The sequence below is a fragment of the Sturnus vulgaris genome, chromosome 4, assembly GCF_052056855.1.
Source record: "Sturnus vulgaris isolate bStuVul1 chromosome 4, bStuVul1.hap1, whole genome shotgun sequence".
NCBI lineage: Eukaryota > Metazoa > Chordata > Aves > Passeriformes > Sturnidae > Sturnus > Sturnus vulgaris.
In genome coordinates this window covers 23817253-23889341 of record NC_142246.1, presented here as the reverse complement: position 1 = coordinate 23889341, position 72089 = coordinate 23817253, and the positions used below count along the sequence as shown (strand labels likewise).

At 37.7% G+C, this 72089-nt stretch overlaps 1 protein-coding gene across 1 annotated transcript; it reads right to left on the bottom strand.

Annotated features, from left to right (window-relative positions):
* Window positions 1-31693: 31693 nt before the first annotated feature.
* GRXCR1 (glutaredoxin and cysteine rich domain containing 1) lies at window positions 31694-71046 on the bottom strand. Its single transcript, XM_088164439.1, has 4 exons — window positions 70197-71046; window positions 41470-41709; window positions 34052-34117; window positions 31694-31989 (listed from the first exon to the last, which is right to left on the bottom strand). Exons 1-4 carry the CDS (start codon window positions 70641-70643, stop codon window positions 31810-31812), a joined length of 933 nt encoding a protein of 310 aa, XP_088020565.1. The 5' UTR covers window positions 70644-71046; the 3' UTR covers window positions 31694-31809.
* Window positions 71047-72089: the final 1043 nt, after the last annotated feature.

The window sequence follows — 72089 nt, the reverse complement described above, 5'->3', positions numbered from 1 at the left end:
AAAAAAGGCAAAAAAGAGTAGTTTTAAAGTATTTTAGAGCCTATAATTTAAAGTGGTTTGTTTGGAACAAAGTTGAGATAGGTAAGGTAGCTGCAAATTTCCCAAGAACTGTGTGAAGCAAGAGAGCCCCAAGAAATCTGGAGCTCAGTTCCCTTAATCTACTAACACAACAGGTACTCGAACAAAATCCTGCAGGGACATTATTCCCTGTAATTCTCCAACAGTATGTAAACTTATGATATGCAAGGACCAAACAGGTGTTAATTTATTCCAATTACCCTCCAGCTTTTTCTTCAGTATGTCACAAACTCCATTAAAACATAACAGGTTGTATTTAGCAAGTGCACTGTTTACACTAAAAGGTACATAATTCTAAGGCAGGGGAGCTGAAACTTGCTGTGTACTTTAATTAGTTGTCTCTCCTGTCCAAAGATGCTTTTGGCTCTGCATCCACATGTGCACAAAACTTCAGGAATTGCATAGAGCTGTTTTAAGTATTATCTGCTTACTCTTCAGAATTTTAAGAAAAGTCAGGCTAGAAAAACATAAAAATATCATTGTTTCAGAAAGAAAAGACAAGAATGGAGAGGTGCCATAGCTGGAAAAAAAAAAAAAAAAGCTAAAAAAAAAACCTAAGAAAACCAAACCAAAACAAAAACAAACAAAAAAACCCAAAGCATTAAAACAGCAAAAACACAATTAAAATAAAATTAAAACTATCTCTTAAAGAAAAATATTATAGCAACTCACTCTTCATAGATTTATATATTTGTTATAAACAAGTGTAAGGGTATTTCCCAGACCCAGAACTAATATCACAACTTTTACTTGCTCCATTGTTGCCTTATATTTCATGGAGAAATACTGGATACATATGACTTAGAGTTTTTGCTGCTTCTATATTTTCTAGGATGGAACCACAACCAAGGCTCACTATGCACTTTACAGAAAAAATATGAGTGGTAAGGTTCTCAAATCCTTAATCCAAAAACTTCTACTTGTCTATCTTTCAAACTGAAGAAGGGATCTAGTCTTTATTCAATGGGTAAAATAGCTGCATAAACTAGAATTATGTATATATGTATATACAAAATGTAAAAATATAAAATCTCCATACACACATTTTTCTCTATGTATAACAACAAAAACTTATGTTTGGTCATAACTATTGAGACGACTGTCAAAACAATATCTTAGACATAAAATATTACCTGCTTTCCTTGACCTTCACAGTTTAGATTGCTGGACACTTCTTTCCACAGACTGAGTTTGCAGACTGTGGACTTTCTTCACAATCAAGGAACCAAAGTTGGCAGAATCTGCAAAATTCAGAATTATCTGTTTATCTTATATCTTACCTAACCGTAAAGCAAAACAAAATGGAAAGAACATCTTCAGAAAGACACACAGACACCTTACAACCCCCACACCTAGACTGCTCTGAAAACAAGGACAACAAAAAAGAGCAGAAGACTTGGACACCAGGGCCACCATAACAGCTCTGTTGGCTAAGGGAAATAACACATGAAGCTAGCAATTCCAAAAAGGTGAAGGAAAGATGGATATATCCTAACTTAACTATCTGAAACTGTCAGGCAAATTAAAAACATTTTGAACTCCAGATAAGAAGCTGGCCAGAAAACTGTCAAGTCCCTATTGAGAGAGGAAGAGGGAAAAGACATGTAAACAAAGAGCAGCATTGAATAATGGAAGAGAAAGTATAAGTCCCTTCCTTAACGTGTTCTATCAGAAAAATAAAGAGAGAATTATTTTCAAGACCTAACTCCATGCTCAAATGGAGGAGATACACCAGCAGGATCTGGGGAAAAATTGATCTGCAGACAATCCTCTGGATTTGAAATAAGAGATTTCAGCAAGTCCTGCACCGTGTTGGCAGTACTGAATAACATGTACTACAGCTTTTGTAGGACCAGCTGCATTCATTTGTGTCTAAAAGTGGCAATTTTTGTAGCAGTTATTAATTTTTGCCCTTAATAAAAACTAGAGTCTTTCCAGAGAGGCAGTAACTCTGTGTGCTAGAAATCACAGGGCTGGCATCCAGGATGTTGTTAGGGACATTCTGAAAGCTTTTTCCTATTTTGAAACACATTACTTTGTCCTTATTGGATGTAGAATCATTGCTGGCAGAAATAGGTTCCAGGGGAAGATGAGGTGAATTCTTGATGATGACTCTATGTTAATCAGATCCCTTTTTTTTTTTCTTATCTGAAGCACTCAAAAAAGAGGAAGAATCCAGAATCATAAAATCTGGCTGCTACCCTGAAAGCATCTATTTCAGGTGTTCCCCCCACAAGTTTATTGAGGACAGATATGCTGATACGGTATCAGGATCTGAGTCATAGGAAATGTCCCATCTGCAATACAAGACTTCAGAAAAATTATCTTCGCAGTCCATTTCAAGTAAAAAAATGTATCTGCACATATTCTGGAGCATTTCTTTGGTCACTAATGGTACTTACAATTGTGAAGGAAAAAGCTTTTTCTCCACTAATTCTTCTTTGCTGCTGGAAGTGTCACTATGCTTCTGATGTTTCACATCTGCAGTGCTTTGAGGTTTCCCTTCAAAGTTTTCATACAGTCAATTAGGGAAGATGGGAACTTGTGCCACTGCAAATCTTCTGATTCACTTCACTGAGATACGAAAAGAGCTGAAATGGCTTGTGCATCCCAGCCTTGCAGACATTGTTGTCCTTACTTCTCTTTTGCAAGAATCTTTGTCCTCCAACAAAACAAAACCACACAAATGTGCTGAATGTCTGTGAATACACATCATCTCCAGATTCAGCCCCGTGGGCTTCCACAGAGAACTAGATTTTGGTTTTGGAGACTTTCATGCATTCAACATCAATGTGTATGACATGCTCTATTTTAAGGAGGTTTGCGATAAGAGTTTGCTAATGAATAAAACAGTGTCTTCATCTCCATACTCTACAACAGTTTTTGTTCTTAAGTGCTGCAACACCCTTATATCTCACCATCATAAAGGAGGTACCATCTGTTATGACACCAGTGAGAGAGGAACTTTCCATGTGTTGTTTGCATCCATAGTGTGGCACTCAGAATAGCTATTTTTTGAATCAATGTGATCTTTGAGGCTCTAAAGAGCAGCAAAGCCCTCTGAGACTTTTTTCTGTCACTCCACAGATGAAAACAGCATTCCTGTTATGGTACTCTCTCTTCTGTGCTACACCAAGTTTAACATGCTTTCTTTCCTCCTGCTGAACATTATTTTTTCGACATTATTTCTGATGCCTTCTAACCAGCATATTTTTGTAAGGTTGACTGCCCAAAATGTAAGGCAGCAAGGATGGACTTAAATTTCTACATAAAAGCATTTTATTTTCTACTTATGCAGTCTCATACATCTTCATTCCTGTCCTGTAAAACTGCCCAGAGGAGAAAGGATGTTGAGTTTCTGTATGTTATGTAGGCCTTTACAGCTAAAGAGGCATTTTCCCACTATGAGTCTGAAGGAATGTGCAATAGCCCTAAAGCAGAGCAGGAAGGATATCTGAGGGTACAGAGCCTTCTGACACAGACCTGGGGGACTACAGAGAGGGAAGGGAGACAAACCTGGTGTAGTCCCATCTATCCTGCTTTGTGGGAACTGTCCTTGATACTAGGTGTCTGAAACCTTGCTCAGACACTGTCTAGACAATCTAGTAAGCCATAAGAAAATCATGAACCATGTTAACACCTAAACAGTGTGTATGGTTATAAGGTAATAGTCAAAACCATTTTCTCAGCTTTGGCTTATTTAATGTCATGCATGTTGCCTTACTTTCAAACATAAACCAAAAGAATTGACTCTACAGCTTAGCAGAGAGAAGGTGGAAGAGTGATCTTACCAATGTAAATAAATAACTCAAGGGAAGGTGCAAAGTAGCACATTCAAATGCAGCCAACATCCTTTCAGCAGTGCCCAGTTACAGAACACAAGGCAAGGGGCACAAATCAAAATACAAGAGGTTGCCTCTGAACACTGGGAAATATTTTTTCACTGTGCGGGGGTAACTGAGCACTGGCAGAGGTTGCCCAGGGTGGTTGCAGGGTTTCCATTCTTTGAGATATTAAAAAATCATCCAGATTTTTGTTCCAGGCAGCCTTGCTTGAGCAAGGAGGTTGGATAAGATGGCATCCAGATATTCCCCAGGCTTCAACCCCAAGCTTTCTGTGATTCCATGTCTGTTCTGTTGAGGGTGGACAAAAGGACATAGGTAATTTGTGAACTACAAACAAGGGCTTAATGGGTCATAAATGTCTTGTTAGCTGCATTTTGGTGAACCTTGATCTAAGAAAAAAATGTGTCTGTGCATGTGTGTTAATCTCCAGAGAAAATCATATGTAACTGAATATTAATTTAAAAAAAAAGTTCTAAGCAAAATACACACGCCATGAATAGTCATTCAGATTAAATATACTGCAAAGGACACCTTCCATCTGCTCCACGTGTAGTTGCTGAGTTATGTACAAAACTAAAAAGTTGAAAAGCATTTCTCTTGCCTGTTTTCACATCAGTGAAAATAAATGGAAAGTGGTAAGTGAAATCACGTATGTAAAGGGATAAAAAAGAGAAAAATATCCATGTTGGTGGAGAAAATGTTTAAAAATTAGTGCAGGATAATTTTCAGCTTACTTCATAAGAAACAATCTATAAAATCAGAGTACATTCAGATGAGGGGATTTATTAGTTCCATTATTAATAATCGTTTATATTAACAAAGCTAATAACACCAAATCCTACTATGCCAGCATTGGAGTCTGAAATGTTATGGTCTATGGCTTAAATGTTTTTATGAAGGATTTTTGCCCCGTACAGCAAAACTGTGTAATGAACCTGCACCACCAAAGCTCACCCTGAGTGGCCCTTCTGGCTGAAACCCTGAACTGTGAGTTAAACCACCTAAGGGATAGAGGTTAGAGAAAGTCACACTATTGTTTTAAGCGTCTTAGGTCTGGGAAGTAATGGATAAACATTCAAAGGAGAGCCAAACCTAGCAGCTTTGGAGTGGAGGCCATAAGCCCAGACTTAGCTGTCAGGCTTGCACAGAGCCCCCACCAAAGGGAGGGGTAGGGGGTTGGGTCTATGGCAAAAAAGCCTCTGGTGGGAGAGGGAACACTGTCCTCTGCTGTGCAGACTGGCCCAGCTGCAGGGCCCCCAGCACAGGAGACCCAAACCTACGGGACAGGCAGTGAGGGACAGCTGAGGGGGTGCCATGGTCCATCAAAGGCTCCCCAAATTGTCCCCCAGGTCCTGCACCTGAGCACTGCACGTGGTGCAAAATGTGATGCACAAATCTGCAGTCTTGCAAGGGATGGTGTCAAACTGCCCCCTGCAGGGGAGGTACCTGGGCGTTCCCACCTGGCCCAAAAGTGTATTATCCATGGGAATCTATACTTTTCAGCAGGAAACCCTCATTACCAAGAAGACTAGATGGAGAGAAGCAACAAGACATCATTTGGACCCATGGAGTGGTGATACGTTTCTACTTAATCTGTCTCTGACACACTCCCTTCCCCCCACACACACCTCTTTTTCTATTTTTTTCCCCTTTCTCTTTCTTTCTTTTTGTCTCTTTTACTGTTAAATAAAATTTATCAAATATTTGATACTTACATTTAATCTCATTAGGTTTTAATCATGTTTTGGGAGAATATTTTGAACCTCAGGATTTTTAATCCACTGAGAGCTCACTTTGCTCCTCTGGGATTAGAGTGGGTTGTAACAGCTAAATCCTAGAATACACTGGATGAAGAAACATTTACATTGTAACAATCAATTTCTTTAATTTACAACTATTGGAGCATTACATTATTAGAACACCTAAATAAGAGTAGATTACTCATTAAAGAAGAACATAAACTATTTCAGCAGCTAAATTTCTTGTTTCCTCTATCCTGTCCCACACCTCCAACATACAGCTTTTAGAAAGACTTCTCCAGTTACTGTGAATCTTTTCCTTGTATTTTACAGAATTATTTAAGATCTCATTCATCACTGTGATTGTTCACGAACTTGTATGCAGGAATAATTCAAAGGTATGATGTTCTGTTTTGTTCAATAATCAATTGATGTAGTTTAGCCATAGCCAATGCAGTGTAGAAGCTCTTTCATTTCATGTACCCACTTCAGCCTCCAATCCTTGATGAGTGCTTTACCAATACTGTCAAGTAGATAAAATCTCCTTGCCAGTGCAGAATTCAGCTCTCCTCTCTAGGTAGTCAGACTTTATCAGTTGTTCCAAAAAACATTTCTACTTCATTTTGCAGTAGATTTACAGCTTTTTTTTATCTGATTGCTGCCAAGATCCTGACAGAAATCATTTATTAGCAAATTCTGCAATTCCTACGCTAGTCCTTGCACAGCTCTGCCTCCCAAGTGCTGTTGTTAGCCAAATATATGACCCTTTTTCTTTTAAAGTTGTTTTTCTGCATATAATGATTTTGGTGGGTCACATGGGTTTAAAGCTGTGGCATCAGTAAGAAAATGATATTTCATTGCAATAGTCTTACCAGTACTTAGTTTCACTGTAGTAAAGAAGCAAAAGTACTTTTAGTTTCATTAAGCATTACCACTGGGAAAATAATACTGTAGGATGCTTATTTAAGTGTTTCACTGGTAATACCTGGGATACTGGCTACTCCCAAGAGTAAATGTGGAGTTTTTGTCCCAGGACCCTGATTCACTTTCTGGGAGTTTCTATAAAGACAACGTTTTTGTTATTAAGTTGTATATCACTTTGTCTTAATAACACAGAACTGTTGGTGAGTGCTGTGAATTAGACAGAGTTTCTTCAATCCACCTCCTTATCTGCTTATCACAAAAGTTAACTTTATGCTCAGAAGGACAGTAGGAAAGAGAGAAGCAGAGACATCTCTGTTGTACCTATGGCAGTCTCCTACTTTTTCACTCTGCTAAATAAATTTACCTTTTCATCCTGTAAGTTGTAGAGGGAGTCTGGGCCCCATGTGTATTTCCCTAGAACATGTACAATAAATTCCAAAATAAATTATGGAAGAATTTGTCTCACAGATAATGATAAGAGTCAGAGCAGGTGAGAGGGAAAAGTATCACATCGCTTGAAGTGTAAGCTGATCTCCCCAGATTCTGTAGTTAGGAGGGGAGAGAGAAGCTCCTGTACAGTGGAGGTCACAACATGTCTAACTCAGATGCTCTGAGACTCCCTATTCAGGAGTTTCTCCATCGGCAGTGCAGAAGCCTGGGAACAGCTGTAGCTGGGTGAGATGGATAGTTATAGTGAGAATGTCCTCACCTGGCGCCAGTGCAGAGTAAATCACATGCTGTAAATTCAGTCCCTAGTTTATTGTGAACCAGCTTTTCAGAGGACAAGTCATCCATGGTCAAAAAGGAAACTGTGCACATGTTCTTTTGTAGACAATGCCACAGTGTTAAATCAAAGTTTTATGCTACACTTTTCATCCACTGATTTCAAGGAATTCACAAAAACAGATGAACACAAGTACTGTTTTAGAAACCAAGACAACAAGTGATATAAACACTAGTCATTCAGAAATTCTGTTGGAGACCTGGTACAATCCTCAAATCTCTGGGTTTCCAGCCAAGATTTATTGTCATTATTCAGCTGACTTATTGTAACTAGGAAAACTAAGCAACACTTTACAGTGTTGACTCCTTTACAGGAAATTACATTACATATATAATTAGGGATGGATGTATGCTCTATGTAACTACTGCTGGCCACATGAAAACCCAGAGGAGATTCTGATATATGATTAATTTCTTTGCCTACATTTTTATACTGCACTCCTGGTGTCTGAGAGCAGTAATCACCAGTAAAGTTTCAGGACTGGCCAATATATGGAAAAAAGTTTCAAAATACTAAAAAATTATTCAAATTTGCACAGGGCAATCTCTTAAAGATAATTAAATTCCAATTCTATTTTCAGAATCTAGCCAATGTGAATTCAAAACCCAAACAAAAAATTTATACAGGTGTATGCAAAAACCATGGCTCATTTGGTTGCTGCAGTAGGTAATTTACAGTAAAAGAAAAGTGTCCTTCTGGTATCAGACATGCATATAACAAAAGAATGCCTTACTTTATATCCACTGAAACCTTGCTCAAGAATTCAGTAGGGTATGGAGTCACTAAAGTGATGAAGCTGAAGACCTAAATAGGTAAGAAGGAGAGAACAGTGCAGCAATAAAACCTTTCTTTCCATCAGTTGCTTGTCAGTGTTATGCTGCTGTAACAATGACCAATGATGGCTTTGAAACTTTCACACATTGCTCTTATAATGTGCTACCCTAAATCACAATGCAGGAACTGAAGAACTGCAGAGCAGGTACAACGTGACACCACATATTAACTTCTGAAATAGCATATAACTCTCCTCTTATCAGGATGCTACCAGCATTTGCATATTCTCCTGTTGGAAAGCTAATGTCACAAATTGAAAAGCCTGGAAACTTTCCTGAACTGTTTTGCATTCTTGCCTTCCTTCCCTTTCCCAGACTGGATGTGTAGAAATGCATACTGAATCTCAAGTCTCTCAGGTGCTCTTCTCATGGCAAGGCCACTCCAAAAATTGGCTAAGAACGCCGAGCATTTTCTTTTCCCTGCTGTTAGTCTCTAGCACTGCATTGAAGAAGGGCATGTGAGAAGCTCCCACCCTCTGTGCTTGCTAGTACATCAAATAAAAACCACTGACCTTGAGCACTGAACGCAGCAGAACTGTCACAGTACAGATAGTTCTGCTGATCTCTTTGTGCCCCTCACATGCACCCCTCAGTGCAGGTTATGGCTTTTTGCATGTGCCACATACACACTACACGGACTACAGGCACTACACACCTGCACATTATATCCAAGAACCTGTCCTTTCCTTCCTTGTGACCTTTGGCTACGAGCCAAAGGTCACAAGGAAGGAAAGGACAGGTTCTTGGAGAACTCTGCAGGAGAGGACCTGTTAAATAAGCTGGGAGGTAAAAAGGAGAAAACCTTGGTCTGAATGAGAATTGTTAATGAGGTCCCACTGTAATTAGTACCCTGACTGCTGGGAAGGTTGGGAGTACCTCTGGAGCCAAGAAGAATAGGCGGGAAATTAATGGTTTAAAAAATGAAGAACAATAGGCTTAATTTTTACTGATGGTCAGGCATCTTATGAACACTCCCCTGGGAAGAGGGATGTTTCCAGCATCTCCCTACTTTAAAATCTCAGTAAATGTCAGTGACTGCACAAGGCTCTTGTCAGAGAAAACAACTGAAGTGCATTCTACAGGTCAGTACAAGCCTGAATTAAGGGATTGCTGCTCCACAGACACATCTTCTTTCTTACTGTGGTTCAATATGACCAACATGTCCCATAGGACCTAAACAATTTGCCACAGGTTTTCTGAATACTTTATTTTATGGCACTTTCTGAGCACAGTCTATTACTCTGTGAGAGTGACAGTAAAAATAACAAGACATCATAAAAGAATTTGGAGAAAAATGCAATAATTATTATTCTTCTCAAGTTATTTTCCATATTATGGCACATAACTGATTTCTGAATCACTAAGCTGCCCTCCTCTTATCTACCAGCACTTGATAAATGATAGGTAATTCCCTCTTATGCTTGCTACTTTTCCACTAAGCCAAAAGAAAGTCTTCACCCCTGACCCTGACACATCCCCAGCCACAGTTCTGTAAATGATTCTGCTCATGTTTTTCCATGTTGAGCACAGGTGTCAAAGATTGGAAGCACACTAGCTCCATCTGCTGAAACTCCTTCTGCAGAGCTTTACACAGATAGCCAGGTTAAATAAGAGATTTATTCTCATCATACAGCTAGATCATCATCATCATCATCTAGAGAGATGAGTACTGAAAGGAGAGATTACAATGAAAGTTCCTTTGTCAAGGTTGACACAATAAAAACATAATATATTAATTGTCTCAAAATCTGCTTTGTAGAAATGCAGTCTTTCACAGTAAGAATAAACAGCTTCATTATAAAAATGAATCACTAGTTTTCAATTTCGTGATTTTGCTCTCCTCCATTTATATCAACACTCCTATAATTACTATGCAATTTTAAACGAGATTTAAAAGATTTTAATCACAAAATTAACCTTTATATTGTGATCATGTATGGGCAGGCTGAATTAAATTTTGAATCAGAAGATTGTGTTTTTTTGCTGTAATATAGATTTCATGTCAAAATGAATACTTTCCTTGTTATTCATGAAAAATTTGTAAATCGACTGTAAAGGAAAAGTAAGTGCTAATATTTCAACTCCTACCCCCAGCAGAGAAAATGATCTGAAGTACTGTTAGAGTGGGAATTCTGCAGAGAAATCACTGAAACCTCTATATTTGCAGCTAAAATCAAGAAAGACTGGGGGGAACGACAAAAAAATTAAGAAAAATATAAAATGTAAACACAACCAAAAAAAAAAAAATTCCTTCTTCAGAGACCTCAGGTTGGTATGTAGCCACCAATTCATGTGACACTGAAACCAGTTCAAGAGCTAGAGCACCAGAGACGAAGCAAGTATTTTTCTCACTGGTAAGTCTTTACAATTTGCAGAAATGCTAAACAATAATTATTCCCCACTTTAAAGTAAAGTTTAAAAGACTAGACAAAAACCTAAGATAGTTTAAATCCTAAAGAAAGGCTTCCAAGTTCTCTAAATCACAACATGAATCAACTGGAAGATACCTCAGTCAGGTAAAAAACCCTACTGATATTTATTTTCACATGCAATTGTTAATGAAACAAGCTCTGTGATAGTCTTTCTGTGAAGAAGGCCCCAAGATCAAGTGTGGAAAAACTTTAACGTTGTCAAGACCAGATTACTGGACAGTGCAAATCAATCCTGTGATGTGAGTGTTCTGTTCCCAAGTCCTGGCTGGCTTCTGCCCACAAGGGCAGCAAGAAGGATGAAAAAGGACTATAGAGCTACAGTGGGAGAAAAAAGTGACAACCACAAAGGCAAAGGAAATAGCACCTACACAAAAACTGAATAGCAAAGTTTAGTATTACTTCTGAGCAACACACCCTTAACCACAGACTCTTTTGATGCAGATTTCCAAAGCTGTAGCCTTGCTGAGGTACATGAAGGGCTTTGTTCTGGCATCATTTCACCAGTGTATCGATGGACTCACAGAGGTTATTAATATTAAACACACTCCACACATAGGATTGGCTTATTAGCTCCTGCTGTACTTACTCAGTCCTCTAATTATCAAGATCTGTGCTTAGTGTCTTTTCTGTTAGCTGGGAGGGTTGTGTCCCACAAGAGGTGATGAAAAATTTCTTCCTGTGCTTGATCTTCTCAAGCAAGTTTTAAGTAGCTGTTTGCAACTTCGGGGTTTTTAAAGTATGTTCTAGTGAAGTGTTTGCTATTCTGTGAAGAAAAGTCCAGAAGAAACTTTTTACAGATATTGACTTTACTTCCTCTGGGACTACATGCATACTTGTCACACCCCAGCTGCTAATCTGGTGGAAAATCTAGGGCATTCAGTTACGGACTTACTTACTTACTTAGCATATTTTACTTGGCCATTGTGCTAATTCTAATACCAAGCAAGCTGCATCTAGGGTGGTGGTGAAACTTCTCAGTAACCTCTGGGTGTTTCCTTTCATGAATAGCTCCTATTTAAGATAGAACAAGATTCCACACAGTGGGAGAGAGCCACTCTTGAACACCCAATACGGGTCCCTTAAGCTGCAGTGGAGGAAAAGGGACATAAAACAAAAGGAAACTAAAAATACTATTAACCAGACATGAAAAAAACCCCCACAGTAAGTGCTTTAAATATTCCTTCTAGACCTTTCTAATGTTCACATGTGGCATCCAAATTATCTCCCATCTTCCATGATTTCAAAGGTGACAACAGTCTCACATCATTACCAAAGGGACTGATTTCACCCAGAAATGGGTTCTGAGCTGTAAAGTGTCCCAGATGTGCAATGTAATTGCCATATTCCAGAGCCTGCAGAGGTTACATCCATCCCACACAGCAGCAGGACAGCAAGCTGAGGCTGAGAAAGCAGTTTTGCTCCTTTGTCACTTATGGGAAGACACACATGGGTTTAGCAGCTCTCAGCAGCACAGCCCTTTTTATGGGGGAACAGCCTTTCTTCATCAGGTCCTGAATAGATACCTAATGAGTTAAATCAGCATTTAGGCTTGGCAGCACCTTAGCAGGGAAATAAGTGGTTGAAGTAAAAGAGAAAATTAAAAAAAAAAAAAGAGAGAGAGAAAGGGAAAGGAGAGAAGTTAGAGTATTATGTAGGCTCTGTTAAGAGGAATGATTTATTTTGTTTCTGCCTCTGCTTGTTTTTGACAGTGTTCAAGCTATATGTAGGTTACCAGGATATAACGGGTTTGTTTGGTCTGCTTATTTAAGTAGAACAAGCTTTTTGTCAGATAAAAATAAACCTATGCAAGCACTGTGGTCTAGTTGTTCATTTTGCATTTTACCTTGAGCATTCTTTTATATTCCTCTATTGTGCACATTTATGTCCTAGGCCTTACCAGGCATTTGTGTAGCCTTTATGTATTTGAAGTTTTCTGTATTATTGGTAGATTTTCTTCAGTAATATTTAAAGGCATAGCTTTTTAGGGAAGGGCAAGCAAGCTCTAGCCAGTCTCCCTCTGCCCCCCCAACTCCATTAAAATCACGACTAATACATAAAAATAAGAATTCTGCTGGAAATAATAATCATGACCCTTTCCTAGATTATTGTTTCAATAAACCACATTAAAATGGGTCTGTTTTAAGACTTTTATTTTCAAACTGGAGGAAAATCGTATTTAGAAGACCACTTGGATCAACACTGAAGTGGGAAATCAGAATCTGGCAAGTGCATGTAGAAGAGGTAAAAAGCCATGGAATCAATAAAGCTTATGAGCAATCAATTTGCTGTGAATTAATAATCAGAGCTAAAGATCTTGATGAAAAAAGAAAAATTCATATCTATATTAAGGAGAACTAAGTTTTCTAAAAAGGATTTTTAAATAATGATAAGGAAAAAAAACCTAGAACCTTAAGAAAAAGACAGCATAGCTACCCAGGACATGGAAGTGCAAATGCATGTGCAAGTAATATGTTGGTGTAATTTCTTTAATGTTTCTATTTTTTCTTGTGGTAGTATTTTCTGCTTCTACTTGAAGCATTATAGAATGCTTTTTTCCATTAAGAACCAAAATATTTAACTATAATAAGTAGATAAGTAAAACCATGGCAAAAAAAACCCCAAAATCTCAATAGCTTAGCAGGGTGAGTGAACTAAATTAGTATTTTAGTAAACATGAAAATAAGCATCTGAGCAAGGTTTTAGTATTATAAACCAAGAGCAGGCTTCAAAGGAATCAAGGACCTGGTACATCATACCCCTAATAAAAAAGCCACTCCACATAAGCACTCGTGATGCAGCACTAAAAAGAGCTGGCAGTCACTTGATACTTAAATTAGCAATAGGTGTATGAGAGATGAATTTATTTTTAGCTATGCCAAGACTGACATTAATATTACGAAACTGTGTATAGTTTAAATGTCTGCATAGTAAAAGGGTAGCTGGGAAATCTCTGGATGAAAGAAACATAAATGATTTAGAGGCTGAAGAAATTGCCTTGCAGTGAGAGTTTGAGAGCCCAATCTGTTCAGCCTAAGAAGAGGGGCTTGAGAAGTGGCTTGATTACATCTTGCACGTGCCTTCACAGTAATAAATTATGTATTAAGAAGATACTTAATATGGTAGGGTCATAATAAGAACATATGGACAGAAAGCAATGCCAGACACTTCTGGCATGATACTTTTCCAGCAATGAAGATGATTAATCATTATAGGGAATCTTAAGGGAAATGGCGAATTTTTAATTGTTTCATGTCTTTGTATGAAGATTAAATGTCTCTCCTGGAGATATAAATTTGTTAAATGCAACCTGTTTGGTGTCAAGTAGGTGAAGGAAAATTATTCAAGATTCTGTAATATCTATAAATCCTGGAGATCTACAGACTATAGGACAAGACCTGTGCAATGTCTCTAAGGCACAGAGTTCTTTCTGTACTGCAAACGTAACTTTTCTATCCTGAAACAATTAACCTACATGGAAGGATGTATTTGGCTCTACTCATCCTTCTTTGAGGAAGTCCGAGAACACTCAGTGATGATAACAGTTCACACGTAGCACCAGTGAAACATTTTGTGTAAGCGTGAAGCCCCCTTCTCATTTGTGATTCTCTAACTCTCCCTGTTTAGCATAACAGGAGAAGTTTTGTAAGTTATTATATCACAAACTTTCAGTTTGAAGTTTTAGAAAGCCTTGAACCTCAACAGATGGAGATAGATCATAAAAAATTGAACATCTTTGTAGCTAGTTACATGAATTTTCTGGAGAGTTAGGAACTCTCCCTTATAACCGTCATTATTACATGTGCATTTTTTGTGTGTATGTTCTTCTTTTGCTTCACAGTGGACTCCTGCTCTAGGATTCTTACAGAGACCAAGAACTGTTCTTCCTCAAGACCTCTGGAATGTGAAGATGAGTTAGCACTATTCATTTGCGTTCATTTGTCTGGAGTGGCAGTAGATAGTCTTGACTGATTTTTTATGATCAATCTTTATATATGTTTTTAATCAGTCTTTAAATGTTGATCTTCACATCTTGTTACCATGGAATAAGGGTAATAAAATTAATTTCCTACATGTATTCCGTGTTAATGGACAACATTCTCTAAAACGCTCCAGTAAGTTTCACGACAAGTATCTTCACAGCATCTTTGGCAATGCACAAGATTACACAAACAAGAAATGGTGGTTGAACTCAATATAAGATAACTGATACCAATAAAGTCAACTTCCTTCAGCAGCACTAGTAAAGTTCAAGTATATGGCTTGAAAAATGGAAGGAGAAAACTAGAAGACTGTTTCTCTGACAATAAGAGGAAGAATATAAACCTTCTACTGTCACATTTGTTCTTTAATTGATGCAGTGTTCAACCCATTTCTATCCATGTGAAATAGGTAGAATATCCAGACCACTTGTAAAGGGCAGAGCACCTCTGGTGTCTTCCTTGAACTCTGTGAAGAATTAAAAAATGTTCTATATGTGGATTGGACTGCGGTATTTTTGTTTGAGATAAGGGGAACAGGAGAGTCCAGGGAACAAAAGTAAATGGACTCATCTGGATGAGAGGATTAAGGCCCTGAAAATAGTGGTCATAAAGCTGCACAGCTAAAGAAAAAGTATTTTGGAAATGGCTTGGAGAAAGGGAGATTGAGTCAGGTGTAAAGCTATCTGCTTCCCAGAAAAAGGGACAAAAAATCCTGAGTGTGTAATTTTGAAAGGAAAACATTAGAGTACTCTGGAGATATGAGACATTGTGAATATACAGAACAGTCTCTTTTTAAAGGTTTGCTAGTATGAAGTGCTGGTGCTATGGCTCAGTTAACTGAAAAAGATGACTTTTTATTATTCCTTGCATGCATAAAACAAGAAAGTAGCTGCTGGGGGAAAACCAGTGCATTCTTAGTTCTGCCTGCTGCAAGCAAAGCTTCATTGGCTAATTGGGCTTCCGAGGATGTGAAACACACCAGTGGGAAATTACACTCTGACAATCATGCTGCAGGAACACAGCCAGCTCTGAAACATCTGTTTTTTCCCAAATTTTGCCGAAGCCAATTAAATTCCCTCATAACCAGCTGGTCCCAATGTGACCACACACTGACTCAGTCAATGCCTGCTGACCTTTTTGTGCTGGGGCAAGGCAGTTTTCATTTCCACCCCTCTCACACAACTTGCACAGCAGTATCTGTCCTGCTCACATGGGCTTCCTGTACAGAAACAACATTGCCTCCAGCGAAACATCAAAGCTACAGTCTTCCTTTGTGCTTTATTATGTGATCCAGATAACTTACTGTACACAGCCAAAAACACCTGGTTCTTCCTGTGTTGAGTTATGGCTGTCATATTGCTGTCAGTGTCCCAAGAAAACGCTGGACAGGAAGAGTTTTCCCAAGGCTGTGATTTTAAAATCAGTCCCTGGCACATGCACCTTCCTACTCACAAAAACAAGGGCCGTCTGACTGACCAATCCATGCCTAAACACTATTTTTCACTTCAGGTGCCTTTCTGTGGTTTTTTTGTGGACTTATGCTGGTTAAGGTCACCTGTCCTTTGACTTGCTGTCTTTTCAAAGGAATGTAAATATCATTTGCAAAGGTGCTGCCGGTCATTTTATTTCCTAGCAGACAGCAAAATAATCAGTATAATGGCTCTGTTGTCTTTCTGCTCCCATGTATCAATCAATTAAGATCACATACTACAGGAAGTCTTATAGCATGGTAATATTCAATAAGGTCATAGTCTTACATTGATGAAGTTGTTAACCAAAATGCAAGTGAATTATAGTCTGGCAAGGGATGAAGCTGTTAAAGGCAAATGATCTCCAAGTCATCCCTAAGGATCAGCAGGTGTTACACCCAACAGGTTTCCCTTACTCAGTGATGTACTCAGTGATGTTTCAGTGGGAATTACAGTATGTCATACAGTACTTTTTGTCTTTGAAGGGCTGTGCCTGGTCAGAGCAGAGTTTGGTGATGGAGGAAGGAAAAATGGAACGTGAGTAACAACACTGGTTTGAAATTAGGAAGAGAAACAGTTTTTTTCCTCCATATAGGAGAGCCTAAAGTCTTTGTATGCCCCAAGCTGAGTAATTACTATTAAAACATTTATCTTATATTAATTTATCTTCATTGCCAAATGAAAACTGCAGTAGCAGAATTTGATTTTATGGGAGGGGAATAAAAATTATGTTTTAACATATAAATATATTATTCCATACAAGCACATTTTATTTTACCTTTTCATCTGTAGTTCATAATATCATCATTGATCAATATATTTTCATTCTTTCTCTGTTTACAATAATTATTCTTTTTAATAAAGAGACAGTTCTATCTTTATAACTTCCCACATTAATTCATCCCCTTCTTTATAATCTACCACATCTCCCCAGAATACAGAAATTTTCTGTAAGGATAATGTTTTCATCTGTTTCTGTTTCAGAACCAATTCTGGAGGCAAAATAATCTATTTTACCATGTCATGGTCAGTCTTGTTTATTGAACTCTTAGAGGTGCTGTAACACCTCAGAAAAATGATAAGCTCATATAAATATATTGTTATTTTAAAATATTCTAGTTATTTACTGCACTTGCTCCAATAAATATATTTAACATAAATTGTAAGGTATGAGCATGCACTATAAATATGAGAATGATGATGCATATCAAAGCATCAAAGGGAAGATTTGAAGAGGTTCATATGTTTGCTCATAGTGTGAAATTTTTGTTTATATCTGTATTTATACTTACAGATGCTATAGTATATCTATTACATCTATCTATAGTATATGTAGTATATATATTTTAAATATATATTTTTTAATATATTTATGTATTTGCCTATAATTAATATACCCATGTCCTACTTAAAATATCTTGAGACATGGTTTCATTTTGGAAAAAATTACATGCATATATTGACTGTTGTCCAAACACTATAGATTCACTCTTGCATTTTCAAACCTGTTCATCCAAATAATGATGAGCATCATGATTATCATGATCATCCAAATAATCATGAGCATTTAAAAATTTATTTTAGTGCATTTTTGCTAGCCTAAATGCAGTAATATTTTCATGGGTCAGAAGAGAAAACACCACAACAATTTAGTTGTTTGTTTCTCTCAGTTGGAAAAGGTTGACTCACTGAAGAAGACTATTTCTTTGAAGCAGACTCTTTTAAGCTATGGCTTAAAGACATTAGAGCAAAAGAAGTAGTTCCCTTTTGAGTTTGTTCATTATTTATCCCTTTAATCTCAGCCAAGGGTGCCTCTCTTTCGATATAACTGCTTGTGAATGAAGGTCCTCAGCTACTGCTGATGCTCACCAGACTTCTCCTTGTCCAGGGGTAATGTTATTTCGATTGTCTCAATGTAATATATTTTCCACAGGCATCTAATTACTCTTGAGGCAACATAAAACCACAGTTTCAGACCTGGACGCTTTGTCCTCCACTTTTAACCTGATGGTGTCCTGAAGATTTTTTTTTCCAGATTCTCTTTCTTATTCAAATGGAAATTGTTTCTCTTATATTACTGTGCCTTTTTTCTTTGTGATTCATTTTTTATCAAAGTGACACAAGCTTTCTGAGTAACAGAATAGGGAAGCAGGGAATTGTGCTGCCAGCGGAGAAAGCAGCAGGCAAGTAAACAGATCTTTCCCTCTTACATCATAGTACACTGATTTAGCCCTCAAGAAGCAAGAGCAGCCTTGGGAAAAGCAATGACAATTTTTCCATCACGATAAAAGAGAGCTTGAAGATAAGCTTACAGAGCTGAATTGCCTGAGACAGAAACAACTGGGACTGCAGAAAACACTCTTGAACAACCAGCAAGCCAGTTCTTGCAGATTTTTTGCTCTTGTGCATTTTTGATTGTCAGAAAAGACAAAAATATGACAAAAGTGTACCGTAACACTGTGTAAGAACGTGTCCATGGTATCATGAGATGTCTCAGTGTGACCACAAATTTTGCCCAACGTGTAAACAATATAGTAATTAAGGAGCTTTCTAACCATTTTGAATTGCTTCTGGTATCTGTAAAACTCCTGACAATAAAATGCTTTCAGGAAAGAAGTTCACTGATAATACACAACATTTCCCTCATGGACATCTACCTACTCTGCTGGGTTCTCATTTACTGCAATATTAGGAAGAACATTTTCCTCTGCTGTCCTCCAGGTGCTGTTTTCATCAAAGTTGTGGTATCACTGTTTTCTTGTATATTGTTGCAAATATTTCTTCTAGTCCCTGTGGTTCACTGCCAGCACTACAAGCCATGTATTTCACACTTCCAGAAATGGCTGTCGTGATGTGAAAGTTCCTAGCATAAACCATACAAAGGAGTTTTTGTCTGCATCTCCACCTACACACAACTTTGTGCTTTCCAAGTGAGGAAAATCAAACATGAGGCACTCATAAGAAATGGTGCAGAATTAAAAGGGGCATTAATCTCCATCCTGCCAAAGACAGGTTCTTTCTTACCTTTTGTCCACCTTAATAATTCAAAACAGTGAGAAAGTAAAGGGGAGCACTTCAGTTCTTACATCCTCACGTTGGACCTTCCTGAAAGGTGCTTCAAGAAATCCTTCAAGAGGTGCTCAAGCTAAAGGCACTCAAAAGCTCTGTCAATAAGCCTGGATTTGCCAAAAGACTAAGGAAGTGAAAAGGGAAGGGCAGCCTCAGCTTTGAGCTTTTAGAATTTATTTGATTGGGGTGGTGGGGATGAGGATATTATTTTTCACTTTCTTCAAGCCTCTAAACTTATGTGATATATTCCAAACAATCATTTCAGTTCTAATATCAAATCTCATATTTTGGAATTAGAATATGATCTTTTTACTGTGAAAAATCAATCTCTTGTATTGCCCTATTAGTAAAATCCCATCAAATTGTTTGCTATTATTTTTTAGTTCAAGATTAGAAAGAGTAAACTTTGCTTGTAATACCTACTTATTTCACTATGCTCCAAGGATTTAACAATTTAAAAAATTATATATTTTCATTTCCTGATTCTTACTATGTTATCTCTAAGGATGGAAAATCAGCCAGATCCCCAATACATTATGAAACACTATTTTTGATTTCTAGGTCTGTAATAAATGTGTGCCAAGGCTGACAAGGCACCTTGAAAATTGAGACTAACATTAGTTTTGGGGTTTTTTGACAGTCAGTATTTTATTTGCCTTCCACAGACATCATGACTTGCTGACATAATGGCTCCAATGTGTGTCATATTGCAGAGGCTACATAGTTCCCCTGTGTCACATTTCAGATTGATATATTGGGTAATGTAATAGGCCAGGGCCTGCTGTAAATTCAGGTGCTATGGCCATGAAAGACAAGAGGTGTGAAAGATTTAAGCAAAAAGTATTTTCTTCCAAGAAATTAGAAACAAATATTTAGGGACAAGTGATGTTATGATTATTTGCATAGCTTTGGCATCTGAGCTATGGCACTGGATCACCAGGAACCCTCTCAAAGTGGATTTCTTCCATAGCATCATGAAAATTCAGACAGCTCATCCAACTTGTGATTTCTTCTGACATATGATATGCACTTAAATCATGAGATTAGCACAGCTGAAATTAGAGAGCAACCCCCTAGATTAAGAGAGGTGGAATCAGCATCTACTTTTCATCAGAAACTTAAAATCCAAAGGAAATCATCACCATCATTACAAAGCAGGAATGGTTTCACTGCCCGTTCAGTCCTGTTCATCATACTTCTCATTTGCAGCAATCTCCATCTTTCTTACATTATGGAGATAGTTACATCATTTAGCATGATTAGAGACATGCAGTGACAATTTTGTTTAATCATTATTCCTCAAAGATATCTGTACTTTCGCCAGAATTAAATAACTCTTCTGCCCCTCTGGTTGTAATGCCAATTACTTTAAGATTGCTTTATAAGTCTTTCAACATCATTTGTGCTGTGCCAGATTTTCTATTGCATTCAATCCAGAAGACATGTGATCTTTGCATGATTACTGTGTGCAGGCTGTCATTTTCCAGCAATATTTTTCAGGATTCCATGACCTTTCCCCATGAAGTAAAAATAGACCCACAAATGACTACCTCCAGATCAAATAACTTTGAAGGCATCTGGGCCACATTTCTGCCCAATCTGTCTTATCTACAGCTATTACTGTGTGCAGTTTCAAATCCTTTCTCTTGTTAAAGAACTCGGTGCTGCCAAAAATCTATTCTAAAACTGCATTTCCAAGTTCAGTTGCTGTAGATCTACAGTAATACAAATTTTGCAGCAGAAGGTACAGTACTAAAAATTCTAAGCTTTCTAGAAACTCAATAAAATGCTGCATGTCATGACTTAAAGATGTATCATATCTTTTTTCCCATTACAAGTCTCATAGTCTCTGTCTATTCTGGTTTGCCTAACAGACTACTTCTAGTTTAGGGCTACTCTACCCAGTCCTTTTGCTCCCCAGAAATAAAAAAATATGCATAAATTAGGTTATATTAAGGAGAAATGACAAGTTTTCTGGTGTGGCTATTATGAATTTTTTTGTACTGGATGGTGATTAGTTCCAATATCATAGGACAGAAAGAAAAAACTAACCAAATAGTAACATTATAATTTCACAGCAGGAACATTTGTGGTTAATATTAGAATGTAACTCATCTTCATTGTTTTTTATTACAGGCAACATGAGACCGTCGTGTCACCAGAGATGTGACTTTTTAGTGCAGTTGCACATCAAAGGTTCTAAACTCCATTTTGGAGAATGCACTTAGTTTCAATCAGCATTTAACATGATCACTGATGCTGGACTAAGGCAGCAATTTCCATGTGTTATAAGGTTGTGATAAATTTAATCAGGTTAATTTTCCCTGTTATTAAAAAAATGAATTCATTCTAATGGAAAGAAAATAATTTGTCCTCATTTATGCTGTGATGCCAGTAATGCTTTGCACCAAAGGAACTTTTTCACTATTCAAATCATTAGGAATTTAACTGTTACATAGTATAACTTTGATACAGGACACAAAAGTTTTGCTTATTTAATTATCTTAGGTGGATTACTGACACCATAGAAATTAGAAACAAATCAATGTTACCTAAAGGAAACTGGTCAAGAAGCCAATGCCAAAGCCAACTTTCATCGTGTACTTCAGAGGGACACTATTCAGAGTAGCAAGATAAACTTGGATTGTCTCATAGCTGCTTTCCATAACAAAAAATAGTCCAGCAAACAACAAATTAGGCAAGATCTCATCATTTCATGTAATTCCCTATCCAAGGAGTAATGAGTCTGAAGTTATTCTGCCCCACCACAGACCAGAAAGGTTATAATTTCTTTGCATTTTTTTCTCAAAAAGGGCAAACCCAGGTCCCTGTGAAAAACTCAAGGTTCTCTGGCATTGAAGAAAAAAATTACTGAAGAATATCCATAATAGAAAGAAAACCTAAGATGCTAGCAGACACAGTAAAATGTGGTAAGGATCCTTCCAGAGCTTTAGAGAGGAAGGTGTGAGGTCTGTGTAAGACACTGTTAGGTTGTGCCACTGAGAATACAGTGGAAGAGAAAGCATTCAATTTGTCATTGAGATGAGATACATGTGGGCAAGAGGAAAGAAACCTGTGAAGAGCCTGTCCTTTGTGCAGTGACTGAAAGACTGGAAAACTACCAGATAAATATATAGAAAATGTTTGAAATGGCACGATTTTTATTGATATAAAATGACTGATGTGAACTTATGCATTTGTGGGGGGCTTTTATTTGTGGTCATTTTAAAGATATATGAGAAAAATAACTGAATACACAGCTTATGTTGGTTCTGGGCAAGCATTTTTTTTAAGTTTTACTTAACAGGCTAAATGTCACTAATTTAAGGGCTGAGTTGGTACAATCTCTTTCATCTTTAAGAACTGGCATTTAAACATTTCTGGGTGGAATATTACTGGAGAGTACTAGATGTACATGGCTGAACATGGGACCTTGTGAGGATTGTCCTCCAGTGTCCATGAATGCATATGGTCCAGGATAAATCACTCTGACTGTTCTTGCTGCAAATAAAGTAATTAGTAGACATCTTTTACTTAATAAGTATAAATACTGCTACTGATTAAATATCTATTTTGTATAGATAAAAATGTTCCTCTGCACATTTCTTTCTGAAATGGTTACTGAGAAAAAGGAACAGAAGATATACAAGCTCTCAGTCTAAACAGAATACTTCAGATTACGTTCTATTTTATTTTTATTTTCAGGTGTGAATAGAAGATTTGTTTCTTATTTAAGTTCTTTTATGAGCTGTAGGTCTATACACACTTACTAGTAGGAATTTCTAAGCTTAAAATAGATGGTATATAGTAAAATGCTAAAAGAAGATACTTCAAAACTGTAGCAAAAGTCAGGGTAATCATGTTTGGGTTGGGTAACATGATAGGTAGTTTATTTTGTGAAACACAGAGACTTTACTTAAGATATATCATGTGTTCCTATATGTGGCACAGATTTTGGCCGATTCACAGAGCCACATTAGGAGTGGTGCCAGCATGGCTACAGCATCCAAAACTCACTGACTCTGGGCTGCAGAAGGCACGGCTGCACACAGGGCATGACACAACACCCAAAACCTCTGCTGAAGTGCTGCAGTCTTTCCCCAAGTCTAACACAGGACTAAAAGTGCTAATGGAGAATGTAAATTAGTCTGCTCCAGTGGAGTCTAGAGCAACTCATGAGTACTGTGCCAGGAAAAGGTTCCTCCACTTTGGGCCCACTTCTGGGAGTTTTGCAATAAAAATGAGAATGACATGTGGCATTGTGAGAGTAGCAAAACAAATTGCTGAGTACAATGACAAAAATATTCACGTTATTTTCTTCAGAAACAAAGGAATAAAAAATGGGGCTTTACTTTTTTAAGTTTTGGTTTTAACTATGTGAGGGCTTAGGCCGTAGCTGATGTCACTTGTGGTAAATATAATACTTCCAGTTTTTCATAATCTTCCTTCAAATGAAAGCAAACATTTTGAGAAGATTGCACATATAACAAGTTTTAGAACAAAAGTGCATGGGAGTAGGAAGCTGAAATGTAGTTAGGTAATAAATCCTTATTTGGTTGATTTCATTTAATAGCAAAATGCATAACTATTTCATCCCTGAAGGGTGGAAGGTATTTTTCTTTCAACTACATAAAGTATCCAGCTAATATATGCGTCATCATTAAGTTCTTTCTCTTGTAATCAAGATAATAGTTGTCCTTCAGGAATAAGATGCATTTTGTAGTATTTGGTCAATAGAAAAAGCACTGAAAAATTCTCACAGTTCTTTCTGAAATGACAAAATATTGGCAGTCAGGTTCAATTGCAGCTTACAGGAGAAGTAAATCTATCACAAGTGCAGTGCTCAAAACTGAAAAAATTTCCAAAAAATTGTGACAGCCTCTATTTTTATGAAATGTAAATCTGAGTAAGTCTGATCCTTTTGTACTTTCTCATAAAAACACTCAGGATATAATGGCTGCTGAAGATATTAATACTTATTTCATGTCATAGAATCAAACACTGATAAAGTTAAAAAAAGTTACCAGACTTCCTACCAGCATGTCACTGTTGACATCTATCCCTAATAAGCAAAGATGACATCGAGAACTTGCTGCTTCATGTTAGGAACAAATTTAAAACAGAAAGATAATTTTTTATGTACTTTGCAAGACAATTGATTTTTATACACAATTAGATTTTAAAAGTTAAAGCAGATGCTATATCAATGTTTAACGTTTAATTATTTCTAGATATCTAATAACATTAATAGAGGAAGGAAAAAAGGGAAGTTAGAGACTTAGGCATACAGGTATAAAGCTTTTGGAAAAACTTTATACTGAAGCAAGAGAAATACTTCAAAGAATTTTTTTAGGGATAAAAGATTTAGTGTATTCCAATTTCTGTCTGATAGCATCTACATGAATCTGGGCATCAATAAAAATTGGTTTTGTCTGGAGATTTAGATTCTATGCCTCTGAGGCAAGCTGGGATGTTAAAACAAGGATGTTAAATCTGATTTACCATTCATAATTGTTGTGCTGATCTTCTCTGTTTATGATATACTTTCAGATTCACAGCCAAGTAGTCCTTTATCAGTTTGTAATTATTACTGTCATCATCAATATGAAGTGCCGAGTTAGGAAAAAAGTGCTTCAGGGATTTAGTATAACTTGAAAAAACAAAGCTCACTCTGAAGTTAAGCTGAAACGATGCTGTGTGCTTTGGTTTGTGCTGTTTCTCTGTAGGCGTATTGGAAGAAGACAGCTGGTTACAGTAGGTTAATAGTGCCCCCGGGGCGGCTGTCAGGAGATCTGAAGCACAAAGGTGACACCAGCTGAGGATTCAGGAGGGAAGGGTGGGAAAAACAACCTCTATTAAGCAGGACAGATAAACAGTTTGAAGGAGAGGAGATGCAGCAAGAGATCTGGGAACAAATTCTAAAACCGAGCTATGGTATAGCAAGGTGTTGTGGAAAATAATTAATAGTACAGCAAAGACAGAAGATAGGAAATATCCAAGGGAGGACAACAGGATTTTTGAGTAGGCCCTGAGGCTATAAGTCGTACAGTAATAGATATACCGAGTTGTCTGAAGGTAAGGATAAAGTGTGGCATGACAAATTTGGTGTTATTGAACATTAGATGCACTGCAAGAAGTATGAGCTGCAATAGGAAAGACTTATTGCCATCATAGACCTAATAAAGGAGTGGAGAATGTAAGCAGAAAAATATTTCAGGATTTTCAAACAAATATTCCAGGGTTTTCAAACCATATTGCTCATGAAGTATGTCTTAGAAGACGAGATTTGGTGGTTATAAAGAAAGGAGATGGTTTAATTGTTAACTTTTCTTTGATACAGAATGTGTACATTTAATTCAGAAGGCGAGAAAAGACTGGAAAATTTAGGATCATTATGTTCCAAACTGGTAAAAGAACATGGGATGTGGAAAAAGGCAGCACAACACTACGTGTCTCAGAGCACTGTGTGCACTGTTGGGAATATCACAAGAGTACATCAAATAGCAGGACCTCCACTGGGAAACTCTGCATTCCCCAGAAAACACATTAATGCATCTCTCTAAATCACTGAGGAAGAGGATTACAGACTAAACTTTCTGATAGGTTTGTCTGCTAATCTTGGTTTGGTTACTCTGGCTTTTTCTGAGAGAGAGCCTAAATGATGGAGGGAATAATAATGATAATAATATTCTACTTATGTTAAAAAGTACAGTTCTGATGTTTGATAATGTTCTAGTAAATTTTACTCTGTGATTATGTTGGAAAGGAAAACTTAGCATCAGCTATTACCATCAAGCTGTAATGACAGGCAGTATGATTTTCTTATATTGTTAAAAGCAATGATTGCAATATCTCAAATACAAGAGTAATGATGATGACTGTTTATTATCTTTGTGCTTATACTTTTAAAAAAATTAAAAAAAAAAAAAAGAAAGACGTTTTTACTGAGTCCTTTAATTTTGCAGGCTGCAGTATTGATCTGGTGTTCTCTCTGTCTGGTTAGATCCCTGAGGCAGTATAAAGCATTCATTGCCTGTGCAGCTCTATTGATGCACAAGGATTAGATACATCATCCCACAGGTCTGGAGGATTTCTGCTGGAGTACAACATCCCTGTCCTACTGTGTCTTATTCCCACATGTGATATGATGGGGAAAATTATTTTGCAAATGAAATTTGAGGGAAAGACAGTGTCTAGATGTTCTTCAAAGTCTCAGATGTTGGCTCAAATCAGGGGCAGAGTTGCAAATAAATAGTATAATGTTGGTAATGGGAGTTAGCACAGAGAGGATTAACATTTAGATGATGTTTTGTATATTTCTCATCCTCACTCATTTATAATTTACCTGACTTGAAATCAGAGAGGATTTTGCCCATATCTGACAGACAAGAGTGCATTCACTGGATTAAATATTCATAAAGTGAAATAGCCACTTCTAAGTGGTAAGCTGATGAGTGCTCACATTTATATGGTGATGCTTGATTTCTTTTTATTGATCATTATTTGTCTACTTTGAACAGATCACAATCAATAATGAAAATAGCAACTTGTAGTCAACTTCTCTGACTGGTCATATAACTATTGCTTATTTTATATTGTCACAACAGGCTTTTTCTCCAGATCAAAATATAACTCTATCAGCTGCCAAAGGGCATTACCTTGCAGCATATTTATTTTATATAAAATTCCAAATATCAGGCCACTAAAAGAATTTTTTTTTATGTTGAAGTAAATTTCTGATTATTCTGTCTTTTAAATAAATCTTTGTTTTCAATAGGACGATTTTTCCTTCACTAGCAAAACTATAAGTCCTCAAAGAGACAATGGCAGTATATGTCTTATTGCATTGTAGTTTTTCTTGAATGGAAAACTTATTGGTTTTCATAAATTTTTTTACTCATTTTAAACCAATTTTTCAAAGTAGAGATGATAAGCTAGAAGCTTAAACTGCAAGTATTTTCTCATAGTCATTTCCTTCTAAAGCAATCATTTCCTGATTCACTTTCCCTAAGCAAATTAATGCAAGAAGAAAGAGAAATGGGATTAAACATAAAGTTTTAGTTCTAATAATTTTTACTTTTCAAGTTATTGTTGGATTACAATGTCCTTTACTATCATTTCTAAATTATTTAAAGTAAGCTAAGCAACCTTAATTCTTCTCCTTACTAAATTATTTAGGCATAAACATTTCCTGTTGAATGCTTTTGTGGTCAAATAATGTATCTCAAGCTAAGAGAATAAAATTCATTTTAATTCAATTATACAACGGCAATAGCTAGGAACAGTACCTGAAGTGTGTTCCATTAGGTATTCACTCATGAAAATTGTGAAACTCAAGTGAGATTCATTACTTATTTTCATTAATGAAACTCCAAAATTCTCAAAAAATTCTTGTTACTTTTTTCACAGGATACTAAAGTCAAAAGCAGCAAGTTTTCGGACAATGCATGTTTACTTACAGCTGAATTAACTTGTCTTATTTCAAGACCTATCAGATCCTTTTCATTCATTATTATGAGTTCACAGGTATAAGAGAAATAAATCATGGAGTGAGTGAACATCTTGGAGGGCTTCAAGACACACCACATTCTTATTTTTAAAGAAGAATTTATACCAAACACAGTGTAGAGTTAGTTACATAATTCTGTATTTCACAGCACTTCAGTTGTAAAAGGAAGATAGCCTAGACCCAGCTGACCAGGAATCTAAATCAATATGATGGTTCTCATTGATTTGACAGGACCTTGTCTGAGGTCAGAAAACTTCAGAATTAAGTATGGAGGTCAGTAAGATCTATGACTGATGTAGTTTTTAATTTAAATAAAATGCCAAGCTTCTTTTTGCAGTGCTGCCTGCAAAAACTCTCGCTATTCCAAATTTATGTAAAATGTTTTATTACAGTAGGCTGTTGACACACAAGACAGTCTATCTGTTTTAGGTATCTTTAAAAAGAATATGCCATGGAAACAAAGAGTTTGAATGGAAATCAACTCCCAGATGCACTACTTCTTATTGAAAATACCCAGATTTTTTACCTAGAAAGTTAATGCCCGTTGGTATATTAAAAGAGCAAACTTCTCCCCAAAAGAAAAAACCGAAGTACATTTATTACATAGTGCAATATTAAATAAAATTTATAATTTTACTCTTTTAGTGCAAGGGAGAAGAAAATTGCTCTGAAGTGACCCATTACAAAGAAAAAAAAAACACGGGGGGGGATGAACACCCTGCTTTGTGTGGTCCTCACTATTTAGAGTAAGAAATTTTCTTTCCCTCTGCAATTTTTGCAACAGCAAAATTCTCTACGGAGTTAAAGAATAGTCTTATGATTAGAGATGTAGTCCACTGGAAAGAGTCCTGCAAGCTACTGAACTGAAGACTGCAAATCATTCTCTTCCTTAAGCTCATAAAGCTCTGTTTCTTTTGCAAAGAAACAGCCTGAGGATTACCTTGCTCTCTGCTACCAGCTCTCATGCATGTCCATATGCTGAGCTGTCAGGCAGAGAATATTTACTTGGATCCTTACTTCAGCCTTGTCATTGAGGGCAGAAACAAGAGAAGCAGAGCTTGATGCATTTAGAAATAGAAAATTTCCTGTACAAAGATGCAGTTTGATAAGTCTTATTTGTTATAGCAGAGATAGCTGCTAATTCCTTGGATGTAAAGATGCACTACTAATGTAAATCAGAACAGAGCTGCATACCTTATTTTATTTCAGACTGACTTGAAAGCTGTATTTCTAGCTGCCTGATGCATCTCTTATACTAGAAACCATCATATCCCTCAACTGACTCCTGGGCTTGCCTTTGTAATGTTGTCATTCTGTCACACTTAGTGTTTCTAGGATGGCTGGGGAGAAGCCAGACCTAAACCCCTAGCAGAGATTGTAAACAATAGAATAAAAATAGCTCCTTTAAAAAATAAAATTTTTTTTTGTTTTTCATACAGACTGTTACAAGAAAAATACAGCTGGAGAGAAAAAGCTAGTTATTCAGTTGACGAGAGAGGAGAGAAAAGATCTTTTTCTAGTATAGCAACAAATATGCAGGGTCTGAAGAATGCTATGTTTGTCAGCATTAGGTGTCCTGTGTCTCCCATAAAGATCCTTGGGGGGCAAAAAAAGATTCTGCAAAACTTGACCTTTTGCTTTCTTCATTTTTCTTTCTAAAAGGAAAACTGAGGACATTTTGCCTTATCGTTGCTCATTGGCATTAAGTACCTCTGAAAAGTTAGAGCCTTGGCTAGGTCAGTCTCTCTAGGTTTCTTTCACAGCCCCTGGGGATAAATCAGGAAAGAAATGAGATTCAGTGCATTTGTTTCACTCTGAAGAGAAATTATTTTCTGATTGCCTGAATGACAAGAAAACCAGCTTCAAACTCTTCTTCCAGGTCAATGAAGGAATTTTATTTTCAGTGAAACTGAAAATGTTTAACATACATTGTCAAGTCAGTAATTTGGTCAAATGGTACTTCAATGGGTGAATGGTGATGAAACATCTCATCAAACAACGTCTCTTCTCAGGGGTGAAGACTGTGGAAGCACAGTAGAGCAAATGCACTGGCATTTTCTTCACTAGTAATTTCCCTCAAGGATGAATTTGTGTATGCCATCTTGAGTTCAGTATTCACTACTGTGAATGTTCTCACTCTTTAGATCCATAGCAAGTTAGAAACTAAAAAAGTTTGTTTTCATGCTTTGGACACGATGACTTCTAATAATCAGTATTCTGATTTATGTTGACTTTCATTCTGTATCCTACTAGTCTGAGCTGCAATACGAGCCAGAAATAGAAAGAACAAGACTATTAAATAAAAGAAGGATAATGTATTTTCTTTCTTTTCTTCTTACCCAGGCAGTAAAAATATAAGCACATCTGCAATTCAGAGTTTTATAGCTGGGGTGCTGCTAAGCATTATGGATGGCCTTTGTATAAAATTTAATTTCTCTCATGTTATGCCAAAGATCCAGATGCTTCCTCTGAGCCCTAAGGTAGAATCTGTAGGAGCAGTAGGATCATACAAGCACTTTCAAGCCTGTACATTCAATATGTAATAGAATATGCATAAGTCCCTTAGATTCAAATGTTGAAAGAATAAGTAAGCTCAACTTGTCTAACTCTTCAGCTACCAGCTACCACCTCTAGACACAGCAAGTGGAAGGGGAGGAAAGATGGTTTTCTGATTATTCAGGTGAGGAAAATAAGGTATCAGAAAAACAAAGGTTTTGAGAGAAGATTTTTTGCAAGCCGTATTTTGTGCAGCTGTGGTTGTCCTGGTTTATACCACAGCTGTGCTGTGCCCAACACTGAAAGAATACCTGAGCCTTTCATCACAGAGAATTTAATGAAGGTTATATGTTAAAGAGGGAAGAGGAATGGGGTTTCCAACTAGAGTAAACAACACCTAATAAAGCAAACTGCACTTAACTTAAACCTCGGTCAGAACAACTTTACAAAGAATAAGGCAAGAAGCATAAATGACAGGGCTCAACACTTGCTAATGCAGTTTGGGCAGGGTGAAATGACTACCAGGGAAGCCTTTTCTAACCAACACCAATTTTAGCAAGGTGCTGAAATTTTCTGCTACCTTTCTACTCCTTGTCCCAGTACATGACTGAACAGCAGGAACATGAAGCAGATGTGCAATGTCAAAACACTGTTGGTGATGGCTCGCTAAAGTTAGCCTGTTAAAAAGTATTCTGTGGAAGTGCATGAATGGTAATGCACTTCCAAACTGGAATATATTCGGTGTGGAGAGCCCACAGTCCATTGAGACTAATCACTGACTAATTCTCCTTTGCTTGTGTTGGGGACACCCACCAAAATTGGCAAAGGTATATTCAGTACTGGAGTTGCCTGGGCATAGACCTGGGCCTTCCTGGGGAACAGATGCCCTGAAACAATCACACCAGGCTAGTCATCAAACCATAACTATTATTAAGCTGAAAAAGCTGAAATTTCATCCTCAATTACTTTATATGCAATTTATAAAGCTGTTAGGTGTTCTCACTGAATCATTATAAGATCTACTGTGACATACAGAATCATAAAACTCTGAGATACTACCACAGTTATGAACATCTACTATATTAAATGTTTACGCAATTTTGTCCAAGAACATTAATTTTGTAACAAATAGAAAGCAGTACTAAAAGAGAAAGATGATTCATAGGACTTTCAAGAAATGTTCTGTTCTTCCATAGCCACATAGAATTAGTGACAATTCAGCCATAGTGGCTTTTCAGGGAAAGGTGGTGTGGAAGAGTCTTGGGCTAGTCCACGTTACAAAATCCTTATTCTCACTGATTTTGAAAACAGCACTAGTCAATAATCTGAAGATTAAGCTTAATTTTGCTGAAATTTTGAGTGCAGTACTCAAAAACACATATGTGTGATGATGATGATATAGGAAAAGAAAGAATTCATGTATGTGATAAGTTTTCCAGACTACAAATAAGGAAACTAGAAAGATGTATTTTAGAGTTCATTATATGGTCAACAATCAGATATTAAAAAGCTCAAATGCTCAAACCAGAAATATACAACAAATGGATTTTTATTGACTGTTTTGGATAAATTGATTAATTAAAAAAAAAAAAAACTATTACAAACTGGTGCAGTACCATAAAGTTAGTTTGAACACGTGGAGCTGCCGTTTTCAGCCTGCACAGCTCCTGCAGCGCTGGAGCCCGTTCTCATTGCAAGCAGTGCACTTGAGGGCTTTGAAGGAGTCCGTAAAGCAGTTCCGGAACACGGACATCTTGCTCCCATGGCACGCTGAGCACGGCAGGAAACCAAAGCCCCCGCAAGAGAGGCACTGCTGAGGATGCTGGACTCTCTGCTCAAAGAATGGAAGAAAGAAAAAATGTTACCTCATCAACCACCACAAGGTCTAGGACAATGAGGACTCCAGGGCAGCTAAAAATACGTATCCTGCTTCCCATTTTGGGCAAGACCCACCACCCCAGCCCATGGCAAACCACCATGGGAGAGGAATGATTCTGCCTTTTCCTTTGGTCAGGTCCACGTGCCATGTCAGAGAGGCTCACTGCAGGTTCGTTGGTCACTTTATACTTCTGTAGCCTGCATTTATACTTGCCAAAATAGCAAGCTAAAGGATAGCTTGCATGCATCACTCGGATATTGTTTAGGTCTAGATTAAATCTAGGAGGTATTGCAATGAATCCAATCTCCAGGCAGTTTATGCTGATGTTATGTTTTCTATGCTCTATGTTAAGATATTATGACTTTCAGCATTTGCATCCTCGTGCTGAACATATTATACCTATTACAGTTCAAGCTGATGATATCAAAAAGCAATTCATAGCTTCTGACAAGTAGCACTCAAGGAAAGAAGTGATGTATTCAAATGTATGGGTGTAGAATGCTGAAGCTTTAAGCGTAAAGAAGACAGATTATCAATGTCTAACAGTTATACCCAGGGAAAATTACTTCAAGGGAGGCTTGAGGCCTCTCAATTGTCCTAATTCCCACATAGAACAATAAATTTATTCTATTTTTTTATTGGATTAAAGAAAATGGAGCATAGAAGAAGAGATTTCAAAGACAATTTTAAGTTTCATTTGCTGAAAATGTGGCTAGTTTATTTAATGATTTCCTTAAAATTCAAATCAGAGAAAGGAAAGGTATTCCACTTTGGGTACTTACCACCACATGTTTTAGCACTGAACTGCTGAGTAAGGACTTTGCAAGTTTATTCACAAAGAAAAGAACAAAAATCCATACAATTCCTGCTACTGTCAGTCTGAGGAATTATGTACCACTAAAAATTAGTGACAAATTATTACCAGAATAAAATACCCACAGAAAATGAAGTACCTGGAACACCACCAATAAAAATTGAAAGTATTTCTACACACCCATTAATAATAGCATTCATCTATTGAAAAGTCAGATGAACATGCAAACAATTTTTCTTTTTGTTCTGTAGCTCACAAACTTGCTGCTCTTCTTCACAAGGCAAACAGCTCCTACTATTATCAGCTCATCCAGGGACAACGATTATATTATATATATAATTATATGTTATATATGTTATAATTTATATATTATATATTATATATTATATATTATATATTATACATTATACATTATACATTATACATTATACATTATACATTATACATTATCTTATGTAAAGTATTTATTTAAAAAAAAATTATTATATATGATATTTTATGTAAAATTAACATTCTTTTTATCTCAGGTGTGCTCCCAATTTCATAATTTTTGAAGATTGCTTATTTCATTGAACATTATTGCAAATTATCTCAAAATTTGAAGAGAATATTTTTAATCTTTACATTCATTATTGCTTGTTAGGCTTCTAAATGTACAGATACCTTTAGACATAGTTAAGGGAACTAACAAAAGTTTCGAAATCAAAGCAAAATTGCTTTAGCTGAATTTCTTGAACAATAGCCATTTCTTCCATGAACAGATGGCAGTTTGTGGAACCACTTTCTGCATCTCTAGCAATGAAGAAAACAGACTGCCCCTTGCAATTGTAATAAACCCATTTTTGGGGAAAAAAAATAAATGAGGGAAAGAAAAAACCAAACCAACCAAACACACGAAAAAAACACCGAAAGGCAAATTAGCAGTGGTTGTATTCAGTGAGCAGTTATCAGTTCCCTGTAGTCTGACGTTGTTTGTCTTATATATGTGCTTTTTGTCCCAAGATTAGGACACACATTAGGCTAGGCAATAACGTTTTAGGGCCTCCACCCAAAAAGAGGGTGTAGAAAAGAGTAAAACAAAAAAAGCATTTGGGATCATCAGTTTATAGTAGAAGAAAAGGAAATTATAAAAAAGAAAATCTAATCGATTGCAAGTAGTAAATGTATATTCCCTATATTTATTTGCAGAAATACAATTACCTCAATTTTGGTTAAGAGATCTTGCAGTTCCCCAGATTCATTCATTAGTAAAATTTTCTCAGCACCCTATTAGGAAAAGAAGATGAAAAATGTCAGCCATGTTATCATGAAAAAAAAAGCAGAGATGATTAGAAGATTTGGTCTTGAAATTTTAAACAGGCTGAGGACAAATTTGACTCACATTAGTTATATTGCAATTAGGTCAACCTTAGTAAAGCTAGAAGGAGAGGAGAATCTAATCACAGGTCTGATAGTAATGCCTAAAGTTCGTTAACAGGTGATGTATCACGTTGCCTTTTCTGTAAAAGGTGACAGAGCTTAGAAATTCTGATTGTGTTCCCTTTATCTTACAGGTATGTTTCTTGACAGAATAAAAAATATTTCTAGTTATGGTGTCAAAAAATTACAATTTTATAAATATATAACATATCAGAAAATGCAGCAAAATGAGGAGACTGTATTTCAAATATTCTGGCAGTTGAGCACTGAATTAAGACATAATGTGCCTAATGTATAACACAAGGAGAAAAAGAATAATGAAAATACTCTAACAACAATAAAGTCAGACACAACAGTGAGTAATAACTTAGTCTGACTTAGGCCTCTTAGGGTTTCTGTGTCCTGAACCAAAGCTCTACTTAAGTGTTGGGTATATTTTTCCTCTTGAAAGTAAATGCTAAGAGACATGCAGACAAAATTAAAGTGTCAGGGAGCATATGGAATTTTTGTGCCCTTCTCTTCTAATTAGAGCACCACATTTGAATGTCTATACTTCACTTAGGGAACTAATTTCGTTGAATACTAAATACTGTGAAATGCTTGCAGACACTTTTAACCAGAAACCAACAAAAGGTGAGGAAACTGAGGTACAGACACACGGGGCTTTTTTGCTGCCAAAGGCAATTGGCCACTTCTTCACCACATGGAGAGTTCATGCTGCTGTGCTGCCCCAGTTTGCTGGTCCCTGCATACCCAGACTGTTAAATTCTGTCTTTGATTTTGCTTCCAGCATTATCTGGAAGGTGTGGTGGGACACTGGCACAGGGCTGAGGTGCAGTGGGATGCTGGCACACATCTCAGATGTGCCATTAGTTTGAGCTGCCCAAAGTCAGCCCCAGCTCCTCACCAGCACCTCTCCCAGTTTCTGGAAGGTACAGGAAGAGGTGCTGGTGGGCACAGGGAATACATGTGTGCCTCTAACATACCCCTAAGTGTCCAACCATTCACAGAACCTTGCTGGGGACTACTGAGGCTACAAGTGTGTAGCCCAAAAGCAATCAAAGGCAACCAAATCTTCCCAAGTTCTTTTTATGACACCCTACTAAAGTTATTTTCCCTGTAGAAAGTCTTTTTGCTCAAGGTTTGTATGAAACAGCAACACTTCTGACTCCAGTTTGATGATTTTTATTTTAGTTAAAAAGAAAAATGTTAATATTTTAGTGGATGTGGAAAGCCACTTTTCCAGTGGACACTACTCTTACAGTGTTATACTTTCAAAGAGATATTTAAAAGAAGTATCACACAAGGTAATTAGTTGTGGTTAATTAATCACAGAAGATGATAGGGGATGGATGAGTTAGCCTTATTGTGCTGACTCTTCTAGTGAAATGCATTTCAGATCATGGGCACAGAGTGCAGCAGCTCCAGCACATGCATTAGGCTGCCTGTGTCCCCAGCAGAGCAGCTTTTTGCAGTCTGCTGGCCCTCTCACACCTGTCCTCTCACCTTTCTCTGCTTTCACACAGAGCAGCAGGCAATGGGAGTGATTGGCAAACAGTGAGGACTGACCAAGGTAGCCCGTGGAGTTTTAGCTCGGGGTCTCAGTACACTGCAGCAGCTTAAGACAAAGCTTGTGCTGCTCATCTGAAGTACAGACATTAAGGATTTGCAACTTTACTGATGATGGGATTGCAGAACTCCAAATTCCTTAAACTAGACAAGCCTCAATTTGCCCCTTTTAGGAAAAGCTCTCTTCTCTGTTGACACAGAGGAAAGCTTCTGTGACTTCTGTCCCATGCTACTGTGATGATGTATGATAATTCTAATTGGCTTTTACAGCACAGTAATTAAAAGTTTGACAGATTTCCCATTATAGATTTATATTTTAAAGGATTTATATTTCTGATGACATTCAGTCAGTAGCTGTGTTCCTCTCAAAGTAGAAATCTATGGCTTTTTAATTAAAACCCAAATATCAGAATGGCTACAAATGTTTTCAAGTTTTCTACTCTGTCTTCTCTGATAAATGGCTGCCCCAAGTAAAATATAAATAAAAGTCTGCAGAAATTAACCTTCCTTCTGGATCTTTGAGTCTTAACACAGAGTCCATAATTATTAGAGTAATTAAAGCAGCTGTTAAGTAAGGCCAATAGCTGCCTTCCGTGCTGCCTTTCTTTTTCTTCCTAGGTTGTGCTCAGTCCACAATTACTCAGAAAGGTATATGAACCCTTAAATAGTCTGGCCCTCCAGAGAGTAACATAAGCAGTATGAGGGACAATGGGCATAATCTTCAGTGAGAAGTGCGTTTTCAGGTTTTTTTCCCATTTTTTTAAATTTTAAAGCAGAAGCCTGTGAATCTTTTGTCTATTAAATTTTCAGAATCTCTACCATTCTAGAGGAGTCCAGGGGTTGTAGTCAGATATTCCAATGGCAAGGAAATGCCACAGACTTGGCTATATCACTCAAGATTTTTTCCAGACCCTTTTAATTAATAAAATTATTTTCCCAATTATTCCTTGAGAATATCCAGAAATTAACATCATATTTCAAATATTAAATTCCCATATATAATTCCTATTAACCATAGAACTAGAACAAGTCCACTAAGTTTTCCACTGCCCCAACTCTGTTTTGGCTATAAACCTGTTTGCTGCTACCTATCTTGGATATAAACCATTACCATCTCCACAATATAATTCTTCATCAAGGAGTGAACACAGATATATGGCTTGCATTTGACTTTACTAGAATACCTGCAGGTTTTGGGAAGCAGCCTCTCTTCATCATCATTCCTTACATACCAAGAAAAATCATCCAGGCCCTGCAACATCCCTCTTGTGGACACATTTGCAGTGCAGATAAATTGCATGCCCTGTTTCCTATTTTGCTAAGCACATAGGCAAGGTCTCTGTTGAGGCAACACAAACGCACTCACACACTTCACCATCAGTGGCTCACGCTCTCCAGTGTGCCATAACGAGGAGCTGGGCTGTGTATGCCCTGCCTTTGCCCACAGCTCACACTCCCTGCAGCCTGCAGCATCACTCCTCTCACAGCCAGGGGCCCCTTGGCAGCACAAACACAGAGGGTACAAATAACTGCCTGGAAATCTGCCCATAAACTGAGAAAATTGACACTGCAGTGTAGTACCAGCACCAGAAATTCTGGTTTTGCTATGCAAAGAATGGGAAAGGTTGATGTGTAAAAAGCAATTGAACCCTGCATTTCCTGGCATGTTAAACTGCAAAATGGAGGAAACAAGTTGGAAAAGACTAGGTGACCAAATGCAATAATGAAGTAATAGCTTTACTGTCACAGAGCCATTCATATCCTCCTATCAAGTGAATACCAGAAGAATGTATTTAACAAAACACAGAGAACAGCTAAATATATACGGCTACTGGAAAACAGCTAAAAGGAAACTGTTATTTCCTGTTTCACAAAAAAATATTTTGCACATGTATTTTCTAAAAGTCAGGTGCAAAACCCAGTTTCATTATTCTTTGGAAAAGATCATAACCAATGTGTCAAATAAAATAATTTTTCTATAAATCTCATGCTGTTTTGGATTCATTATAGCTGGGAAAACTAAACAGGAGAGATTTTCTTCAGAAAAAACAGTCTTAAATTCACATATCTGAAAAAATCAAAGAGCTTTGCATGGCAAGTGAATGCTGTAATTCAATCATATATTTCAAGTAGAAAAATAAAACACAGGTATTTTAAAAATATTCTGCTGTGAGTTAACAGACTTGCAAAGAATGACTTATTTGCCTGTTTTATTTGCATCCCTTTTCCAGGAGAGTGGGTCTTTGCATAACAAAAATTTTTAACAATTCTGAATGCATTTATAAGAGTAAATGAATGTTCTATTTTTTTTTTCTGTGTGGCTGTTTTTTGGATGTAATTTTTAATTCTGCATTGGTATCCCAGCAGATGGCATAATTCCATTTCAGATGGAGACAACCTCAGGTGAAAAGAAGGGATTAGATCACCCAGTAAAAAGCATGCAGCAGAAAGAAACAGCAATTTCCTGACAGACTGGTATTTAGACAGTGTGTGTCAAGAAATACAATGGTTCAGTCCTGAAAAAAATGAGATTAAAAGCCCTGCTGTACTGCAGCATGCAGTACCTTCCTTGACAGGGGCTAAATATGATTTTTTTTTTTATTGCTTCTGCCCAAGTCACGGATCTGTTTCATTGTCCCTGTGCAGGCAATGATAAATTCCACAGCACTGTGAATATTTATCCCCACAGCCTGCAGTGCTCAAATAACTTTGTCCATGCTTCTGAATAGCTTGGGTACAATATACTCTATCAGATGTACATAGGCTGGGTTTTGGTGCTTTTGTTACTTTTATCTCATTAAGAATAATTTTTCACCTTTCAAAACTGTTCATATTTTATTTCAGGGTTGGGTTTTTTTCTCCTTATGACTCATTGAAAACTGCATAGCTCAATATAGATTCTCCTTTGTACTGCTACATGCAATCTCCTTCAGGGAGGGATTTTTTCAGGAAATAAATATTCAAAATGAAAAAAAAAATGGGAAAAAAAGGGAAAAAAAGAGGAAAATATTGCATGCTATATTTACTGACACACCAGGCTTTGGGTTTTCTGTGTTTCATTTGCATATCAGAAGTTAATTATTATAAAAAGCATTATAGAAATATCTACTGTTACCAATGAGACCAAATTCTTAATTAGTTCTCAATAGCATTTTAATGAAACACAAGCCTAGCACAGGTTCCAGCCAACATACTGCCTTTGGGGCCACGATGCACTGTCTTCTGAATGAGAATTGACAGAGCTGGGAGTGGGGGGAATACTTCATTGCCAGCCCTTCTCAACATGCCCCCCTCCTCATCTCTTTAAATGAATGAATTTCAAATTCTTTTGTGAAGACATATTAAGACAGAGAAATAAATGTCATAAAATAGTGGGGCTTGCCACATTTACCAAACAGAACAAGTGCACACAGGTCCCTTGCCAGGGCAAGTGAGAGGCTCATCCCGGGCTCTCCTTCCCCAGCACCCTGCCAGCCACAGGTGCTCTGTCGGCAGCCACTGCCCTGCTCACACTCAACTTGGCTTTCTCATCACACCGAAGCACATCTCACCTCAGCTGAAGCACACCAGAGTGGTGTTGCAGCAAGCAGCAGTGCCTCCCAAGGGGATAATGGAGAGTGTGGAGGGCACAAACCTCGTGCAGGAGGAGGGGAGATGCACACGCTGCCAGCAGCTCTCTGTGAGCAGAGATGTCTCATGCACAGTTCCCTGCCTGCAAAGCTGCTTTTCCACCAACAATGCCACTCTTACATGGAATAACGTTAATTCTCTCATTAAACTAAAGTTTGTTCCAGCTAACTACAGCGTGCCTCATCAAGTTAAGAAAAAAAAATAAAAAAAGAGAAAGGAAAAGAAGCAGGAAAACACACCCCATATCTGAGTGTTTTCTTGGTCTTTAGCAGCCCAATGCTTTTTCTTGTGCTAAACAATGTAAGTGTAGTTGCCTTGCTGCAATAAATGTCTAGATCAGAGCACTAAATTATTTCAGTTTTCTTTACCTGTAGGAGGTAGATTTGTCTCTTCCATAGAAAGCTATCTTCTTAATTCACTTGCTTTCTTTTCTATACCTCTCCAAAGAATCTCATACAGTACTTAGAGAGTTTTAATGAGATTTTATTGTTTTTTACCCTGTTGCTCCTCTTTTAGAAAACAAGTTTCTCACAATCTTTAAAAACAAACAAACAAACAAAACCCCAATGGCAGTGACTTAATGGGCCATCCATCATACCAAAATGATTGTATCCAGGCATTTCCTACATTAAGCAAATAATTTATTTAATCCGTTTCAGTATCTTATCTGAATTCTTTTGACAAATTGTTCATAGGTGGACTGAGATTTTCTTGGAGTCAATCATAACTCACTACTTACATAATATAATAATTAGATGAGCGAATCTTCATCTGAATCCTGTTGAATTTTAAACTACTCTTGAATGTAGCACTCCTGGCTGGCTGGAGAACTCTCCAAATCAGAGTTTTGATAAAAGCATATTCTACAATGAAGTAAAAATCACTGTTTACTATTATTCTGCATACAGGTGGTTTTACAGCTGCTCTAGTGGTCTGGCAAGGCCTAGAACAGCAAATGCATTTGTTAAAATGCTCAGCAAAGCCTAAATCATGCAGAACACATGGAAAGCCTGGAAGGGATGCGGGAAAAGAGGAGAAAACGTTCATATAGGTCCAATATTTATTGTCCCTGATTGTTGGTTACACTCTATTTTATTACTTATATGTTTTGTGAAAATGAAAGCTTTAAGTGATGCAAACACAATAACCTCACTGTGTTTAAATATAGTTTGCCTTCACAAATCACAGTCTCACAGTCGGTTCTAATTGCTAGCTTTTCACCACTCAAGACAAATACCTTCTCTGAGTTTTCAAACTGTTTTCTTTGCTCCACTTTCCAGAATATTTTTTTAATGTCTATGAGAAATACATTTCAAAAGTACAGGTTCAATTAAAAGGTGACTTTGAATGTCAGTAGGCTTCTAGACCTAGAATGCTGTGAACAAATTGAGATTTTAGTTTTCCATTTGGAGTTTATGTCTTACAATAGGGCAGAGTTGGGCTCTTCTCTCTCTCTACAGCTAGGTTTTAAAAAAGTAAGTATTAACCAATTTTGTATCTAAAATAAGTTCAGTTGATTACAGATCCTGATACAGACTACATCATCTAAAATTCAATCTATATTTGAAGTCTGACACGCCAAAGTATTAGTCTCTTATTCAACCCAGATTTACTGAATGACAGGTTTATGCTACGTGTGTTCATCTTCCTGGGTCAATCACACATACAGGTTCTCATAAGGAAAAAAAATTACTTTCCCCAGATTTTCATGATTTCAACTACAAAATAAGATATTTTTAAAGTAAAAGATGATATCTTAGATGTATTATTGCCTCTTACTCTTCTCCTGGTAGTTTGTCCTTGGTTATCTTTTGCACCCTCAGATCAAACTTATCAGTGAGGATCTGTGCAGTGCATACTACAGAAGAATTTCTGTCTTAGCTTGTTACCATCACTGCAGCATTGCAGTGAATTTTCTAAAGATCTTGCTTTTCATTCATCGAGATTTTCATATGCTCTTCCCAACTGCAGAATAAAACATAGGTTCATGCTTTACTTACCCCAAGATAATGGCCATCAATAAACACAACAGGGAGTGAGGGAACTTCACAGACACTTCTGCATCTTTCATCTAGTTCTTTTCCATAATCACTGTTCAGAGCAATGTTTTTTTCTTCGAACTTAACTCTGTGATTTTGAAATATCTTTCTGACCAGTTCACACCTTTCAAAAGTGGTTCTCACCACACGAAGACTGGTAGTATAAATTACTATGCGGCCAAACTCTGGGACCGTTGAGACCTGGGAAAAAAAAAATAGTTCCCATTACATTAAGCAAAGGGTTAATATCTTCCAAGTATTGAGCAATTTTATTTAAAATACTATTTAAGAAAAAAAAATCAAACAGCATCTTAAAAACACAATCCAACATTCAACATTTTTTCAAATGTGAAGATGAAATGGGAGGAAGGAAGTTCTTGAAAACAGCAATTTAAGGCAATTTAAGTTAAGTAAATGCAACTTGACTTTTTTGGAAAGTCTTAAAGATGGTGAGTCAACATATATTTTAAAGCAATCGATATATTTTAGATCCTGGTGGGCTTCCAAATGTGAATAAATTGACACTGTTCCCCTGATGTCTGATTCTGTTAATACACTTACTTGTGTTTGCAGAGTCTGATAATACCCAGACTAAGACTAAACTTGCGAGCTTAAATGTTGTTGACAATCTGCTTCAAGCCAAGACCCTAAGCTTAGCCTTAGTGTGTCCATGACCAAACATTAACTTTGAATACTTTAGGTCTCAATGCTGAACTAGATTTTGAATGCAGAAGGTATAGATATACCCCTAATTTTTAATGTAGTTCCACAACTAATTGCTCTAACATCCAAACAACAATAAATAAGTACATTTTTTGTGTATTCAATGTCCAACAAAAACCTACTGTAGCTAGCTGGATAAAGTTTCATACTATAATTCAAATTTTACTTTTTACTCCACTTTTCCATAAGTAAAATTTATGCCATTTCTTTCCTTTCTAGGACGACAAAAATTAGATAATATAAATACTACAGGGATTACCTAACCCAAGAGAGTGTGATAGATTTTCAAGAAGCCTGAGAATCACTCTTCTAAACAAATATATTATGTTGAAATATATAATTGAAATCCCAGCTTTTAAAAAGGATGATAATGCATTTCCAAGCTTTCCAAATTATCCATTGTATTTCTCAAATTATATTTAATTATTCCATCTGTATTCCAGGAGTCAAAACACAGGTTAGAAAATATAAAGCAAGGATACCTCTACTACACTGTAGCACTGTATGGAAAATGAACCTTGATGGGTGAATAAATAATTTTTCACCTATCTCGTGAATTAACTATAAAAACATGGTTGTTACATTGGGCAGATATCATTGCAGATTTTGCGATATAGCCAGTCATGACTTATCTTACTACCTAAATAACAAAAAAAAAAAATCCTTGAAAGAGTATATTCTGTTTAGAGAGGTGTTTACAAGGTTCTTCATAAGGTAAAGAGTTCTCAGGAAAAATATTTGCCTTTCACAGATCCCTTGTAAAACACTAGAAGGGTAATTGCCAACATATATAGCCATGGCTTTCATCTCCCATTCAGGAAAGGAACCATGTTGTGATAGGTCAATATTTTTCCTCTTAGAATGGATGTCAGAAATTCAATTTTAAGCAAGAAGTTTTAGAAAAACGGACTACCTTTCTGCAGCCTGTTTTCTAGGGTGAAAATCTGTTATACTGCTACTGCAGCATTGACTCTCCTCCAGCATATTGTTCACAAGTTCCAAGCGAGAGAATTAGCTCATTCTCTCCATAAAAGACAAGTACTCTACATAAATACTGCAAAATATTTTAGTAACCACACATGGGTTTCTTGAAGGAAGAGGAGTTTGTTGTTTTCCTAAGTAACCAAAAGAAGTTCTTAAAATATTTCTTAAATAGAAAATTTCACATGTTCCTCATTTCTTCCTCTCTGGGTTGTCAGTATATTTTGAAGTGCAAAACTATTCAGCAGGATGGAAGCTCTTGTTCCTCCATAGCTGTAATCTCTAATGCTGCTTGTTCCCAGACACCAGAGGCTGGCAGCATAAGTACAGACAGTCATTATCTAGTAAAGCATCAGGACTGTGGGTGTCCCTACAGCATATAAATAAGCAGCTGAAGAGATGGAAAAATGGAAAGTTGTAAGGTGATCCGGAAAGATATCAAGTGGAAGGGGTGTACAAAGAGTCACTTTTATGTTTATTCCTTTCTTTTTTCCTAATGTGGCAGGGAATACCATTGTTTTCCCTGAAAAGTATCAAGGACATTGATTAAATTATTCTTCAGGGAAATTTTGATAAAAACTTTGTTTTCTGTGCTACAAATGTACACCACTTGTCCTTGCAAGGACTTTTACCATAGCAAGAAAATCTTGTAACCTGTCTGAAAACCACATTGGTAACAAACAACAGGGGGGTTATAATAAGAATCCATGTTAATTCTTATTTTTCTAAGCAACATAAAGGCTGCAAATTGTAATAGTTAATTACCAGATTACACTCCTGAAGTAAACCAGCAAACACTGCGCTTTTCCTTCCTAGGTTGGAGCTGTGGCAAAAGCATAGTAAGTTACAAGCAATGTAAACAAATGAAAAGAAGGGCACTTTAGAAAATGAAATTTTACAATTTTGCTTTGGAAACTTGAAATTAGAATCATCTCATGTAACTCACAAATTCATATAAAACTCTAGGTGAAATTAAACAGAAAGCTATTCTCTGGTTAATGGGCATGACAAAACTTTAATAAAGCTGTGGAAGTTGGACAGATGAATGAATGTACCAATGGAGCAAATTGCATTAACCACTTATTTGCACTTGTTGTAGCTGGAATTCTCATTGAAGCAAGAAGCTTATGACCCCTAAGCTTTTTATATATTTTTCATATATTTTTAGATTGCTAATGCATATCTGTAGCTCCAGTACTTTTCCTACCCTTTTCCCCTAGATAGTAGAACAATAAGCTAACCTTGCAATACATTCCTGAAATACTATTTAGTCTTATTGTCAGGAAGAGAGCCTACAAGAAGAGCATTTTGTTTTCCAACCAGAATTTGAGAGGTCATAACAAGAAGTGGGGCAAAGAAGCCCTTGGACTAACTCCAAGGGGTTGACCCAGGGCTGGGTTACTGCAGCAACTGAATCTCCTATTGGATGTACCCACAAGATATCCTAATTAATTAACCTTACAAAAAGTGTAGAAATCCAGCTAGGTGTGCCCATCACCACTGGGACACCTGGAAACTTCCAAATAAAGGTCTGCTTTTTACTTTACTATTCTAATACTGTTACAAGGGGTTTTTCTCTTTTGATTATAAGCAATGCTTATAGATACCATTTGGCCTAAGATAGCAAATATTGTGTCATATTCAGGAAATCCTGTGCACATGGGCCAAAGTTATGCTTCAGAGAAAGTGCCTGTATGGAAAGATTGCCAAGGAAGGGACTTAAGCTTTCAGAGGGAAATAAAGTTGCTTTAGTAACAATCCCCTACATCATTTATGGCTCTGAGTTTAACAGCCCAATGTTACCATCTCCCCAAGAGTCTAAGGGCTCATTCTGCTTTGCTGCTTCAGCCTGAAGAGCTTGCATTTTTCTTGGGAGTGTCAAGTTGCCAGCAGCAGCCAGTAGCATGACCTGCATCATTCACAGCAGAGCTGCCACCTCCAGCCTAAGGAACAACTGCTTTTTTCTGTCTAGGGAGAAAAAGTAATTGCTTCACCAGTTCAATCCTATTCATGATTGAACATGAAAGAAACACAACGTTACTTAGTTTGTGCCTGACTCACTCTTTTCCCAGACTTCTTTATCAGGTCAGTCAAGGCTTGTGCAAATCACAGAATCATAGAATCATTGAATGGTTTGGGATGTAAGGGACCTTAAGGATCACCTACTTCCAACACCCCAGCCAGGAGCAGGGAAACCTCCTGCTAGACCAGTTTGTTCAAAGCCCTGGTCCTGACATACAACTGGGGGAAATCCATCCCCCTGCCATCCCACTGGCATCCATCTGACATGGTTGCAACTAAATATAATCCTTAACTGGGCAAATCTTGAGGGATCTCATCCATGAGGCTAAATTTGTAAGCTCATTATCAAGTGGCACCACAAAAGAAAGGAAGAAATTGCTGATGAAAAAGACAAGGCAAGATGATAAGCAACAAAATGAAGGGATGCTGGGGACTGAAAAATGACTGAAAATACAGAACTAACCAAAATCAGATGATAAACCAAAACCTAAAATGTCAGGATACTGAGACAGCAAGAGAAGTAGACACTAAATGCAGAAATAAGAACATGAAAAGTATGGGGGGAAAAAAAAGAAAACAAAGAGAATATCACTGAAATAAGACATCCTGAACCTTTTTTATAAGAAATCCTAGTAGTCAATGTAACTGTACAACAAATATATTACAGAATATGTGAATCTCCAAGTTGTTTGAAAATTTTGGAGTGTCTTTAAAAAGATCCTGTTATATATTACTGGAGCTTCAGAAATATGAAGTATTTGAGATCTGCACTCCTAAAATATGTCTTTGAGAATTTACCTTTTCTCTGTAACAGTTGCCTCAACAACAATAACAGACTTCTCAGTAGCTCTGAAAAAACAGTACAACAGTCAAGTGTTTCCATGGTGCTTCTGAAAGTCAGATAAAAACCATGAATCTCTCATGAATATCTCTGGGTTCAGACTTTCCCCACTATATCTCATCCCTGACTTTTGGGCCCAGCTGCAGCTGAAGCAGCAGCACAAGTGTTCATGTTTTTCTATCCGTCTCATAATTACCTTAGCCCTGACCAGTCCCACCAGTCTGAGCAGATATTTCTCTTCTGCTTGTGTGTGGAATTTACAAAATTAACAATACTAATTTAATTCTTCAGTATATTTGGCATGAATCACTCTAAACACTATAGATTTTCTTTAATATGTTTTATGATGTTTTTGTCTGCCTTGCTGACCTTGAGTGGCTTTTTATGTTTGGACCAAAACCCTTAACATGGATATTTTTGCAGCATGACTAATAGCTACTCATGGTCCAATGCCTTTCTGTTTGTAGTGTAAGGACCACTGCTTTCCCTTGGGGCATAAAGTGATTGCTCCTAAAACAGTGGTGAAATTTGCTTTTTGCAAACCTTCATGTATGACCATGTCTGCAAACAACTAAACAGACAAGTCAATCAGTGAGAGGAATACTATACCCATGACATTAAAGTCATTTTTATTTGGTTGCAAATTAAAACCATGAAAGCAGCACTACCAAAGTAGTCATGGCAATTTTCTTAATCCTCTCTAAAAAGAATGTGTTTTAACCCCATCAGTTGAAAAGAGCAGATATTAACATACATATACATTGATCATTCATTTCAATGAAAGCATCATCTACAAACTTACATTTGATTCTTTTAAAGAACAAAATAATAAATTTTTTTTTAAATAGCTGGTATAGTACTTTGTTAAAAGCTGAAATGCTTTATCATATATGACATTTTTAAAAGTTTTCACTATGTTTAGGTATAACACTCAGCATGTTGTTCATGCAGTACTGAATTGCTTGTGTGACCTAAATCAAGGGCTGATATACCCTTCTCTGTCTCACAATATCATCTTTCAGTATCTCGGAGTGTACTGCTGAATTATGCACCCCTTGGCTCTGTAATTAGATACTATCAAGTTGGCAGAAGTATCTGCTTCACTTAGTAGGCTGAGGCAAGAATCAAGAGCACATTACTAACCCTGTGCCAGAGATGCTTCAGTGAGTAAATGCAACACACATGATCTGACAAAAATGTTGAGCAGAAAAAAATGAGATATATATATATATATATATATATAGTATGTATGCTTGCATGTCCAAAAACTTTGAAGTAAGCTGCTTACTTCACAATTGGAATTACATAATTTATGGCTTGAATTTTTATCAATAACTGAGTGGTAAGAATTGTGATTTAACAATAATCTTCTGATCACAATCTGGTTTGAACTTTCTGTTTTTATTTTACACTCAGAAAATGAAGAGAAGAAAATAGCGATGAGTTTCTTGTTGAAGAAGTTCTGCAGAAAAAGAAAGTGTCAAAATTTAAGCATTTCATTTCTGCAAGATTTAAAAGCTTTTACTAGCTTTTGCATTTTAAAAGCCTTCTAAAATATATACTAAAAGCAGTGAATACTTTCTGAAAGATAATTTGAAAGTCAAAAGCTATGACCAAAACATTCCAATTTTTTCTCCATGATTCTCCATGAGAACATATGTTTTCAAAAATGCGTAGCATTTTATGAAAAACATACATTTCATCAAGTCAGGGTTTATATGAAAACATGCAACATATGAATGTGATGGCTGAAGATTGAAGGTCTATGTTCAAGCAAAAAACCACAATATTTGCCATCATAACCACACAGAACAATGCTAATGGTGTTGTGAACCAGTCTGTTCTGTTTGTTGGTTGCCTGGTTCAAATAAACGTTTTGCTATTTTTCAGGAAGAATTGATTTGGCAGATTTCATCTACCAAAATAAAATGTTTTTCTTTGGAAAGTAAGATCTGTTCATACATACTGAAGTTGTAGCAGGCAGTTCACAACCATGATATGCATTCTTCATATGAAATCACATTCCCTTCCACTCCACTGTTTGCAGTTCAACCCTTTATGGGCTCTCAAACAACAAAGCACAATGCACATGCAAATTTAAATCTACACTCTCTTTTAAGTACTTTACTACAATAACACTGCAGTCCTGTTTGCATTGCCTTCAAGGACCCAGCACTACATCAATATTCAGTAAAATTCAGAACTTTATTAAATTCAGGAGACTGTGTGTAGCAGAAAATGCCAATAGAATGAAGTCTGGTTTCTGCAATGCAGCACTCGAACAATCAAGTCAAAGCATGTACTGGCCTTCTCTTAAAATAACTTTTTCTTATGCACTTTTGTGTATATGAACTTTTTATGTACTTTTTCTTATGCAGTTTTGGAAGTTACAGGGACTATAAACTGTAGGGCTTGTCATCTTTGACCCCTTAGGGCAGTGGAATGATATCACCAGTAGCCACCCCATGACTATCAGCAAGCTGAGAAGGTCCACTGATACCAATTTACAAGTGAGGCCATCAAGAGCTGCACTCCTAAACGAGGTAGCTAGAGAGTCTGGGACACTCCCAAACAAATACTAGATTTGCTTTCTCAAATTAAAAAAAAAAAAAATCAGATCACTGTTTTTCTCAGTTTTTAAAATAGCACAAATACTTGTGCGGCTTTTGTGGGGCTGTGTGCTGTAACTCACCTCACCCACAAACCACAGCCCTAGGAATACATAAAAATCCCAAAATCCCAAAAGCTGTGTAGGAGCCCAGGCTCCTCTGCCTGTTGTAATACAAGACATGAGACATCTCTTCTGCTCCTGTTTGCATTTCATAGGGCTAGATAACTCCGAGGAGCTGGGCACAGTTACAGAGAAGGGCTATGATCCAGCAACAACCTGAATTCTTTGATATTCTAACTCCTGGATTATTCTTGTCTCTCTTATCTACAAACACATCATATGCTGCTGATTGCAAAATAGCACAGTTTTACCTCCTGACAGTTGACATAAAATTGTTCAGATGTAGTGTGAAATAGATGCAGAATGCAATTATATCTCAGATATTGGTATAGCATATTTATATATGTCTGTAATTCATTTCTGCTTTTCAGACTATACATCAACGTTGAGGATGTCAGAGAAAAAATAACAAAAGTAATAATACTGCATGTGATATTTATACTGTTCCTTTTATCCTAAAATCACTTGGCCATATACTAAAATACGAAAACCAAAAAGGCAGTCTTCCTATCCTCTGACACCATGTGTATGTATTGTTACCCTTTCTGTTCCTTAAATAATACAATATAGCATCACATCTCTTTTTCTACCACTTCAGGCTTTTCCTCATATCTTCTACACAGACTGCTGTTCAAGGGATAGCAAAGTGTTTTCATTTCAAACAGAAAAACTACTTATAATACCACAGCAAAGTAGAGGGCACGACCTGGCCTCTCCCTGGCTCTTTGCAATGCTTCAGCTAGGGGCAGGCTCAGAGGGTACAAAGACTACAGCTGAGCTCACCTCCCAGTGTCCTTATTGCTGCTCATCCAGCAACGCTCACACAACCAGGTTAGAGCCTGCTCACAGGTGACCTGAGCTCTGATAAGAGAACAGGTTATCTCCCCAGGGCTCAGGGGCTCTGCTAGACCCTGTTGCCTCTGCCTCTGTAGCCTCTAGAGTCCAAGTGTGCCATACACGTCTCGCTCTGACTCTGGGATAAAAGGAGCTCCTGTTCAACAGGGCACAGCAATGCTGTGACATCAGCCAGGGCAAAATTTATTTCAAATAAATGAAAAATATGTTCAAATTAGTTGAAAGAAGATCGCTATCTGTCCACATCTAATTGGATTTAATTTATCAAGTGCTGAAAGTTCTATCATTATTTTCTTATTAATCTATTTATGCCATTCAGCATATGATAGGATAAAATGAGACATTTGAAAGTCAGAAGCAAATCTGTGATTAACTCTAACCTAGTCTGCATTTCTCCTGGGAAGAAATACTGTAATGTAATGCTTGTTTCTCTTTTGCTTGCTCAGTTCTTATTTCTCTCACACCCCGTATTTACCAATTTGACATCTCCAAGAAATTCTGAAATTTAAAAAAAGAGTCTCTGGGAAGACCCTTGGAAATGTTCCTCTGGTTGGTAAGAAAGGAGAAGCTTTTCTTTGTTCTGAAAGGACACTCCTTACAAAGATTGAAGGGGAAGAGGCAGAAGCTGCTGAAAATAGTTTTGTTCCCAGAAGTTTACATGAGACATTAGAAGCCAAAGCAAGGAGGGTCCAACAACCTCCTTTCACATTGTGCAGTTCTTTGAATCATTCCTGTATTAAGCAGAAGCCAGACAAGATGTACCTACACTGTCCTGTGACATTTGTATTAAGTCCCTTCAGGGAGAGCCTCCTGTGTGGGGAATAGTCTAAGAGAGGCTATTATTTGAATAATGGGCTATTATTTGCATACCCCTGAATCGTTGCAGAGATCTGTATGATCCAATTAGCTAGTGTCCTCTTCCCCTCACATTAGCTTTATAAAGGCACCAAGTAAAACACAATACTATGGAGCATAAAACAAATATCAATACAATATTAGAGCCAGCCACATAGTCCCACAGGTAATCTTTTTGCCTGTAAAAAGTTGGACTGCCAATAACCTTGAAATTTCCACTACCAAAGAAAATCATAGAATCATAAAATGGTTTGGGGGAAGCAGACCTCGAAGACTACCTAGTTGCAGCCCCCATGTTATGGGCAAAGACACCTGCCACTAAATTAGGTCACTCAAAGCCCCATCCAGCCTGGCCTTGAACATTTCCAGGGATGGGGCATCCACAACTTTTCTGGGCAACCTGTTCATAACCCCTAAAGTAAGAATTTCTTCCTAATATCTAATCTAGACCTACTCTTTTTCTGTTGGAAGCTATCCCCCCTAGTTCTATCACTACATCTTTATGACTTCTTTCACATCAGAAAAATCCAACACATAATTCAGTAGAGTGCAATTCTCTATTAACCTGAGAAAATTATTTCAGAAAATTTTCATCAACCATCACAATCACCATGCAAAAATAATATGCAATAATTTTCTCAGGACAGACAGGTTCAGTTCTTTGTCATTTACAAAAGGAACCTTGCAGTGCAACATTAAGGCAGCAGTCAGAAAATATATAAGCCAAGTTTCAGCAAGACATATGATAACATTCCCCTTCATTTTCAAAGTGTTCTGTGGGATCTCACGCCAAAATAGACGATTGAAACCTCATAAACAACCTTTCAGACTCATTATGATCTCTCCTACAAAATATGTTCTGTAGCCAAATATTTCCTGGATTCAGTAGCACTTCAAATCAGGAATTGGGTGTTGTCCCATTGCTTTGATTCCTTTGAGTTTATCAGTCATTGTAAGCCATGGAAGAATTATTCTAGGATGGTTATTTTATATCTATTTGTTTGGCTAACAATACACATACATTTCAAGCCTTTAACCAATTCTAATTGGTAACCAAGGTTCAGCCTTGTAAAAGTAAATGTGACACGGAGAATGCTCTGTCATTCAAAAGGCATTCAACTAAATAAAGTCAATGAAACAGCAGTATTTCCTAGAATACACTAGGCAAAGGGAATTCTTCATTAAGAAGGTTGACTGGAGGTATGCTTCATAAAATTACTTTCTATCTCTTGGAGCACAATTCTTTGAATACACATTAGTGACTATTGACCTGGATAAAGTTCCATGGGAGCTAGTGTATGCATTTTACCAAATGCAGTGTTTTCTTGTCAGGTGAGCAAAATGGGCTCAGACCACATGGGAAGTACACTTGTTTTTTCTGATATTGATCTTCATTTTCACTGAGAGCTTGAGTGTTTCTCAGCCTTCAGTGACAGGGGCATGGCACATTCCAGCCTTGTTTTTTCATCTATTAGTTTAGTAACTGTATTTCGTCATCTCTGAAACAAGCTCATTGGGAAAGGAGAGAGTAAAGTTAATGATTGCTCTGATGCTGTTCATCAAAGAGCCTGTTCTTATATTATCCTCTTCTTCCCTCATCAATTCATTTAAGAGTAACAAGATTTGCTGTACAAGAGAAAAGGTGCTGGGATCACTTTATTTAGAAACACAGTATTTTCAAAATGGCTCCTTTGAGACAGGAAACAACACTAGACCATCAAACTTTTTCTTTCCAGCAGAACAAGCTCAGTTTTTCGGTGGGAAAATGCTGCTGTTTCTGATAAGTAGTTTTTTTTGCTTTTCATTGTTGTTTTACAGTATATTTAATATGAGAATGCTTAATATATATACCTTAACCTATACAGAACACAACATTGCCCAGAGAAGTTGTGAATACCCCTTTAATGGGAGTGGTCAAGGCAGGGTTAAATGGAGACCCTGGGCAACCTCATCTAGCAAGTGGCATCTCTGTCCATGGCAAGGGAGTTGGATCTAGATAATCTTTAAGATCACTTCCAACCCAAACCATTCTATGAATCTGTAATTCCACGTTGTGCAAACTCCTGTCAGCACCTGTCCTAAAAATGAACTTTCTTTGGCATAGGGTTATGCCATATTTCCCCACAGTGCCTACTCTGTATTGCAAGGCTAATTGTAGTGTGCTGTAACCTGGCATCCAACCAGGGAAACATTTGTTTTCCACAGGTGCAGTGCTAGTAGGAAATTTATAAGCTGGTGTTCCTGATGTTTGATTATCTGCTATGTTTGATAAATGGCTTTCAGCTGAACATTCTGAGTGGCAATATAAACATTTTTTCTTTGTTTGATGTAATCATTGGATCAGGAAATTGAAACTCATATTTCTGCACAATTGTGTTACAGTATTATAGGATATATTAGCTCTCTGATTTGCTTCTTGGGTCTTTAACTTCATAAAATAAATGCTGATTGGAAGAGCTTATTAAATTGCATTACCACCTCTTAAGAGCTAGACTATGCCAGTCAGGTACAGATGAAGAGTGAAATTCAGGAAAACTAAATAGTAAGAGCTGCACAAATTTTGTGAAACTTCAAATTACCTTATGGTAAGAACTTAATTTCTGGTGAAAATTACACTATAGTTTGTTCTTTTAGCTAAAAAAAGTTACAAAAAAAATTCACCATAAGATGCAGTTAGAACATAGGTATTTTTAAAGTGTAATCAAAAGAATGAACGAGAGGATTAAATCAATGTTGGTCACCAACAATTATGGCTGAAGTACAGTGTTAAAAAACCTCCTACGTACTCCCATTCATCTGTCTTTGCCAAAACTTCTGAGTTCAAGTTGTAATTGAAAACTCGTTTCCCTCATCCCTTTTTCTTTCTTTACTTCAAAGATCTGATCAGATTGCAGAGTAAGCTTCCCTTTCCCCCCAGAAAGCTTGATTGCTCTTCATCTCTCTTCTATGTCAAAGTCATTAATTTTAAAATAAGTTTTAAAATGAACACCCCGGCCAGGCCTCCAGGAGTGATTTTATTTCCTGTAACACTGCCAGCATGTGGAAGCTATTTTTCTGCTGCCTCTCACTTTTGGCATTATTCTCTCAAGACAGAGTACTTCACTGCCACACCTGAGGTTTCTGACAACTATTAGGGATTGATTTAAGTGAAGCCTTTACCTTTTAACGAGATTTACATAAGGTCAAATTTACAAGCCTGCACTGCAGGTGGGCTGTGGGAGTGTCTGGGAGCTGATTTCCATGGTGCCAGCTCAGGAGTAGATGGCATCTCCTTGTTATGTTTCAGTAGGGCTGAGCATATAATGAATCAACCAAAATGAGACAGAAGCTCCCCACAGGTCTCACAGCACTAGCAGATAGATGTTCCCAGATGGAACGAGGGGTATTTGTGGTAAACACAGTTTTCTGGTTTCTGGACAAATATATTCACTGAAAGTGTCACAAATATCTTGTTCTTTTATATGGATATCATCACCATGCATTGCCATGGAGCATGTGCAATGCCATCATTTCAGATGAACTCTGCCTTTCTGGCACTTTCTGTTGGTTGCATTTTATGTCTAAAATGTGTTGAACTCAAAGTATTGCTTCCCTCTCTGGCAGGTTTATTGAGGAATTCTCTGAATTCAAGTGAACACATTTACCTAATCCTCTTAACAATAAAAATACAGAGAACTTAAAATTATTTTGGTCTCTCCACAGCTAACACATCAGCTTCTCAGGCTCCAAAACAGTATTTCTAAAACTGGAATCACAGGTCTTCCATTTCCCTCCAAGATATGTCTATGAATCCAGGTACCAGAGAGCTTTCTCCAGCTTTCTCACAGGCAAATCCAGTATCTACCAGCCAGCAACATTTGTCACAGCCTCGGTTTTCACTAGTCCTCTTGGTTAGCTTGGTTAGCTCTTGGTTAGCTTTATCTTCTCATTTATGTCTACAGGAGGAGAGGAGAGGAGAGGAGAGGAGAGGAGAGGAGAGGAGAGGAGAGGAGAGGAGAGGAGAGGAGAGGAGAGGAGAGGAGAGGAGAGGAGAGGAGAGGAGAGGAGAGGAGAGGAGAGGAGAGGAGAGGAGAGGAGAGGAGAGGAGAGGAGAGGAGAGGAGAGGAGAGGAGAGGAGAGGAGAGGAGAGGAGAGGAGAGGAGAGGAGAGGAGAGGAGAGGAGAGGAGAGGAGAGGAGAGGAGAGGAGAGGAGAGGAGAGGAGAGGAGAGGAGAGGAGAGGAGAGGAGAGGAGAGGAGAGGAGAGGAGAGGAGAGGAGAGGAGAGGAGAGGAGAGGGCCTTTGCTTCCACCACCAATAATTTGTGTCTTATCCCTTAAATCTCAATATCCACTCATTATTGTTTTCTATCTCATCTCCAGTATTGCTTGATGTAAGTTGAATTCCTTTAAAAATCATCAGATACAAAATTTACATAAGCCGTGAAGTACTCGATTATATATGTAAATAATTTGCAATAAGATTCACACCCAGTCCAAAGAAACCTGCTATGAAGCATTACATATCAGTGGTCAAACTGGAAATTCCTTCTTCTGCAAGAAGAATGCAGATATCACTGATGTTGTGACAGGACTGCATACAGGTACAAACATTGTTGTTGCATGAATCCCGTGAGCATTTGGAGATATTTTAAATTCAGACTAAATTTTGGCTTGAATTTTCATTACCTATTAGACCCATTTTGGCTACAGTAACATGTCTGATCTATGTGGAACTAAGGGGACCCAGCTTTTAAATTATCCCAGGGTAGGTTTATGACTTTGTTACATAAATTAAAAAGGACAAGGAAAGAGCTGGATTTCTACTTTGACAATTTTCAGCTGTTTTTCTGGAGACAGTTTACTGAAGATTTTGCTCCCAGAGCAGCAGCATAACAATTTATGCAATGTGCCTTGGACATGAGTGAGATACAGGCATTTTAAAGTGGCTGGAAATTGGGAAGTCAAACTAAATGTGAAAGTAAAAACTGTTCACAGTTTATCATTCCTATACATTTTCTGTGTCTACTAACAGACAACACAGAGAACAGGCAAACTGGAAAGTCACTTATTTCAATGTACCTTGCAAACAGAAACTAATTAATGTAAAAGAGGGGAGGGAAAGTCTACAGCATGTCACCTAAGGAAATGCTGCTATCAGTAAATTAAAAATGTATGGCTTGAGCTGCATAGCATCTGCCTGCCTGAAGCTATGCCTGTAAATAGTGTGGAAGACCAAAGAATTGAAACAATGGATCCCAGATGGGTCATGAGAAGAATGTTAATATTAATTACACAATTCTAAAAAAAATTACAGTCCCCAGAAATCTGAGAATAAGTGTCCATTCTTAGATTTGTCCTAGATTACATCATTTAATTTCCTACTGCTTAACAGTTATGAGTTAGCACTTAGTGATAACAGCTATATGTAGGAGTATTAAAATAATTGTTATTCAACAGCTGATCAGTGTTTATTTCACTTCTATCTTTCATCACTAGCAACAGGAATAAATAGACAGAGTGAAATGAAATTTGAACTTTGATAAAATGGAACTTTTTCTCAAGTTTAAAAAGCATTGTTCAATTTTTGCCTTTTTCTTTTTCCTTCTAGGCCTTTCTGTTTTCTGGTTCTACTCAAAACAAGAGAGGTTAGAAATAAAAGGAGGGAGCATGTAGGTCCAATTGAATGTGGTCTGTTTAGTACTTAGTGTTTAGTCATGAGACCAAAATGAACTTTTAAACATCTCTAGACTTGCTTATATTTGGATGTATGTAAGAAATATTTGAATAAATTACTAGCAATTTTTGTGGCATAGTTATTTTTCATGCTGTCAGTTGACATTTTAAGTTATTTTGGTGATTTCTCTCTAATAATGTAAGTAAGATTTTTCAAATACGTTTACTTCTCTTGAGAGGTTTAATCCTACTACATACTCAGTCTTTGGTGGTAATTCTGCTGTTTACTTATGTACCATTTCCCATGATGACACCGTGAATTGTTAAAAAAAGAAACAAAACACATTTGCCTGAAACAGCAGTTATGGAGCTCAAATCCTATTTTATCTTGTCATGAGCAGATTTTCATTTTGCTTGTTATTTATCACACTGTTCTAGCTGTTTGAACCTATGTTGTCTGTTTGGGGACAATCATTGGGCACCTCGTCCTCTGAGAATATTCTGTAAGTAAGGATGGCTTTAGTCAGAAGTGAACTAGAACAGGACCTGCTGAGGATAGACAGATAAAGATGAAAGTGGTTGATACCTCAGAACATGTGGAAAAGTTAGCAAACAGCATGGCTCTAAGTCCTGGTTTGTGAACCCTGACCCATCTGTCTGTAAGCACTGCTACTTCACTCCATAGAACATTTCATACTGCAGAGACTTGTGCAATCAGCAGCAAATGGCTGTCATGAAAATTACAATGTCTGCTCTGGCCCATTTATTTTTAACTTGGCAGTAGCTTTGGAATACCCTGTATAGTGTTTTCTGGCAAGCAGATGAAGTTTAAAAGATTTCTATCCCTTTCCTCTTTCTCTTTCACCAATTCCTTATACTTTCTAAAATATTCCCTTGTTGTCCTTAGACTGCTGTAGAGACTGATAAATGCTAATACTAGCATGATAGTAGCATATACATGCAGGGATCTCTGACTCATTTTGCATTTAAACACTGCCAGGTGCAGTTAATTCATGCACTGATCCCGTTATAGTTCCCAAATGTCAGTTAGTTTGGTTAATTAACAGGCATCAGAGGTCTATGAAAACTGTGTTCTAGTCTGTTGAGCTTCTTACAAATGCCATTCATCATATATCTGACTGGACAATAAAAGAGCTGGTGGGATCCTGCTCATGATATCACGTGGCTTTTCCTTTTTTGTCAGCTATGCTTTGTGTGGTAAGTGGGCCTGTTTTCCCAAGACTTGCTTTCAGTATACCAGAATATCATGGGAAACAACATAATATTCCACTTCTCCTTTATATTTGCAGCAGTGTTGCAACTGGCCATTTTCCTAGTGCTAGAGAGAATCAGCAAGTGAATACTGGTATTCAGGAAAGCCCTAATCAGTCACACTTAGCTCAGTCAAAAATACATTGCATTTTAATTGAAAAATGTTTCAGACTTTCATGGATTAATTACAGCCTAGAGTCTGTCTGTCATATACAACAGAACTGTTCACTCAAAAAACAACTAAAGAAGGTAATAGCATAAATGAAGTAAAATGTCATTCTCAACTGCAATCATTAGCAGAGAAAATTTTAAAATTGCTATCATTCTTCAATTTACCTTCCTAAGCAATAAAATGAGAGGAAAGGGTTAAACGAATTCTGGTTTTGATTTGGGATACACCCTGGAGATTCAAGCTCAGCCAACAACAAGCTTTCTGTCAAAATTATCTTTTACTGTATTCCTACAAATGGAAGCTGAAATGAGATGCACTAAAATCCTGAAACTCCCAGGGAATGGTGAGCAAACTGGGGAAACCATACCTCTCCCTCAGTTTTCAGTTCCAAACACCCAACATATTCTGTACTTTTCTTTCCTGACTTTTATACAACTTGAAATATAGCTGAAAGTGTTAGTCATGTGGGTGTAGATAAAAACAGGCTATTGTGTAAAGGTTGGAGTTGTCATTTGCACTGCACTAAAGTTAAGGAAAAGGACAACCATTTGTCAGGCAGGCATGGAGCATTATCTCACCTGGAGTCACAAAGCACTCTGAAACCAGGCATGAATTCTGCACAGGTCTTTGAACGAGGCAGAGATCAAAGTTATGGTGTGATTAGTGCACCAAAGTGCTGATTCAATCCTTACCTCTCAGAAAGCTCTATCACTCAATACATGGGAGCATCTTGTAGTTATAGCACTACTTTGTCCTGCCTTAGCACTGAGTGATGAAGGACCTTGTTTCCCCTCTATATTACTTAACCTAATTGGAACTATGCTCTCAGCTATCTCATTACTTAATAATACCTAGAAATTTGGTACCTTCATCTTCAAACCCTGAGCAGTTAATTATTACTTATATACTCAATATCCATTTTTAAAATTAAAGATCCGTCTACATTGCACACTTAAAGTGCTTTGTTTCTTTTTTAAGCAATAGATTTTTTTAAAAAGGCAGACAGCATGGGATTTTTATGCAGATACAACTCCTAGCATACATAAACCATCTCTGCCCTAGAATAGACCACACTGTGACTGCTGGCCTTGAGGTATGAAAGGGGTCAGATGACTCATACACCAGTTCTTTGTGACCAAAATACAAGACAACCTAATGAAACAGAATTATAGACTTCATTGCTGGAAAGACTCTAAGGTGTAAGCTTTTGTTTTCTTTTGGTTTTTAACCATATAGATATTATGTCTGAAAATCTGAATATAGCATGTTGTGTGCTTTATACCGGCTCCTAAATCTGTTGGTCCAAAGAGCTACCAAGTTAGTTATTCTGTACATATCACACCAGCAGCTGGACTAATGTTTTACCAAGGCCAGTGTAAGCAGCTTTACGTTCTAGTCTGATTCAGGATTTTGTTCAGAGATGTGTATTTTTTAAATAAAATGTTCATATAATCATATATTTCATGTAATGATCTTCTTACACTGGGGCTAGAATCTATATCATGTCATAGAACTAAATGTGTTCTGTTCCAGGAATAAGACTACAAATGAAGAAGCTGAGATTATTAAATCATTTGTCTGCTTTTCTTTTGGAATAACATTTCAACAGCTTCCTTGCATAGATATCATTTAATACCATGCAGCAAGAAAAATCAATAACAACTTTTATTCTGATTTCATATCATGTCTTCAAACAATGCTGAAACTCCATACTTGATTACATTTCTGCCAGCTGAACAACCTTCTTCCAAAATGAGATTTGAGACAGCAGAAAAAACAGGTCAGAAACTTCACTACACTGCTCTCCTTTCTTGAAACCACTTGCCCTTATCCATTGTGTCTTCAAAAGAGAGCTGCTGGAGTATGCTGATTATGAAACCACCTGCCTGAAGGAACTACATGATTCAAGACTTCTCCCAGACAGGGGGGAGCAACTGAAAAAACCCTACAGTATTAATTTTCTGCATTCAGCTTAAATATTGGCCAGTAAAAGTGTCCTTCCATTCCACAATCTTCCATATGAGGATGCAAAAGAGTATCATCCACCAAGCAGACATGTTTGCAAAAGGCTTGACCACACAGCAGATAAAGCAACAGCTGCCATGGCAGAATTTTCCAGTTAGATGAAGAGACTGTATTTCCTGAACAAGTCCTTTAGAAATGGAGTTTTTTAAATCCTTATGACAGATTAAGTTTGAACTTGAAGGGTCTGAGTAGGTGCTTATATTTTTGAATCATTGTGGGATTTGAAAAAACAACCACATTTACCCACTGCATATGAGTAAATCTGATTGAAAGCACCATAGAACATAGAATTCATTGGCAGGACACTTTCAATTAGACCAGGTTATTCAGAGACTTATCCAACCTGGCCTTGAGCATTTCCAGGGGACGGGCATCCACAACTTCCCTGGGCAAGCTCTTCTAATGCCTCACTACCCCCCACAGTAAAGAATCTTTTCCTAATATCTAATCTACTGTCTTTGAATTTTAATTCCCTCTTGTCTGTCACTGCATGCTCTTGTAAAGAGTCTTGCCCCATCTTTCCTCTAAGTTCCCTTTAGGTACAGGAAGTCCACAATCAGATCACCCCAAAGCCCCTCTTTCCTGGGCTAAACAAACCAAATTCTCTCAACCTTTCCCCATAAGAGAGTCTGACCAACTTGGTGGCCCTCCTCTGGACTTGCTCCAACAGGTCAATTTCCCTCCTGTGTTGAGAATCCCCAAGCTGGATGCAGCACTGCAGGTAGGATCTCACCAGAGACCTCATCAACCAACACCTGGAAAGGGAAGTTTTCAAGGTGCAGATTACGACCTGTGGCAGGTGGAAAAAAGCAATAATGCTTAAAGCTCTCATTTTTCAGTGTCTATCAGTCTGCCTCTTAGGACATTCTCCACTTGAACAACAACGAAATGTTTCATAGTTGCCTGTAGGGCTAGAAGAGAAAGCGCTTTTCATTTAGATGTAGTAAACGAATAGCAAGACATGAGCAGCTGGGCAGAAAAATACTGCATTTTCTTTAAAAAGCTGTAAGTTCTTTAGAGACTGAGTTCCTTCTGCCTTACAGAACTTTCAAGGGGAAACAAGTTTTTCTTAAATAACAATGTATGACTGCTTACAATTCCTAATAGTTTTAAAGCTTGTTGGATAATTAGCAATCAGTAGTATTTGAAAAAGAGTGAATTCCAAAGTAACTCTTCTTTGCCTTTGTACCAGTGTTGGCTGATTTGTCAGTGCAGCTCATAACACTGCATGGTGTTATAAACGTGTGCAAATATTGGCCAGTAAGGTTTTTTATATTTCTTTTTGAGAAATGGAGAAAGAATGAGTCTGTGTGTGGTTTTACTGCACTGTAGAAGATATGCTCGTCTGACATTGATGGATGATGTCTCTAGATAAAGTTCCAAAGCAAAATGGTACTAAGGTTGTTAAAATGCTTTCCACAATTCATACTAGCAATGAATGATGGTTTTTCTGTCTTCTTTCTCGCCATGCATGAAATGAGTCTCTACCTCAGAGACTCCAGCTGCTCATCTGTGACCGTTTCTGTTGCTTTCTATGATGGAGGCTATAAAGAGTCATGCTGTGGCAGCTTCTCAACAGAATAACTACTGCATCAAGCAAAACCACAAGATTGCCTGTTTGGATGGGGGGAGCTGTAACTTTACGGCTTCTTTTCAAAATCAACAGGTTGGGGGGGCTGTCCTATCTGTTATTCCACTTACAAGCTTTGGAAAAATGTATTGAGGTTTGATTTTCATGCTTTGCACTAATTTGCAATGGATGTTGCAGCAATTAGAAAGGTGTTCATGAATGAAAGCCATACCCTTTTCCCTCTGGTTGCAAATTCCATTCTAAAGAATGTTTTATTGTATTTCAGCTACAAAATTATGATGCCACCAGATGCCACCAGACATTGCAGTTACAGGCTAAAGTTCTAGCCAAGAAAAAAAATTGTCTTTTTGACCATTTCCTTCTGTCAAGCTGTTAATCATCTACCTTGTTTTGGTGCAGTATGTATTAAACTGCCAACCCTAGTAGACAAATATCATAGCAAGCTGTTGACAGACTGGAGCAGTCTAGCAACACAATACCTGTGGCACATATACATTTATATTTTCTAGCTTAGTGTATTTTCAAATCCTAGTTCAGAACTGTAACAGTCTAAACTCAATAATGGAATTTTAATGTGCTTATTAGAATTTTTTTTTAATTTTTAATAAAGAAGCTGTTTTTCATCTTCATTATTACCATATTTTTGCAATTTCAGAGCTGTGCTCTCTGGTGACAAATTGGCCCAATGTAGCCAAATATTTGCTTCCATGTTTGTAAAGTGTTAAGTAAAACATACTTAACCTAAGACACTCAAGTGTAGCGAGAGCTACAAAATATTTGGTTGCAGAATAATTTATCTGTATCAAAATTAAGGGTCAATGACCAAGTATGATGCTAGGAATTAAGCAATAAGTAATTTATTTCATCTTTATGTGTTCTACAAAATTTGTATTTGCTGTGTTGAAGGCACGAAAAGATTCAGGGTCAATGAACTAGCAGGCAGCCTGTCATGTCAAAAAAAAAGTGAATAGCCCCAAATTTTCTCAATAGTCCTAGTTATAAGAATACTTCAAAACACATTTTCTCCTTATTTTCCTGCTGAGTTACCAAGTTGAGCTTCACAGATAGCAAAAGATGAGTTATTGCTACTAATTAATTATTAAGACTAATCAGTTACTCTTTTTCATCTCTGTTGTAAGAGGTCAATTCAGGAAAAAAAGTTCTACTCTTAGAATAAGCAGAAAAAAATTCTGCGCTAGCATCCTAAGATATTTCTGATAGGCTTCTTGAGTGACATAACAAATTTCTCAAGCTAGTTTGAGTAAGATGAAGCATTTTCCACATTAATTCAAAGGCTGAGCACCATATTTAGCAGTCCCACGAAGAAACATTATGTAAGAGTCCCAGAGCAGTGCATAGGATCAGACCCAGTGCTCATCTGGTATTCCAGGTCATCTACCAGTCAGATAATTAAAAGTAAGAGTCTGGAAAGCATATATGGCATTTCCTACTAATACTGTTTCATTTTATGACTATTTTCAGCTCAGAGAATTTCCTGAGGCCAATATGACTTAGGAATCCCAGTTAGTACAACCAGGAAATCCTTTTCTCCCATTTGGCATTTGCATTCATTCTATCAAAAAGAAAGCAAATCTATTTTTAGATTTAAAGAGAGAGGATGAAACAAGGTGGCAGAACATGATTATTTGCAATCTCTCATGCCTTGAATACCTGATTCAATCTCTTCTCTTCCTCTCTACCTCTTTTCCCTAACAAGCAAGTTATAGGCTGCAAGTTTTTCGAGGATATCGGGAGGAAGGGAGGGAGGGAGGGAGGGAGGGAGGGAGGAAGGAAGGAAGGAAGGAAGGAAGGAAGGAAGGAAGGAAGGAAGGAAGGAAGGAAGGAAGGAAGGAAGGAAGGAAGGAAGGAAGGAAGGAAGGAAGGAAGGAAGGAAGGAAGGAAGGAAGGAAGGAAGGAAGGAAGGAAGGAAGGAAGGAAGGAAGGAAGGAAGGAAGGAAGGAAGGAAGGAAGGAAGGAAGGAAGTCAGTCAAGCACGATGCTGAAGAACACAGTAGTATTTGGAATGGCAAGTTGAGAACCAGCAAGCCTGTGTTCTGCTCCTGCTCCAACAACTTTTTCTTGCTATGATTGTCTTTTCCAAGTACATCTCCCACCACTGCCTCCTGCAGACACAATTTGTAACAAAGCAGGAGTGTAGGAGCTGATCCAGCAGGAATGCTCATGGAACACCATGGAACTACTGCATGAAGCCATGCAGGTGGGACAGGTAATGGAACCCTTATTTATGGATCCCATAGGACACAAGTGGGAAATAATTGTCAGGTGCTGTCAATCCTGACACGCTGAGGCACGTGGCCAAGGCAGACCATTAGTGACATTTTCATTAAGGAAAGGCTCTTGGTGACTTTGAGGTAAAGTGGCACCAAGAGAGATTTGGAGAATCTTAGTTTTGGAGCTGGATCTCTAAGTCCTTCCTCAAAGGCCTGTAAGTTTTTTGAATCTATACGTAAAGTCTTGATTCACTCTAGTACTACATATTCTGTATAAACATATTTACTGCAGTACCACCACTCCTTCTTTGCTATGCTCTTTCCCATGCAAGAGACAAGGCCAGCATCTCAAGAGCACTGACCTCATTTATGAATCCGTTTTTTCATCCTTTTTGACAAGACTCATCAGTGCAAGAATAATTTTGAGGCCATGCAATGCACTGCAAGGTTAGACAGATGTCCAGTACATGCTGGTCAGACTGCCAGCATAAAAGTCTTTTTCTTCAGTTATTGATTCAGTCTTAAAAATGTGATACATTAAACCACAGTTTTGTTGGTAAGCTTCTCACTGTTGAGTGCATTGAGAAGTCAAGACATCCCATATCTACACTTTTTGAAAATGAGACAGCCAAATATTTTTTAACTCAAAACTTGTATATCACTTTCAGAGGTTTTAATACTTAAAAATCTATTTACTGATCCTATCAAGTGCATGTCAAATATGTATTTCAAGTCCAACAGAAGCAAATCCTAAAATGTCCTGAATAGTCTAGTGGTAGACTTGTCTGACCTCAGTTCTTTACAACTGATTTCTACAACATGGGAACAATAAAAAACAATATCCTAAGTACTGACCAAATCTAGGTTCCAGTTAAAAGCTCACAGACCTAATCATGTCTCTTTTTAATTCACTGTGAATCTTCAGACACCTGCTCTGGAAACCATTTTTAATGACTGTGACATGATCAACAGCATCAGCTGAATCACTGTCCCATGCAGTGTGGTCACAGATCAAAGCCCTTCTGAAGGTACAAATCAAGTGGTGAAGCAACGCCATGCCCATTCCAGTAGTGATCCAGTTATCCTTCTAACTGAATTTTCTGTAACAAGCAAAAACCCACTTTTCATAATCCCTTGATCCTTCGTGTCATTGCAATTTTTCCTGTTCTCCAGTGAATTTCAGTGCAACACTGTTCAATAATTCATTTTCCAGACTTGCTAACACTAGGAAAATACACTGGAAGTTTGTAACTCAGATACCTGCAGCTCACTGGTATTTATCTCCATGCATATAAGGGACATTACTGCATCAAATGCTCTATACAAGCAATCCAGTCCATTGTTTTCTTTTGTAAGCTATGTACATTTGGCAGTCAGAGTAGTGTGTCTGCAGGAGAATGTGAAGACAAAGTTCAGGAAAATTTGTACAATCTTTCTCCAGTCCTAAAAGAGGATTTTAAATTCAAATAGTCCAATGATTTCTGGAGTGTCAGCACCGATCATCAGCTGAGAAAGAGACTTCTCTTTATCAAGTCTTCTCCAGCAAAAGTGCAAATCTCTCTTTCTCATCTCCCCAGAGTTTTGGGGATTGTAGTGATATATGCTCCAGAGACTGCAGTGATATACAGCATGCCTCCCACCCTAAAAACCTTTCCTTGGACCACTACATAAGAACCTTTCCTTAACATCACTTCACAGCCTCTGACTTCTTTGAAAGATGGCTGGTTTTGCTGCTGTATTTCATTTTATTTTATTTCTGGTACTAGCTAGCCCTATCAGTTTGTAAGCTCTGCATGTCCTGCTGTGTATTCACTTTTCCAGGTCACCTACAAGTAAAGAAAGATGAAAGTGCTCTTAACTACCCTAAAAGGTCTCCTCTCAACAAACTTCCATGTGATTCTTTATTCTTTTCCACCTTTCTCTCTAAACATTAATCTCATTCTTCATCAGGCTGAATAATGACTTGCACTTCACAACCTCAAATGTGAGCTCTGCCTGCAAAACTATGCTTGGAAACATTGTGAAGACTGAGTGTGTTATGCCTGACCCTTCACCCGTATCCTCCCCTACACAATGCTCACAGAGGCATCATCGCGTTTGTGAACCAGACCTGCTCTTTTGCATTAGACGTCTGCAAGCCTTGCCTAAGAATGAGTTCCGTGGCTAATTCAGCAGAACTTGACCTTTCAGAGGAGGCTGGAAGGCCAGTGGAGTGTGTAAGTATAGGAATGGAGGAAAGATACCCATGCTGAAATATGGAAAATTAGGAGAGACCTGTGTAAAGGTTTTGGCTGAGCTCCATTACAATACACATTGGGATGGAATGATCCCAGCGATGGAATGAGTTTGGCATAAAATGATCATTGCACTGCCTAGTAATATATTTGACAACCAAAGGATTTTTGCTCTATATGACTCGGCCATAGCCATAGGAATGGCTTAGTCATAAAAATTGGTTGTGAAGAGAATGATATTTATTTCAATGAAAAAAGAACTATTTTTCTACTACTTTTTACAGAAAGTAACAGGAAATATTCATAACCATTTGCATTTAAACAGTATTGTAATATTAGAATGTTAAATCTCTGGTCGTATACTGAAATAAAACCACAATTACTTCAGATATGCAGAGAATGGGCTTATGCTTCTGACACAATTGGCAAGTCATGTCCCCAGCTTCAGAGCTGCCAACACTGTCAGCTGTATAGTCTCAGCAGGAGAAAATTTATACCAGGGAGGCTGGGAGCTCTAGCTCCCTCCTGCTTTTCAGGATTTTCAGTAGTGTGTGTTTCTCACAAATAAACTGTTCCCAGCTGTCTGACGCCTGTATTTCCAGCACTGTGGGTGGCTATCCCCAGACCTAGGTTAGGTGCTAGTGGAGGCTGGTGACACATGTGACTATCCCTGCCCTCCACAGATGACCGCCAGTGACATCCCTCCCACCTTCCCCACCCAGAGTGGTTGTTATGTCAACATCCATCACCACCCCACCCAGCACTCCCTCACCCCGCCAGGATGTGGTTGCTATGTCAACGGTCTCTTTGTGGCATCCACCCCAAGGAGTGGCGGGGTTGCCATGGAAACCATGCTGTCCTGAAGCATCAATAGAGCTGGTCTCTTCCCCACCTTTCTTTCCCCCTGCCTTGAAGCTGAGGCAACCCCTGGACGTGTCCTGCTCTGTCCCACATTCCATCCCCACGGCTGTGTTGGCCCCAGCTGCCACAGCTGCTCCCACTCACTGGCAGCAGCTTCACCAGGGTGTGCAGGGATGTCCTAAAGGGAGACCTTTCAGTGTCACAGCTGGAGCTGGAGCAGCTCTCCTCTGGGGACACAGGCACACCTGGGACAGGGTGATGTGAAGGACCCAGCTTCCCAGGGAACAGTGGAAATGAGAGGGTGAGGAAGGTGCTGAGTGCATGACTGTGGGAAGATGTAACAGGGAACACACATCTACTATACATACATTCTCAGACCAAGCTTGTACCATATAGCACCAACAACCAAAAAGACCCTTTCTTCTAGAAATACTTCCTGCATTACATCACTTTCTTAAAATTGAAAAAAGTTCCAGAAGGTGGGATTTTTTTTCAGATAAGTTTGCTGTGGGAAGAAAGTGTCTGAACCAATTCTGTTGAAAGGCTGTAGTAAGAAAGTGTGAAAAAAAATTCAGAAATCCAAATATTTCCATAGAAGATTAAAATACACGTGTGCTTTTAGCACAGGTATTTGTACAGACAAAATCAAAGGTCTTGACTACACAATATAACGAAGCCCAGTTAATGAATCTCTGCTTATCCCCAAAATATCTGGGCAAAGTGATTTGCTTTAAAGAATATCTCCTCTATCACAGGGAGCTTCTAGGGATTTGGGGAAATATTGTATTAAAGGAGTTTGCAGATATAGTCTGAAGAATCAGAATGCTGATGCTGCAGTACAAAAATACCCCCTAGATTCAGGGTCACAGGACACTCACACAGGACACTCAGTATCTGGCTTTTTACATGCACATTTTAGTTAGAATGTGACCTAATAAATACTAAATAAGAAATGTTTGCATACAAGAATTTATCAGTGCTTAGAATACAGGATTGTCAAGAGTTCATGTGCATACTCTGAGATCAAACATACTGACTTGACACTAGTGCTGAGAAATATACAATGAATTCATCTCATAAAAGTTCCGGATGCTGAATTATCAAAGGGGCAGAGATGGACTCTCCTCAGGGAGGGGCACTGTCCTCTTAACTGTTGTTACACATTTGCTGCTGCTTATCTAAGAGAAACATGTAACTAGAGATGACCTCACGTAATCAAGGGAGTAGTTTAGAAAAATTCCCAGATCAAGAGATTTAGTACCTCCTAACAAAGACATCTTTCTATCTTATTTAGTAAGCTAAATCTTTGAAAGAAGTACTCTTGTTGTTCTCTAACTGGTATTACAGCTCAATTAATTGTCTGAGACATGCTTACAGAAAACTAGAAATCATCCTGTAATCTCATTCTAAAGGTCATTATTTCGCTTGTAATTGGATGTATTTCAATCATATTTCTCATTAGGATTGAGCAGTTTCAAATCCATCTCAAAGCTAATCTTTGTGTTTTGCTCTCCTCTGTGCTCACCATGTAGCATACAGAATTGGCTGAGTATGACATAAAAGACATGAAAACCATCATTCTTTTCACTAGATTTAGACCTTTATCTCTGGGGAATTGGGAATTTGTGTAGAAACTTCAGATAATTATATTCTCTGTATTGAATATATGTCTTTGATCCAGTAAGTGATTAATGTAAGAATATACAGGTTTTTTTCTGGAAATCACTCATCTAGACCTGCCTAGGAAGAAGCTTCTCAGTTCCACATATATTTTCCTCATCCACTTTGAAAACCTGCCTTTTCTTTTGGGCTTTGCAAGCCCTGTAGCAGAGAGCTCTTCATTGTAATTACATGCTGTATGAAAAACTGTTTGGCTTGTTTTCATCTGATAATTTAATTTTTCTCCTTTCTTTCACAGTAAAATATTGTCAATAAAAAAATCCTTACCACCTTTTAAACCAGTCAGTATCAGGTTTTAATTAAGGAATTCTATGGTAGGCTTGGATACATGTAACTTTCTGAAGTAATAAGATAAATATGCCTTCTTTCAAGAAAATACTTTCTTCTGGCAAAACACCTCATGGAAATAACGCTGGTCCCAACATTAACTCTGCTAGGAATACAAGAAGCTTTGCAATCAAAGAACATTATTTTAGCCCATGGACCTTTCCTGAAGAATTTCCAGCCTAAAACTGGGGATAGAAAAAGCAATAAGGCAGGGACACTAATGAGGGTGTATATGTCTTCAAATGGGTTTATTTATTTAGCTGATTCAAATTTCTTAGCTTAGGGTTACTGGTATAGTAAGAAGACAGCTTTTAGAAGGGAATGAGGCTAGTGGTGTGAAATTGGGCACTCTGTGCAGTGAAATAGCACAGAAGAGTGGAAGTGAAGTTGGCGAAGTGCCCGAACAGGTCTCAGTCAATACTTACTAATTCAAATCTACTTTTAAAAAGTGAGTTTGTTAACAATTTTATCAGAATAAGGAATTAAGGACAAACTCTTCCATGAGTAGCTTGAAAGAAAGCAAACTACTTGAGTGCTATGTGATGTGACATAAAGAACAAAAATGAACAGGAAATTCTTCTCTGAAGCTTCAGCTTCAACAGGAACATTTATATTGACAAAAAGACTGTTAATTTAGGTACAACATAGAGGATAAATTCATATCCAGAAGCAAAAGTATATTAATCTATTGCCATTTATTAATGTAATATGAAATTACCTCATTTCAAAGTAATTTCAAAATGCAAAAAGAATAATTATTAATATCAAATTCCCCATGATTTAAAACTGCATAAAAGTTTTAAAATAATGCCCTGAAACTATCACAGGATAATTTAATTGAAAAGCATTATTTTGGATTCTAAGAACTTCAGAAAGAGTGTGGTTGCACACTTGTTGTTATTTGTGTGAATATTAATGATTGAAAGGCTTGAGTAGCATATACAGATAAATTATATATATGAGATAAATATTTTAGAACTTTTATCTTGATTTTTCTGTAGGCCTGCCTTTCTCTGACTAAGGCATTAGTGTGGCATATACGGTTTCAAATACAGATATTGTGCTCCTTCTACAAAACAGATAGAAAACAGCCATTAATAAAAGAGACCTTCGACTAAGATTTCATTCCCCTGAAATTTTCATGTGAGAAAACCGTCATTGCTGCCACCCTGCACCTAGTTTGATCTACTTTGCAGATTAAAGAGAATGGAATTTGCAAGTATACATATTTACTAGTAGATAACATCCTAAACTCATTAGAATTAACATAATAGGAGTGGAAACATGACCTGTCCCTGTACAGGAGACCTGTATAGATCTCCAGCAAAGCCCCAGTTAAATCCTCTGTTACATTTCTTTCCTAATCCAGACATGGGAAGCATAACATACATATTTGTACTCAGCAAACATGAGGTCAATTTTGAAAAGCCAGGTTCACAGTCAATATGGAGTCTGGAGGATCTGTTTTATTCTAGAAGGACCAATGAGCCTCTCTTGTTCGAGTGGATAGCAATGGGAATGAGACAGAATACTGAGAAATCCTAAACGAGAGCAGTTTGAACAAAGGGAAGAGTAATGTTTGGAGTCAAAAAGAACAGAGAGACAGCTTACAGCCAGCAGATCTGCATCACCTACCTGAAATACTTTTGCCAAATTGTCAAAAAGGGCTTGACCAGCGCTGACTTTATGCTTGACTCCCCTGACTGTGCCATTTTTGCTGAGGATGTTGACTCTCTTTGTACCAAACCCCTTCTCCTTGGTGGCTCTGACCAGAATGAGCAAGTCATCCTGCTCATTATCGTTTTCATCACACTCCGACCCTCCGTGTCCGCTGTGCTGCCCGTCCAGCTCGCTCAGCCGGCTGGTTTGGTCGGTCTCGGAGCTGCTGGCATACTCGGAGTCCAGCGAGTCGGCCGCCTCCCCATCCGCGTACACCTCCTTCAGCACCCGCCCGCTGTGCGAGGACGCGACACGGAACCGAACCTTCCTCAGCAGCCTCTCGCTGTCCGCCTTCACCTCGCCCTTGAGCATCGCCTCTTCCACCGAGATCAGCAGTTTGCATTGTTCCAGCGTGCTGCCCATTGCATTGGCCAGTTTGTCACACCTAACAACAATATCAGCGCTGCTTTCTGTTGACAGGGGTTCTCATATTAAACTAAAGAGGGTTCCCAAGAAGCCACTGCCGTTCTGCAGTTAATAATGGATGCGTTTGTGCTATGGTTACCTTTAAACTAAAACCTGTAAAGTGATCTCCTGAATTAAATATTCAAAAAGACATTGTGTACTTTTTAGCACTAAGGAAGAAAGCAAGAAAGGAAGAAATTATATTCATTGATTAAAAGGGAAGGGAAGGGAAGTTAAAGAAGCATTTGGACAATGTTCTCAGGCACAAGGTGTGACCTTTGGGGTGCCCTGCACAGGGCCAGGAGTTAGAATTTGATGATCCTTATAGGTCCCTTTCAACTCATTCTCTGATTCTGTGATTCTGTAATAAACCAAATATTAACAATTACACAACTTTATATGAAAGCAGTTTAATTTGCTAAAATAGGCAAAGAGGAAGAGTTTTTCACAAAATCTACAAAGTCAAACTGTTTATGTTCATTGCACCTGGGGGAAAAAAGAAAAGCTTCAGCACCTGAATCAATGATGAGCACACTTCTTTCATCAAAACACTTAACTTGCCCACCAGCCAAACCTCATTCACCAAAGTTTGCTTTTTGCACAGCCTTACACAGATTTAGCAGGGAGCTCCGACTTGATGGTTTTCTATGTTGACCTTTTCACAGACTGGCAGAGCAGTGGAGAAGCAATTAGTCAGAATTTGTTGCACAGAGTAACACAATGTTATTAAATAAAACTGAGCCCTAGCTATGTACCACACAACAACCACAGCGTATGTTCTGCTTTGTCAGGGACTGGGAATCTGAACAAGGAGCAGGAGAAAGCTAATTAATTGAGGTGACAAGGATAAACAATAAGTAGGGTAACATGGATTCATCCACAGGGAATCACATTCCCTTATCCTAGCAAATCACAAATCGTGGTTGCCAGTGTTCAGCACCCAGCTCTAGATGTAAAAATAACCAAGGCACACATGAGGTTTCTGGCTACATCTACTCAGTATCATGTAGTAGCACCTTAAACCCCCAAGCTGCTTCTGAGTTTGCATGATGATTCCTACTTGCAGTGCTATTTCTATGCTTTCTTCATTTAAAGAAAAATGCAGCATTAAGAACTCAATCCCCTTCTCTCTTTCCTGGCAGACATTCCCTAGACACTCTCTACAGCTTCATTTTCTCTCTAGACTCATGAATACTGAATTGCTTCCTGGAGGCTGTGGCCCCCTGACAGGTGTAGACATGAAATGAGTCCCTAGATGCTCAGCCAACCCAGAATGGTAATGTCTGCACTAGCAAGCAGCTGCAGAGCTTCAAAACTTTCTGGTCACGATTTCAGAAATGCAGGTTAAAATCTTATTTCCCATCCACAGAATGGAAACAAAATGATTAGTGGCATTTCATAGCA

Coding starts and splice junctions, on each gene's coding strand:
- GRXCR1 (XM_088164439.1), bottom strand. CDS start 70,643: ATGGGCAGCACGCTGGAACAATGCAAACTGCTGATCTCGGTGGAAGAG. Junction 41,710..70,196: donor ATTTGGCAAAAGTATTTCAG/GTAGGTGATGCA, acceptor TTTTTTTCCCAG/GTCTCAACGGTCCCAGAGTT. Junction 34,118..41,469: donor TTGATGGCCATTATCTTGGG/GTAAGTAAAGCA, acceptor TTTTCCTAATAG/GGTGCTGAGAAAATTTTACT.